Source organism: Rana temporaria, chromosome 3 (assembly GCF_905171775.1).
Source record: "Rana temporaria chromosome 3, aRanTem1.1, whole genome shotgun sequence".
Taxonomy (NCBI): Eukaryota; Metazoa; Chordata; class Amphibia; order Anura; family Ranidae; genus Rana; species Rana temporaria.
Window position 1 is genome coordinate 55,117,826 of NC_053491.1, and position 60,948 is coordinate 55,178,773.

The 60,948-nt window shown below is 47.4% G+C and overlaps 1 protein-coding gene across 2 annotated transcripts; it reads left to right on the top strand.

Annotated features, from left to right (window-relative positions):
• The first annotated feature begins 29,000 nt into the window (after positions 1–29,000).
• Positions 29,001–60,203, top strand: LOC120931296 (CDC42 small effector protein 2-C). Of its 2 annotated transcripts, none has more exons than XM_040342592.1 (5): positions 29,001–29,153; positions 37,706–37,792; positions 43,919–44,017; positions 51,367–51,443; positions 59,723–60,203. In XM_040342592.1, exons 2-4 carry the CDS (start codon positions 37,739–37,741, stop codon positions 51,436–51,438), a joined length of 225 nt encoding a protein of 74 aa, XP_040198526.1. In that variant the 5' UTR covers positions 29,001–29,153; positions 37,706–37,738; the 3' UTR covers positions 51,439–51,443; positions 59,723–60,203. The 2 variants fall into 2 exon arrangements, with proteins under 2 accessions (XP_040198526.1, XP_040198525.1); XM_040342591.1 differs by having other exon boundaries at positions 29,002–29,153; positions 37,589–37,792.
• Positions 60,204–60,948: the final 745 nt, after the last annotated feature.

A 60,948-nucleotide genomic window follows, 5' to 3' on the forward strand; every position in this document is an offset into this window, starting at 1 on the left:
ATTATAAACAAATAAAAAGACTCCAATGCACTTCCACACCAAATCTGCTCACTACTTACAAAACAATATATGAATAAACTAGTGCTGTCAAGCGATTAAAATTTCTAATCGCGATTAATCGCATTAATGTCATAGTTAACGCACGATTAATCGCGCGATTAAGGAGGTTCACCCTTTAAAACATTTTTTTTTATTACAGCCCAGCGAATGAGCGGCTGAAGCTGTGACATTTCTTATATAGAGGAGGCAGAGCCACCCGTCACGTGACCCCGCCCCTCTGACGTACCTCTGCTACGTCACTGGGGAAGACCAAGAAGAAATAAGAAATATATAAGAAATGTCACAGCTTCAGCCGCTCATTCGTTGGGCTGTGCCCAGCGGTGAGAGGAGGTCCGGGATGCTGCTGCGCCGGATGGATGGATCTTCACATCGCCGGAGCGGAGATCACCCGACGCTGGATCTTTTCATCGCGGGAGATCACCCGCACCCGTCGCAGGATCAGGACAACGCAGGAAGCCGGGAACGAGTGGATTTTTCAGCGCTGGAGTTTTTTTTTTTTTTAATAAAGGACTTTATTCTTTTGTGTCAGTGTGTTTTTTTTACAATACTTTTTACTTCCTTCGTGAAATGGTAGAGGTACAGTGTACCCCATTACCATTTCACACAGGGGGGGGGTCAGGATCTGGGGGTCCCCTTTGTTAAAGGGGTCTTCCATATTCTGATAAACCTCCCGCCCGCATACCCCCACAACCACCGGGCAAGGGTTGTGGGGATGAGACCCTTGTCCCCATCAACATGGGGACATCCTCCCCATGTTGAGGGCATGTGGCCTGGTGCGGTTCAGGAGAGAGGGGGGGCCGCACTCTGTCCCCCCCTCTTTTCTGCGGCCGGCCAGGTCAACGTGCTCGGATAAGGGTCTGGTTATGGATATTTAGGGGGAACCGCACGTCATTTTTGTTTTAAATTGACGGCGGGGTTCCCCTGAATATCCATACCAGACCTGAAGGGTCTGGTTATGGATATTTACCGGGAACCGCACGTCACTTTTGTTTTAAATTGACGGCAGGGTTCCCCTGAATATCCATACCAGACCTGAAGGGTCTGGTTATGGATATTTAGGGGGAACCGCACGTCATTTTTGTTTTAAATTGACGGCGGGGTTCCCCTGAATATCCATACGACTTCTGGAGCTGGACTTCAAGAAAGGGTGAAATGTTTTTTATTAACGGACGTTATAAAAGGAATGATATAACGGATGTATACGGATATATACGGATAAACATTATCCGTTTTCAATAAAGGAAGAATGGTAAAATATTTATCCGTATGTATCCGTTATTAAATCCGTTAATAAACGTCCGTTAATAGGTGTAATACGGATATTATAAAACGGACATACAATCCATAGTGTGAAAGAAGCCTTAGATTGCTGGGAGGAACAGATCTCTCTCATAGACCCGGCTCTAGGGCCTCTGCCACAGGCCTATTACTTTGGATGAGCTAAATGAACAAATTGAGTGAATCCTGCCAGTAGACTTACGCATAAGTCAAACAGGGTCACCGATTGACAGCTGCAACATACCTGTCAATATCTTGGTGACCAGATCCTCGATGGTTCGCTACAGTCTCCTGGATAACCCGCTTCTGGGTTCTCCCTGAGCCGATCCCCCACCGTACAGCCCTCAGCTTAGGATGTTCCTAGAAAAGTTGGGGACCCAGTATGTCACTGGGGCTCCCTTCTCCATCAGGATGGAGCTTTGTGTAGAATGCGACTCCGGCCAGGTGGGCCACGCCAGCGGGGTCCATGGATGCGCGCACCCTAAAGGTGGATGCCGCACCTGGAACCGGGACCCCGCGAAGACTCAAGATGGCGTCTGCCACAGATATACCCCTCCCCAGCATGCTCCGCGAGGGAAAACTCCTCTAATTGGCTGCTGGGGAGAGTCGCTCTGCCAGAACCCCTTTAGCGCCACCTGTCGCCCAGAGGTGGAGACAACACCTCTGGAGCGCAGGCTGACCTACAGGACATTTCTGGGATGACAGCAGCCCAAATTTGACAAATTGTGAATGGGAGCAAAATAACTCTCCCTTTCCCCACTAACTTTAGCGTAGTGCCCATACTGGAACTAAGGGGGCGCTACACGTGGCATACCACTTCATGGCTAAGTTGTTTCCAGTTGCTTCCATTTTAATATAAGAAAAAAGGGGAAAAAACTGCGCTAATAAAATAATAAATGCACCCGTAACTCAAACGTGTAAAAAGTGATAGCTAGTGAAGCAAATGTAAAGCTGCACCTTTCTGTGTGACATTAAACAGTGATACAAATATGGAAAAAAAACAAGTTGCGCTCAACATTATCCACTTACCGACCTCCTCTTGTACATATACGTCAGCAGAATGGCACGGACAGGCACATGTATGTACCGGTACGTCCTCTGCTTGACGTGGGTCGGGGGTCCGATCGGGACCCCCCCCGGTACATGCGACGGTCGGTAAGCCTCGGGGAGCGATCCGGGACGACGGCGCGGCTGTTCGTTTATAGCTGCCCCGTCGCGATCGCTCCCCGGAGCTGAAGAACGGGGAGAGCCGTATGTAAACACGGCTTCCCCGTGCTTCACTATGGCGGCGCATCGATCGAGTGATCCCTTTTATTAGGGAGACTCGATCGATGATGTCAGTCCTACAGCCACACCCCCCTACAGTTGTAAACACACACAAAGTGAACCCTAAATGTTACAGCGCCCCCTGTGTTTAACTCCCAAACTGCAACTGTCATTTTCACAATAAAGAATGCAATTTAAATGCATTTTTTGTCCACCATAATGTCGCAGTCACGAAAAAAATCGCCGCCATTACTAGTAAAAAAAATTAAAAAAATAAAAATGCAATAAAACTATCCCCTATTTTGTAAACGCTATAAATTTTGCGCAAACCAACCGATAAACGATTATTGTGTCGCTTGTGCCGCTAGGTAGCTAGTTATTTTTTGAGGTTCGCCCGCCAGGTTTTTATAGCGTTAGGTACCCCCATACATTTTCTAATAAAGGTTTTAACCCCTGATTGCCCCTAGAGTTAACCCTTTCACCCCCCTATTGCCAGCGTCACTAAGCGATCGTTTTTCTGATCGCTGTATTAGTGTCGCTGGTCCTGCTAGGTAGCTAGTTATTTTTTGAGGTTCGCCCACCAGGTTTTTATAGCGTTAGGTACCCCCATACATTTTCTAATAAAGGTTTTAACCCCTGATTGCCCCTAGAGTTAACCCTTTCACCCCCCATTCCCTATCTCCTCTTAGCACATGTGTGGAACCGCTAAGAACCCCCCCTTAGTTCCATAACGGAGCTGGAACCAAAAGACTGTGATGAACCCCCCTAGATGGTACCGTTGATGACTGCACCTGAATCCATGCCCTACCAAATGATTCCAGACCAGGTAATTGCCTGATTGTCCATTTACACAGGGGCAACACAACTTCCAGCACGACTTTGGGAGGCAACTTGGACACGACTTGAATATGAATCATCAGGCAACTTACAGGGCAACTTCAATTTGCCTCCAGGACAGTACAAGGCAACTTCAAGTCGCCTCCAGGACAGGAGGCTTTCCAGTGGCCAATCAAACAACAATCAGCTCTGTGGGAGGGAGGGGTTTGCCTGAGAAATATATGTTCGCTTCCTGTATTGTTGCTTCAGTTAAGACAGTGATCCGACTTCTGAGGTGACTTCCATTGAAATCAATGGGTACAAGTTGCCTACAAGTCGCCTAGAAGTCGGATTGAAGTAGTACAGGAACCTTTTTTGAAGTCGGAGCGAATGCAGTAGTGTGCATTTAGACGGCTCCATTCACTTACATTGATTTTCTCATGCAGCGCGACTTGAGGTGACTAGGGGCGACTTGAAGTCGGATTCAAAGTCATCCCTGTGTGAATGGGCTCTAAGGGCCAGATCCTCAAAAGGGATACGCCGGCGTATCTACTGATACGCCGTCGTATCCCTGTTTCTATCTTTGGAACTGATCCACAGAATCTATTAGTCATTTGAAAGGAACCCAATGAGATATCCAGTACGATACATACTTACACCAGATGGACTCTAATTGCTGGGATGCTGGTTGCTGATATCTGCCTGGAAGTCTACCTGCACCCGCTACTTATGGCACAGGTGAATCGGCATTATGCTCAATTCAGAGCTTACTATGGGAATAACGCTCCTGCATGATTTACAAAGGATTACTATGTAACTTGCATTACCTGCTTGACCTAGGGGATTACCGTTTTCAGTCATCTTTATTCAGTCACCTTGTTGATTGTCACAACTACAACCATCCAGCTGTCACTTGAGGAAACGGATCTGTGAGTACACTCATACACATCACTGATCATATTGGCAGTTCTAAACAGTACCCATTCACTCACTGGCCAGATGAATGCAATTATCTGTGTGTCCCTGTGACACTGTATAGCACTTTCCATCCTCCTTATGACTTATATCCGTGTGTGACATTGTGTGGCACTACCAGTGGATGAGGGCATTCCCTCACTATCCAGTTATCACTCATGGCTTGATCCCCTGTTTTAGTCATACCACCAGGCAGAGGCGTAACTTGAAGCTTGTGGACCCTGATGCAAAAGTTGACCTGGCCCCTGGGCTGTTCTCACCCTGTGCTCCTCTCCATTCAGGAAATGGCTCACAGCTTGTCCCCAGCCAATGAGAATGGAGGGATTCAAACAATACGGTAAGTGGTCCAATTCAATGAAACAAATTCCAATAGAATTGGACCCAGGAGACACTCTCCAGAATAATGTGGTGAGTGAAAGGAATAAAAAATGTGTGAGACAATGTAATAATAAGGAAAACCACTAGGAGGTGGTGTTCCTGTTAGAAATGTGTACAACACACTACAATAAGTGATATAACACCTATATGTGATAACAAATTGGGGTAAGCCAAACACAAAGTCCAAGCAAAAAAAAAATATATATATATCAGTCCGATATCGGACTAGTATGTGCAGTCTGTATGTCAGCGACGGTATGTCGATCAGGCATGCACGAACTCCTAGGCAATGATGGTGTTGGTAGGAAGCGTTTTGATATGTCAACCTTTGATCCCTGGGAGCCGGTAAAATCCAAGCGGTAGGAGACAAATCTGGCAGGAGAGGTTCACAGACAAATCTTGCAGGAAAACTTCACATACATAGGCAAGTAGTGAACAAGGTCATCCCGGAATCATGTAAAAAAAAGGTAACTCACATGGTGCGGTTAATCCTTAAAAAAGCCTTTTATTGAGGCATGGAAGGCAAGCAAAATGAACAGAAAACTGGATAAAAAACATATAAAAAATGGTAGATAAAAAATAGTACAAGCCCGATCAAAGACATGTACAAGTGATCACGTATATAAAATGGCGTCTTGAGCAGGTAGCGTATGGGCTATGTACCCGACATGTTTCGAGCAAAAGAGCTCTTCAACTGGAGCATAACCCATACATGTGCTCAACGCCATCTATTTATGCCTTACAAAATAAGCAATGATGACACCTTGCCTAAAACAGCTGAGACAGCTGGAGGGGGTTTGTAACCAATTACAAGCGTCCTCATCAAATACCGCCCACTGCTGTCAGCAAAGGACGTTATACAGTGTGCAGTACTATTTCCTGTAAGGCCAGTGCGAGCAGCTATTGGTTCCCAAGGCGCCCAGGCGGGGCACATGACATGTCACTTCCGCCCCCAACATAGCACATAGCGCGTCATTTCCGCCCTCGATGGTGCTGCGAATGCAGCAACCAAGAAGTTCTTCAAACTATGGCACGTATTGAGGGCAAAATATCCGTGTAGTCACGGGACAAACACGCGCGTCTCCACGGAAACCGCGGAGACGCGACGTGTAATACACGCGACGCATGTGCGCACCGCGCTGGAACGCAGGCCAGCGAACCGGCCAATGACAAGGAAAACAACCCGGCCAACCACAGGAGACGTCGACAGGTTGTGTAAACAGGTCGGCGTCGTGATGTCATTACGCCGCACCCACACAATGCGTTCCATATGTGCCATTGGCCCGCATAAGCGGATCAAAACAGTCATAGACAGCCGACCTGCGGTTTAAAGGGAAATGACCTAAACATGCCCAGCCAAATGAAACTGGGTACAAAAAGGCTATGCGGCATCATTGCTGGTATTAACAATATGTGCATATTAGAATGATTAAAACCTTTATAAATAGACAAAAATTATAAATAAATATGTTAAAAAATGAGCTGTATGAAACCATACATCATCTTACTGTGCAAAGGGATGAATGACTAAACTTATACACTTGGGGAAATGTAGAACCGTACCACAGTCAAGGAAAGAAATGCAGAACCGTACCCCAGTCAAGGAAAGAAAAGGGGGGATAGGGATAAATGCACAGCACAAAACTATGATTTGTTAATGAAGGCATTAATATCCCACTCTATATTAAGTCCATGAGGGAAAAAACAACGTAACTGATATATCCAGAACATCTCGAGCTGGGACACACCCCTGATCTTGGATTCGCCTCTCCAATGGGGGGTAAATTTTCCAATGATCTTTAAGCTTGTCCCCTCTGTTTTTTTGTGGTGATGTTCTAGGTAATGTTTAGGCACACTGTGATTGGTTTTGCCTAATCTAATACGTGTTATATGTTCGTTTACTCTGATAGCAAACGTACGTATAGTCCTGCCCACGTACTGTTTCTTACATGGACAAGTAAGGAGATAAACGGCATAGCGTGTGTCGCAGGTAACAAAATCCCTCATGTAATAGATGGTGGATGTCACCGTAGATGTAAAACTGTCTATCCTTCTGTTAGTAAACGCATTCAGAAGACAGACATTGCATCTCCTGCATGCATGGAAACCTTTCATTTCTGGAAAAAAAGATGTTTTAGTGGGAGGGTCTGATACGTTAGGGGCAAGCTTGTTCCTCAGTGCCATAGCTCCTTTAAATACGACTCCAGGTCTGTCAGGAAGTACCGGACCCAAAAGAGAATCACTCTTCAATACCTTCCAGTGTTGGTTAAGTATGCTTTTAATGCGTTTATGTTGAACCGAATACTGGGTGGTAAAAGCCCATTTGAATCTGTCATCTGGGGGGCGTTTTGGTTTTTCTACAATGAGAGAATTTCTATCAGTCTTAAAGACTCGATCGATGTCCTCATCCACTTTGGCCGGTGAATAGCCTTTTTCAACAAATTTGACCTTTAGGGACTCAGCTTGTGTGACAAAATCAGATATGTTAGTGCAGTTCCTTCTAATACGAAGCAATTGGCTAAAGGGTATAGACTTCAGCCAAGAGCTATAGTGGCAACTATCGGTGGGGATGTACCCATTCCGATCCGTTGGCTTAAAAAATGTTTTAGTAACCAATTGGTTGTTGTCCACTGAAATTTCGAGGTCGAGGAAGTGTATGAGGCTGTGGCTAAGATCGTATGTGAGAACAATGCCCATCCCATTGTCATTGATGGTGACCATAAATTCATGGAGGGATTCCTCATCGCCATGCCACAGGAGGAGGATGTCGTCTATGTACCTCGACCATAACAGGACCTCAGGACGGTGGAGGGCATAGACGACATCCTCCTCCCAATGGGCCATGTACAAGTTCGCCAAACTAGGGGCAAACTTGGCCCCCATTGCGACCCCCTTGGTTTGAAGGAAAAAACGCTGGTCATACCAGAAATAGTTGCCCTGTGTGGCAAATTGTAATAAGTCCATAATAAATCTCTGCTGTGCAACGGGAAGTGTACTGTCCCTAGAAAGGGACAGTTCTACAGATTTAAACCCTAACTTGTGTGGTATGCACGTATATAGGGACGTAACATCCGCAGTTACTAGTAAACAACCCTCGGGAAAATCCACTGCCTGTAGTTTGCGAATGGTGTCACCTGTGTCCTTGAGAAAAGACGGAACAGCACGCACCAGGGGTTGTAGGAAAAAATCTATATACCTCCCAATACGGGAGGTTACAGAGTTTATCCCACTAACGATGGGTCTACCTGGGGGCTTGGTGACACTTTTGTGTATTTTAGGGAGGAAATACATAACTGGGATGCGAGGAACAGTGGGTACGAGATAGTCTTTTTCTTTTTTATCCAGGATTCCATTTGAGAAACCCTTGTTGATTAAACCCAAAAGAGATTTCTGAAGCGTCTTTGTGGGATCAGAAGTCAACTGGGAATAGGTGCTCGCGTCATCTAGGATGCGGCACATCTCCAAGTGGTAGTCAGCCTTATCCATAATGACCAAACCACCCCCTTTATCCGCTGGCCGGATTATTAAGTCCTTTCTCTCACAGAGGGACTTGAGGCCTAACTTGATGTCGGGGTGATCGTAAATGCGTTTCTTGGGTATAGATTCAAGATCATTAAGTACAAGGTCTGGAAACACTTTAATGGAAGATGCTGTAGTGGTTGGAGGATTGAATAATGACGGGTTGGACATTCCTGGGTGAATTACCTCTCCAAGGGGTGTATAGGAAGTTTTAGGCTTGTAGGGGTTAGACAAAAAATATCTTTGGATATTTAGTTTTCGGGTGAACTTGTGGATATCGACAAAGGTGTCGAATTTATTAAGTTGTTTCGATGGAACGAACTTTAATCCTTTGTCCAAAGTAGTGAGTTCAGCTTTAGAGAACTCTACTTTGCTCAAATTGAAAATGCCACATGGCGCGGCTTTTTATATTGTTTGAAAATGCCACTACCTTTCACCGTCTGCCTCTTTTTCCTTGCCCTCCTCCCCCCTCGGGTGCCCCGTTTTGTTCTATGCCCCTTTTGGAGCCCGTACGGGCCCTGGGAAAATCCCCCTCGCAAGAGGGTTCAGGATGTGGGTAATTGTAGGAATAGGGCGACCTATTATAGGAGTCTTGATCCCCCTCAGTATAGGGATAATACCCCCTAGACCCCCCATGGGGTCGTGAGTCCCCCAATGGGGAGAACCTGTTATGGGTGTGTACCGGGGTATGATCTCCATAGGACCGATCATGGTAACCGCTGCCACGGTTGTCATAAGAGTCACGAGGGGATCTGTCTCTAGTGTAGGACTGGTGGGGAGATCTATCTCTAGCATGTAGGTCCCGAGGGGATCTGTCTTTACTATGATAATAGGCAGAACCCTGATCATTGGGAGCTTGATAGCTGCCCCTTCCTTTTCCACGTCCACCCCTCCCCCTGGATTGACCTCTGGTATAGTTACTAGGGATGGAAAATTTGCCAGGAGGCTCCGGTTTCTTAGGCGGAGGAGCCTGAGGGATGGAGACAGGAGCCAAAATTCTAGAAACATTGGTCTGGGGAGCCGTTGTGTCCATCTCTGTGGGGATCACCTCAATTGATGGTACAAGTGACTAATTTTTTTGCCATTTGAAGACTGAACCAACCTTGTAGTCGTTGGTATCCCGGATATACTTTTTTTGTTTTTTAAAACGTTGGTCTCTTTCCTCCTTTTCCAAAACACTTTGGAGATTGGAGGAGAGAGAGGTATAATCCGAAGATGTTTTGTGTGGAAGGAGTTGTTCACGAAGGGCCTTGATCTCTACGTCTATGGCCTTTAGTTTATCCTTCTTTTTCCCTGTAAGGAAATTTAAAAGATTCAGACCGGCCTCGTTAAAATAACGGAACCACGTCTGGGTTTCTTCGTCTCCTTGTTGTGGGTGAATGTCCCACCTTAATCCTCTCGGGACCATCTTCTCTTTTTGGTATTGATCCAAGAAGGCTATGTCCCATTGTAAGTGGATTTCAGTGGTCATGAGATTTTTGAGTCTCATGAAGACCCCACTAATTTCTACACTGGTGCCAGTAACTGTAAAAACACCCTCAATGTTTAAAGAGCGGGTGGATCTATAGTCAAAGACATCCATAGTGAATAATACATAAACAACCAAATGAATGGTGGATAGTGGAGAATTACTGCTAAGCTGCAACAATGATGTCATACAGAAAAAATGAAAATTGGTGAAAAAATTGCGCTAAGCATAAATAATGTGAAACCTATAGCGGCCAGCACCAACAAGAAACAATGTTGTATACAAAAAGTGAAAGCAAAAAAGTGCAGCGCTAAATATTGAGTGAAGGAATTCAAACAATACGGTAAGTGGTCCAATTCAATGAAACAAATTCCAATAGAATTGGACCCAGGAGACACTCTCCAGAATAATGTGGTGAGTGAAAGGAATAAAAAATGTGTGAGACAATGTAATAATAAGGAAAACCACTAGGAGGTGGTGTTCCTGTTAGAAATGTGTACAACACACTACAATAAGTGATATAACACCTATATGTGATAACAAATTGGGGTAAGCCAAACACAAAGTCCAAGCAAAAAAAAAATATATATATATCAGTCCGATATCGGACTAGTATGTGCAGTCTTTAGGAGATGGAATTGGTCCAAACTTCTTGTGAAGGAAAAACAAACAGCCACTCAAAAGGAACTGATGAATAATGATCCTCTCTGGTATACTAATCAAACGATCAGTGTAGGTGGTAAGAACCTCATCAACGATTCACAGTGATATCCAAAAAGATAAATAAATGGATACTCTTACCAGAATACGTGGACATACACGTCAGCGACGGTATGTCGATCAGGCATGCACGAACTCCTAGGCAATGATGGTGTTGGTAGGAAGCGTTTTGATATGTCAACCTTTGATCCCTGGGAGCCGGTAAAATCCAAGCGGTAGGAGACAAATCTGGCAGGAGAGGTTCACAGACAAATCTTGCAGGAAAACTTCACATACATAGGCATAGGTCATCCCGGAATCATTTAAAAAAAAGGTAACTCACATGGTGCGGTTAATCCTTAAAAAAGCCTTTTATTGAGGCATGGAAGGCAAGCAAAATGAACAGAAAACTGGATAAAAAACATATAAAAAATGGTAGATAAAAAATAGTACAAGCCCGATCAAAGACAGGTACAAGTGATCATACCCCGGTACACACCCATAACATACCTAGAAATTTTCGGCTGTGTAACTTAAATCCGGCCGGCGCAAGGCGTTCCTATTCAAATGGGGCGAGTCCCATTTAAATTAGGCGCGCTCCCGCGCCGGCCGTACTGCGCATGCTCACGACGTAATTTTCCCGACGTGCATTGCGCGGTTTTACGTTACGCCGAGTTTTGTGAATCGCGCCGGGTAAAAAAAGTTGCGTCGGGAAAAAAAAAAGATACGGCGGGAAAATAAATAAATAAATAACAGCGTCGCGGGAAAGAAGGGTCTACTTTTACAAGGTGTACTAACTTTACACTTTGTAAAAGCAGCCCTAATTTTGCGTTTGCAAACTAATACTTACGGAGATAAAACGAAGCTGAAAAGCTTAGTGGATCTCCGTAAGTGCTAATTTGCATACGCGACGCGGCATTTCAACTCGAAATGCCCCCAGCGGCGGATACGGTACTGCATCCTAAGATCCGGCAGTGTAAGTCCCTTACACATGTCGGATCTTCTGCCTATCTATTGGAAACTGTCATTCGGGGGTGGGGCCTTCATTTGTTCTTTGTGGGTCTTTCTGCCTTTAGCTTTGCCTTCAGCAAGTGAAATGCATGCTCACTTTGGTTGAGATCAAGTGATTGAGTCGGCCATTGCAGAGTTTATTCCACTTCTTTTCCTTCAAAGCTCCTGGGTTTCTTTTGCAGTGTGTTTTGGATCATTGTCCATTTGTACTGTGAAGTGCCATACAATCAACTTTGCTGCATTTGGCTGAATCTGTCTGACAGTATGGCCCGGATTCACAAAGCACTTACGCCGACGTATCCCGAGATACGCCGCGTAAGTGTAAATATGCGCCGTCGTATCTATGCACCGGACTCTGAAACCAAGATACGCCTTAAAATAGGCTTCATCTGACCGACGTAACTTTCCTACGCCGGCGTATCGTGGGCGCATATTTACGCTGGCCACAAGTGGCGCTCCCATTGATTTTCTATTCACATATGCAAATGAGGGAGATACGCCGATTCACGAACGTACTTGCGCCCGGCGCATAATATACGCGGTTTGCGTAAGTCGTACGTCCGCCGTAAAGTTATTCCCCATATATGAGACGCAACTCATGCTAAGGTATGAACCAGGGAACACAGCCGTCGTATTTTACGTTGTTTACGTAGTACGTGAATAGGGCTGGGCATAGGTTACGTTCACGTCGTAGGCAGTGATCCGTCGTATCTTGGGGAGTAGTTCCAACGTGATTCTGAGCATGCGCGCTGGGATCCGTTCATTATACGTATCTGTCTGAGACTCAGCCCATCATTTGCATGGGGTCACGCCTCATTAGCATGGCTCACGCCAACTTCCACCTACGGTGGCTTACGCCGAGGGAACCCAGCGCAGATTTGGCAGCACTGGCTTTGTGAATCCAGTGCTTGCCTCTCTGCGCTACATCGGCGTAGCGTATATTTGATACGCTACGCCGGCATAAATATGCGCCGATGTATGTGAATCCGGGCCATACTCTGTGCAAGTATGAGTAAATGACTGAACAGGGCTGTGTGAAAGTATGGATAAATGGATGTCTGCATGAATGGGTAAATTACTGTATATACAGTTAGGTCCATATATATTTGGACACAGGCACAATTAGTTTTCCTGGTGCCTCCATGGCAGCATACCAATGTTCATGGCTCCGCCCCAGACTGACCCACAGGACCACTTAACTCTCTAATAAAAAGGAGTTGCTCCCCCGTTCAGGCATTCTTTTTTCTGTCCTCATTTCTGCCTCTGGCTTCTGGGTAAACTTCTGGGCGGAAATACGTCACATGCAAATCCCCTGCCACTTACGCGGCGTATCTGTAGATACGTCGGCGTAAGTGCTTTGTGAATCCGGGCCAATATATACAGTTATTTACCCAAAAAGAACATCCATTTACCTATACATGCATGCAGCCATTTACCCATACACACTGGCATGGTTACAGGGGTTGCAATGGCGAATATGAGCCATGTCCCTCTGGCAGCTGGGAGCTGAAATACTCGTGTAGCGCTACCGCTGATTAGATTTGGGATGTTTAAGTTACCTCTATACTGTGTCTAGGGGTGATGGTGGTGAAGAGAGCAGTAATTGAATGTCCAGACCGTTGGTTGACGTTTTCAATGCTTTATTTTCCAGTCAAACACGACCAACATGCAGAGATGTATTATGGCCTAGGCTGACAAGGCCCAGGCCTAGGGCGGCACTTTGCGGGGGGTGGCGAAAAAGCAATCCCACCCTGTCCCCCTGTGCTCATCCCAACCTGTGCTCATCCCACCCTGTCCCTCTGTCCTCATCCCACCCTGTCCATCTGTCCTCATCCCACCCTGTCCCTCTGTCCTCATCCCACCCTGTGCTCATCCCACCCTGTGCTCATCCCACCCTGTCCCCCTGTGCTCATCCCACCCTGTCCCACTGTCCTCATCCCACCCTGTCCCCCTGTGCTCATCCCACCCTGTCCCCCTGTGCTCATCCCACCCTGTCTCTCTGTCCTCATCCCACCATGTCCCCCTGTGCTCATCCCACCCTGTCCCCCTGTCCTCATCCCACCCTGTCCTCATCCCACCCTGTCCCTCTGTCTCCATCCCATGAAAATGACAGGGCGGGTCTTAAAAAGGAAGGGGTGTGTCATATATAAAGTAGGGGGTGCGTGAGTTTCACCAGGCCTAGGGCAGCACAAAACCTAAATACACCCCTGCCAACATGTAAACTTGAGGTAGACAGGATAGGTTGGTAAAGGAAGAGCAACTTCACAGAATCAGGCTGTGGATAGTAAAGGCAGTCCTGCCCTCTGTAATTGTATTCGTCTCGCCACTCCAGCCGGAGTGGGTAAAGTGCCCCCTGGACAGACCTCTCTCACAGGCCTGGCAGAGCGCCACTTAAAGCTTCTGGGAAGGAACAAGTCTCTGCCACCGACTTGGCTCTAATTAAATTGAGATGTTAAAGTGAGACCTCTGCCACAGGCCTAGTACTTGAAAGGTTGAACGATAGAGCGAATCCTCCCAGTATGTCTTTTGGGGTCACCGACTGACAGTCCGAATGCAACCTGTCAGTGTCCGGTCACCCAGATCCCCAGTGGTTCGTTCAAGCCCTGTTGGATCACCTGCCTCCGGGTTCTCCTCAGACCGATCCCCCACCCAACAGCACCCATCTTGGGATCTTCTCAATAGAAGTGAGGACCCAGTAAGTCACTGGGGCCCCTTTGTAGCATCAGTTGCTCCAGGCTATGAGAGCCCAGAGTCAGGAACTCTGCGTAGCACGTGACCCCGGCCTGGTAGGCCATAGTGGTGGGGCCCGTGATGTGCGCACACCCTAAAGGTGGGTGCCGCACCTGAAACCAGGAACCCGCGAAGAACCCCGAACAACGGCCTCCGCCACAGAAATACCCCTCCCCAGCATGCCCCGCGAGGGAAAAACTCCTCCAATTGGCTGCTGGGAAGAAGCGGCTCCGCCTGGACCCCTCTGGCGCCACCTGCCGCCCAGAGATGAGACTGCATCTCTGGAGCACAGACTGACCCACAGGACAATCCAGATTTGGTGACAGCCAAATTTAACAAATCAAAGAATGAGAGCAACATAACTCTCTCATTCTCCCACTAAATTTAAACATAGCACCTGTACGAAAGTACACAGGCGCTACACTCCTTTTAGCACCCAGCTGCCAGAGTTAATGGTAGACATGATGGCCGTTTTGGGATTAAGAGTGTGTGGCATCGCTCTGTGTCTGAGCTGAGCATTTCTCTCCTCAGCCAACCAATGTACTGCATGCAAGTAGCTACAGGGTAGAGGCAAGAGTAAGTCACTAGCCCAGTCTCCTAGGACCTCCTAGGCTAGGGGCTCCTGTTATGTAGTATCTTACAAAAGTGAGTACACCCTTCACATTTTTGTAAATATTTTATTATATCCTTTCATGTGACAACACTGAAGAAATGACACTTTGCTACAATGTAAAGTAGTGAGTGTACAACAGTGTAATTTTTCTGTCCCCTCAAAATAACTCAAACCATTAATGTCTAAACCGCTGGCAACAAAAGTGAGTACACCCCTAAGTGAAAAAATCCAAAATGGGCCCAAAGTGTCAATATTTTGTTTGACCGCCATTATTTTCCAGCACTGCCTTAACCCTCTTGGGCCTGGATTTCACCAGAGCTTCACAGGTTGCCACTGGAGTCCTCTTCTACTCCTCCATGACGACATCACGGAGCTGGTGGATGTTGGAGACCTTGTGCTCCTCCTCCTTCTGTTTGAGGATGCACCACAGATGCTCAATAGGGTTAAGGTCTGGAGACATGCTTGGCCAGTCCATTACCTTTACCCTCAGCTTCTTTAACAAGGCAGTGGTTGTCTTAAAGGTGTGTTTGGGGTCGTTACCATGTTGGAATACTGCCCTGTGTCCCAGTCTCCGAAGGGAGGGGATCATGCTCTGCTTCAGTATGTCGCAGTACATGTTGGCATTCATGGTTCCCTCAATGAACTGTTGCTCCCCAGCAGGGCCGGCCCTATGATGGGACCGGGTGGTACCATGGGTACCAGGCAGCACTTTTAGGGGGGCAGCATACTGATGCCCGCCAGCCCGTTCCGCCACCCAAATAAAATTGATGTCCTTTTTTTCCCACAAATAGAGCTTTCTTTTGGTGATATTTGATCACCTGCGGTTTTTATTTTTTGTGCTATAAATATATATATATTTTAACTTTTTGCTATAATAAATATCCCCAAAATTTAGAAAAATTAACTATTTTCTTCAGTTTAGGCCAATATGTATTCTTCTACATATTTTTGGTACCAAAAAAAAAAAAACACAATTAGCGTACATTGATTAGTTTGAGCAAAAGACATTGTGGCCGCCGGCAATTCACAGGTCCCTTTATACTCCTGGATAAATGTATAGAGCCATGGCAGGTCCTTTTATACGCCTATATGCATGTATAGAGCCATGACAGGCCCTCTTTATACATCTATAGAGCCATGACAGGCCCTTGTTATACTCCTTTATACATGTATAGAGCCATGACAGGTCCTCTTTATACTCCTATATACATTTAGAGAGCCATGGCAGGTCCTCTTTATATTCCTTTACATGTAAAGAGTCTCAACAGGTCCTCTATATACATGTATAGAGCCATGACAGGTCCTCTTTATACTTCTTTATACATGTATAGAGCCATGACAGTCCCTCGTTATACTCCTTTATACATGTATAGAGCCATGGCAGGTCCTCTTTATAGTCCTATATACATTTATAGAGCAATGACAAGTCCAATTGATATTCCTTTACATGTATAGAGCAATGACAGGCAGGGCCATCTTAATAGCATCATGGGCCCCTGGGCAAAGTAATGCTATGGGACCCCTACAAGGTTGCCCCAATTTACGCACCAACTCTCAAGAATCGAAGTACAATATTTATACTTTACAGCGTGTCACTTGCCACTGTCACCTGCCACAAAATTCAGCGTGTCACTTGCCACTGTCACCAGATTCAGCATGTCTGGAAGTGGGGGGAGAATGAGGGAGTAGAAGGAAGGAGTGAGAGAAGGAGGGGGAGAGAAGGAAGAGGGAGGAGGGGGGGAGAGGAAGGAGGAGGAGAGAGAGAGAGAAGGAAGGGGTGGAGAGAGAAAAGGAAGGGGGAGAGAAGGATGAGGGGGAGAAGAAAGGGAGAGGGAGGAGGAGAGAGAGAAGGAAGGGGTGGAGAGAGAGAAGGAAGGGGGAGAGAAGTATGAGGGGGAGAGTAGCATGGGGGGGAGAGAAGGAAGAGGGGAGAGAAGGAAGGTGGGGGGAGAGAGAGAGAATGAAGGTGGGGGGAGAGAGAGAAGGAAGAGGGGAGAGAGAGAGAAGGAAGGTGGGGGGGAGAGAAGAGGGAGGAGAAGGAGGGGAGAGAAGGAAGAGGGGAGAGAAAGAGAAGGAAGGTGGGGGGAGAGAGAGAAGGAAGAGGGGAGAGAAAGAGAAGGAAGGTGGGGGGAGAGAGAGAAGGAAGAGGGGAGAGAGAGAAGGAAGAGGGGAGAGAGAGAAGGAAGAGGGGAGAGAGAGAAGAAAGAGGGGAGAGAGAGAATAAAGAGGGGAGGGAGAGAAGAAAGAGGGGAGAGAAGGCGGGGGAGAGAAGAGGGGGAGAGAGAAGGAAGGTGGGGGGAGAGAGAAGGAAGGCGGGGGGAGAGAAGGAAGGTGGGGGGGAGAGAAGGGGAAGAGAGAAGGCGGGGGGGGAGAAGGGGGGAGAGAGAAGGAAGGTGGGGGGGAGAGAGAAGGAAGGTGGGGGAGGAGAGAAGGAAGGTGGGGGGAGAGAAGGAAGGTGGGGGGGAGAGAAGGAGGAGGGGGGAGAGAAGGAAGGTGGGGGAGAGAAGGAAGGTGGGGGGGAGAAGGAAGGTGGGGGGGAGAGAAGGAAGGTTGGGGGAGAGAAGGAAGAGGGGAGAGAAGGAAGAGGGAGAGAAGGAAGAGGGGAGAGAAGGAAGGGGGAGAGAAGGAAGAGGGAGAGGAGGGGGGAGTAGGGGATCTGGTCACAGTGCTCACTTACTTGAATGGTCCCCGGAGGCTCTCAGTCAGTGACTCATTGTAGTCTTTGGCTGCTTAATCTTCCTGCCCCCCTCATCCCCTTCACAGAAGTAGCGGCACACATGCAGGGAGAGAGGGGCGGGAGAAGGGATGTTTGTGTGTCATGCTGGAGGGTACAGGACGGAGCAGCATGGAGATCCCTTCCAGGACGACCACACCTCCTGAGCCGCTTGTCAGTGCACACTGAGCAGTGAGCATGGAGCGGCTCAGCAGTCATGAAAGGAGGGGGAGGAGAGGAGAAGCTGGATTGAACTACGGATTTCTATGGACGTTCCGCGAGCGACGGAAGGTGCTTCTGAACTTTCTGGTGCTGTGGAGAGCCTTGGTTAGCTGGTATCTTCGGCGGTGATGTGGAGCTGTACACTGCCGAAGATAGCTAACTGGCTCTCCACAGCAGCACCAGAAACACCTTCCTCCGCTCGTGGAACATCCGCAGCACATCCAGGAATGGCAAGGAATAAATGCTCCCTCCCTCACTTCTTTCCTCCTATAGAGCGGCCGACTTCATTCAGCGCACACCGAGCGCATCAACCGACACTTCCCTGGCTAAAGCTTGTCCAGCTCTGATGGGGCCCCAGATAAACGTGGGGCCCCCGGGCTGTGCCCAGGGGTGCCCGCTCAGAAAGACGGCCCTGATGACAGGTCCTCTTTATACTCCTTTATACATGTATAGAGCCATGACGGGTCCCCTTTAGTCATCATGATATAAAATAATGAATGTGGGGGCCTTTTGGTTGGCGTGATTTTTTTCTGGGGGGGGGGGGGGCAGCATTTCATTCTTGGTCCCAGGCAGCACAATGTCTTGGGCTGGCACTGCTCCCCAGTGCCGGCAGCACTTATGCATTCCCAGACCATGACACTCCCACCACCATACTTGACTGTAGGCAAGACACACTTGTCTTTGTACGCCTCACCTGGTTCCCGCCACAAATGCTTGACACCATCTGAACAAAATTGGATTATCTTGGTCTCATCAGACCACAGGACATGGTTTCAGTAATCCAGGTCCTTAGTCTGCTTGTCTTCAGTAAACTGTTTGCAGGCTTTCTTGTGCATCATCTTTAGAAGAGGCTTCCTTCTGGGATGACTGCCATGCAGACCAATTTGATGCAGTGTGCGGCGTATATGCTGAGCACTGAAAGGCACCCCCCCACTCCCACCCCTTCAACCTCTACAGCAATGCTGGCAGCACTCATACGTCTTTTTCCCAAAAACAACCTCTGGATAGGACGCTGAGCGCGTGCACTCAACCTCTTTGGTCGTTCTGAGTTGGAGCCTGTCCTGTTAAACCGCTGTATAATCTTGGCCATCATGCTGCAGCTCAGTTTCAGGGTCTTGGCAATCTTGTCATAGCCTATGCCATTTTTATGTAGAGCAACAATTTTTTTTTCTTGTCTTTGTCATGAGGTGCCATATAGTTACATAGTTGGTCAGGTTGAAAAAAGTCCATCTAGTTAAACCATATAAACAAATAAAAAAAAAAACAATCCCATATACCCAATCCTACACCCACAGTTGATCCAGAGGAAGGGGGAAAACCCCAGCAAAGCATGATCCAATTTGCTACAGCAGGGGAAAAAATTTCCTTCCTGACGCCCAAGAGGCAATCGCATTTTCCCTGGATTAACTTTACCTATAAATGTTAGTATCTAGTTATATTGGCCCATATTCTCGTAGATCGGCGCATATTTAGTGAGGCGGAGCGGATCTCCGATGCGCACCGCCGGCTTAACTTGGCGAGAGCCGAACCATATTCCCGAACCACCTGCGTCCTACGCTGCGCTCGCGTAACTTAAATGTGTTGGCGTAAGTAGGCGCAAGTGACGGTAGGAGGGATGTGGGCGTGAAGCATTATAATGATCCGTGACCCCATGCAAATGATGTCCAGACCGAACGGCGCATGCGCCGGACGTGCCCCGCCCTCTGCGCATGCGCACAATGACAATAGGCGTAAATCCATGCTGAGTTGGGCCGGCCCAGTGTATAAAAGCTTCAAGCATCCGCCCAGCTAGTGCAAAGTGACTTCCTTGGATTTCCTTATTGGAGTTTACACTTTGCTGCTGCTATGCCAGGGCCAAGGAAAGACCGCCGGAAAAAAAACTACAGCCCTGCTGAGAGGGAAGTTATTGTTGCAGCAATGGAGCGCTTTGATGCCAGGCTCCATGGTGCTGAGAGTGGCAACACTAGCAAAGTAAAAAAGGACGAAATTTTACGAAAAGTGACGGCACAGGTCAATGCCCTTGGCCATGAGGTGAGGACCCCCCAGGACATCATTAAAAAAATGAATGACCTGCGGGGGGTGGTCAGAAATAAAATGGCCACCATTGCCAAACATGCCAGGGGCACTGGAGGTGGGCCACCCTGTCCGATCCGGCTGTCAGAGGAGGAGGAAGTTATAGCCAGATGCCTGCGGAGGGAGCAGGTGGAGGGCCTGGAGGGCCATGACTCCAGTGAGCCGCCCATGAGGACAGGTAAGTGTGTTTTATCTTCTATCTGGTGTGTAGCATGTTTGGGGGGGGGGACATGTGACAAGTGTGTGGGTCCACCAACATGTGAATTTTTTGTGTCATCCACAGATGTGCAGGAGGGAGCTGGGCCGTCTTCTGCTGGCAGTGTCCGTCCAACACCGTCCCCCCAGCAGCCTGCTTCTGTGGCTGACCCCCTGGGAAGCCTACAGGCTTTGTTGGAGGGGAGTGGGCAGTCCTCCACACAGGAGGTGGTTGAGGAGGATATTGCCCATGAGGAGGTGGTGGGCAATGAAGAGGAGGTGGTCCAGAGTGAGCAGGATGTCATTTTATTTCTTGAGGACTCACATGAGGTGCCCGGACCATCACACCACCACCGTATCTCCAGCCCCTCAGGGTCTTCCATCACCCTCTCCAGCCCCACCCTTCCCATGCCCCTCACCACCAGCCCCTCACGGCCCTCCCCCTATTCAAGGGCCCCAGGCACTCCTGTCCCCAGGAAGGCCACCCATAAGACCAGGGGTGTGGCAGGAGTCCTGCATGGCCAGGCAGCAGGACCAGCAGAGCCGCCATATGGGGGACATTTTGGAGGAGTTGAGGCGGCTCAATAATAGCCTGTCCTCCTCTGGAGCAGTGCCCGATGCTCTGCAGGATGTGGCAGGAAACTCGGCAGCCACCATTACAAGCCTGGGTGAGCTGCAAACCACCACAGCCGAACTTGTGGGGGAGGTCAGGGGCCTGCGGATGGCTGTGCAGGCCCAGACTGCATGCCAGGAGGCCCTGCTCACACGTATAGCAGTGGCTCTAGAGGGCAGACAGCCAGCCAGGGAGGCACCTGGGGATGCTCCTCCACCTGATGCCCCACCCCCCCCAAATGAGGCTCCCCCCAGGCAAGTGAGGGCCAGGAACCTGGGCACCAGGCGCAGTCCGCGCCGGGGCCAGTGATTTTTTATGTCTTATTTATGCTCTAAGTAAGAGCTTTTTTATTTTATTTTATTAATGCTCTAAGTAAGAGCTTTTTTATTTTATTTTATTAATGCTCTAAGTAAGAGCTTTTTTATTTTATTTTATTAATGCTCTAAGTAAGAGCTTTTTTATTTTATTTTATTAATGCTCTAAGTAAGAGCTTTTTTTGGTGTGCTGCACAAAGTAGTGCATAGTACAGTGTGAATGGTGTGTGAATGTGGGGGGGTGACACTCCTGCCAGTAAGGGGTGTCACCCTCGGTCGCTGGGGATAAGTTCTCCCCAGGTCCGTGTGAAAGGTGTATGAATGGACAGCAACATCATTGGAGCCTTGACGCGGCGTTGCTGCTCCTTAGTACCGTGCGGTGTACTTTGGTCTAATCCAATGGGATGTGCATGTGGGGTGTGTGTGCTAGGGACCACAGTGGTGTGCATGCGTGCATTCTCATTGTTCAATGTTTTATGTGTATTTTTAACGTTCAAAAATTCGTTCCACTAGACATCTCCTGATTGCTGATCCCTCAGAAGACGGGGTACCCTCGGTTAGGGGGATAATGTCTGGTTGGGGGGTCAGGTCATCACGTAGCTCAATCTCTATGCCCTTTCTCACTGCAAAGTTGTGCAGCGCGCAACATGCAGCGATGATCTGGCACACGAAGTTTGGGGAATACAGCAGGGTACCCCCATTCCGGAATGGGGTCATCATGTGAGGTCCCAGGGCATATGCAGAGTCACCTGAAAGGGAAAAGACAGGAAGATGTTAGTCATGCATGTGCCCCTCGTGATGTCTGCATCAAGGGGGGGGACAGTCATACCTGGCACCCATGTCACTCACCAACCAGCCAGCTGTCCCCATACACGTTCTCTTCAAATTGTCTTGGGATGTCGCTTTGACGGTGGATGAAGCTGTCATGGCTGGATCCTGGGTGTTTGGCACGGACGTGCCATATGAGGCCTTGGGCATCCACGATCACCTGGACATTGATGGAATGCCAGTGCTTCCTATTCACATAAATGTGCTGTGTCTCATGGGGGGCTGTATTGCCACATGGGTGCAATCAATGGCCCCGATGGTGCGTGGGAATCCTGCAATTTGGCAGAACTCACGCATTACCTTCAGCCGCTGGTCCTCCTGGGTGGGTCTGATGATGTGGTGGGACATGCGTCTTAGGCCGGGTACTCACGACCAAACATGTATGGTGAAAGCGGTCCGTCGGACCGTTTTCACCATACATGTCTGCCAGAGGGCTTCTGTACGATGGTTGTACACACCATCGTACAGAAGTCCGCGCGTAAACAATACGCGGGGCGTGTCCGCGGTGTCGCCGCGTCGATGACGCGGTGTCGCCGCGACAATGACGCGGCGACGTGGGCGGCCCGCCTTTAAAATGCTTCCACGCATGCGTCGAAGTCATTCGACGCATGCGAGGGACGGCGGGCGCCTGGACATGTACGGTAGGTCTGTACTGACGACCGTACATGTCCGAGCGGGCAGAATTCCAGCGGACTGTTTTAAAACAAGTCCAGGAATATTTGTCTGCTGGGAAAAGGCCCGGCGGGCAAATGTTTGCTGGAATTCGGCCCGCTCGCGCCCACACACGACCAAACATGTCTGCTGAAACTGGCCTGCGGGCCAGTTTCAGCAGACATGTTTGCTCGTGAGTATGGGGCCTTAGTATTGCGGGGACAACCTGGTGCACACATCTGCTCATGCTGGTTTGTGATATCCCAACCACGTCTCCACTTGTTCTTTGAAAAGAACCAGTGGCCAGGAAATGCAATGTTGCCAGGACCTTCACCAGTGGCTGCACTGCATGTGAGCGTTGTGTTGGGCTGGTAATGTCATCCTGCAGGGCTCTGGTAATTTCCAGGATGGCATGAGGGGTGAATCTGAAACGGCGATACACCTCCACATCAGCCATGCCAAAGAGGCTAATGCGCTGTGGGTATACCCTCTCACGTGCCCTCTTCCTTCTATGAGCCTCGGCCTCTTCCTCTTCCTCTGCCTCTGCACACACTAGTAGTGCTAAGACCTCGCCTGCCCCTGGCATGTTGGCATACGAATGTGTTGTCCTAAGTTTGGTTGCTCAGCTCGTCCGGGATGGTGCTGCTGTATTTGCTTTCAAGCTGACTTACTCAGGTCTGGAGCAAAGTTAACCGAGCTTTATGAGGAGTAACTTTCAGCCGGCCATTCGTCTTGCGCGCACAGCGCGTAGCCTACGCCGATCGCGCGTAGGTTCGGGAATCTGCTTATGTACATCATTTGCATATTTGAATGCTAATTCTATGGCCGCGTAGGATGCCTTCAGCGGAAATATGCGCCTACGCCGCGTACACTTAAACGAGTTAGGACGGACGAGAGCAGCCTTGTTTCTGGCGGATATGGTTCTGTGACTGCGGCACATAGATAGTACGGCGCATCTTTACACTTACGCCGCCCATCTCTATATACGCCGGCGGAACTTGTTTGAGAATATGGGCCATTGTGTGTAAGCTCTTCTGAGCAGGGCCCTCTTAATCCTTTTGTATTTTATTGTATAGTAACTGTATTGTCTCCCTTTTATATTGTAAAGTGCTGCGTAAACTGTTGGCGCTATATAAATCCTGTATAATAATAATAATCCCCGGAGGAGCTGCTGGTTTGATTTGGGTGGCATGTTACCTCTATTTCATCAACGTCTAGGGTACTGGATGAGAGCTGTAAGAAAGTCAGTGGCCACACTGCAGGTATCTTGTTCTGTGCTTTATTACCCAACGGGGTTAAAATTGTAAAAGTAGTAGTAGATGAGTAGATAGAAGAAGTGGTAGGTAATCGATTCAAGTATACAGTACAACTGGATTCCGGAAACAGTCCTGCTTCCAACGACAACTTGCATTGCCACTCTAGCCAGAGTGGGTTTAGTGCACCTGGATAGGCCTCTCTCACCAGCCTAGCAGCCAGGTTGTCACTCGAAACTTTAGCAAAGTCTCTGCCACAGACCTTCCCAAAGATGGAGATATTCTCGGTCCAAAATCCTTCTCAACACTGGATTAAGCACCCGGATCTCTCTTGAACAGCTATAGTCATTTCGGGACTGATAAGCGACCATCATTCAGCCTCTCAGAAACGATGTGTCCTTCGATGAAGCAGTAGACCTCTCTTGAGATACCAGCCTCGTGCTCGGTATTCCCCCAGATAGGTTCTTCATCGATCGGCTTCCTCCATCGGGACGGACAGCACAGGACCACTCTGTGAATTGCAGACCCAGTCTACACACTGAGGCCCCGATTCAGGTAGATTTGCCCCTTATTTACGGAGACGCAGGGCAGCGTTTTTGCCCTGTGCCCCCGCAAATTTACTGCGCTACCCGCGATTCACAGAGCAGTAGCTCCGTAAATTGCGAGTGCGCTGTGTAAACTTGCCCTGCGCAAGGGCGCCTAATGTAAATGATCCCGTAGGGGGCGGGAATCATTTAAATTAGGCGCGCTCCCGCGCCGAGCGCATGCTCCGTCGGGAAACTTTCCCGACGTGCATTGCGGCAAATGACGTCGCAAGGACGTCATTTGCTTCAAAGTGAACGTGAATGGCGTCCAGCGTCATTCACAAATCACTTACGCAAATTACGTAAAATTCGAACGTCGCAACGCGGGAACGACAGGTATACTTTAGCATTGGCTGCCCCTGCTATTAGAAGGGGCAGCCTTACGCTAAACACGCCGTACGGAAACAACGTAAATTGCGTAAGCAGGGCTTGCGCAACATTGTGAATCGGTGTTAGTATGCAATTAGCATACTATACGCTGACCACAATGGGAACCCCCACTAGCGGTCATCGCAAGAATGCAGCCTAGATATGCGTGGCATAAGAGCCTTATGCCACGCAGATTTTAGGCTGCAGTCGGCGTTACGATGTTCCTGAATCAGGAGCATTCGTAACGCCGGGGCAAGTAAGCAATTGCGCTGTGTAACCTATGGTTACACAGGCGCAATTGCTACTTGAATCTGGGCCTGAGTCTACAAGGTAGATTATTTGCTCCGGACCAACGTGGTCCCGAAGCCAGGAAAACTTCAACACACACCCGGCCAGGAGGGCCACACACAGGGGTGGTGGGACGACTGCCCAGGTCGATGCCGGCGAAGACGACCCCGAACCAATGGGGTCCGCCCCTAAATACCCCGCCCCAGCATGCACAGGGAGGCGATCAACCCTCCTGAGTGGCTGCCGAGGAGAAATATCCACACTACTGCTGCCACCTGTGGGTCTGGGGTGGGACCAACTCCCCAGACAACGACAGTCTACACAACAGTACAGTAAGAGCAAGAGAGAAAATTAGAGGATAAAACATAAAAATGTTTAAGATTTACACATGACACCATCGCTGAGAGAGAGAGCGCACTGACACTAGAGAAAGCGTACTGACACCATCGCTGAGAGAGAGAGCGCACTGACACTAGAGAAAGCGTACTGACACCATCGCTGAGAGAGAGAGCGCACTGACACTAGAGAAAGCGTACTGACACCATCGCTGAGAGAGAGCGCACTGACACTAGAGAGAGCGCACTGACACCATCGCTGAGAGAGAGCGCACTGACACTAGAGAAAGCGCACTGACACCATCGCTGAGAGAGCGCACTGACACTAGAGAAAGCGTACTGACACCATCGCTGAGAGAGAGAGCGCACTGACACTAGAGAAAGCGTACTGACACCATCGCTGAGAGAGAGAGCGCACTGACACTAGAGAAAGCGTACTGACACCATCGCTGAGAGAGAGCGCACTGACACTAGAGAGAGCGCACTGACACCATCGCTGAGAGAGAGCGCACTGACACTAGAGAAAGCGCACTGACACCATCGCTGAGAGAGCGCACTGACACTAGAGAAAGCGTACTGACACCATCGCTGAGAGAGAGAGCGCACTGACACTAGAGAAAGCGTACTGACACCATCGCTGAGAGAGAGCGCACTGACACTAGAGAGAGCGCACTGACACCATCGCTGAGAGAGAGTGCACTGACACTAGAGAGAGCACACTGACACCATCGCTGAGAGAGAGCGCACTGACACTAGAGAGAGCGCACTGACACCATCGCTGAGAGAGAGTGCACTGACACCATCGCTGAGAGAGAGCGCACTGACACTAGAGAAAGCGCACTGACACCATCGCTGAGAGAGAGAGCGCACTGACACTAGAGAGAGCACACTGACACCATCGCTGAGAGAGAGAGCGCACTGACACTAGAGAAAGCGTACTGACACCATCGCTGAGAGAGAGCGCACTGACACTAGAGAGAGCGCACTGACACCATCGCTGAGAGAGAGTGCACTGACACCATCGCTGAGAGAGAGCGCACTGACACTAGAGAGAGCACACTGACACCATCGCTGAGAGAGAGCGCACTGACACTAGAGAGAGCGCACTGACACCATCGCTGAGAGAGCGCACTGACACTAGAGAGAGCACACTGACACCATCGCTGAGAGAGAGCGCACTGACACTAGAGAGAGTTCACTGACACCATCGCTGAGAGAGAGCACACTGACACTAGAGAGAGTACACTGACACCATCGCTGAGAGAGAGCGCACTGACACCATCGCTGAGAGAGAGTGCACTGACACCATCGCTGAGAGAGAGCGCACTGACACCATCGCTGAGAGAGAGCGCACTGACACTAGAGAGAGCGCACTGACACCATCGCTGAGAGAGAGTGCACTGACACTAGAGAGAGAACACTGACACCATCGCTGAGAGAGAGTGCGCTGACACTAGAGAGAGCGCACTGACACCATCGCTGAGAGAGAGTGCACTGACACTAGAGAGAACACTGACACCATCGCTGAGAGAGAGCGCACTGACACTAGAGAGAGTACACTGACACCATCACTGAGAGAGAGCGCACTGACACCATCGCTGAGAGAGCGCACTGACACTAGAGAGAGCGCACTGACACCAGCGCTGAGAGAGAGCGCACTGACACCATCGCTGAGAGAGAGCACACTGACACTAGAGAGAGCGCACTGACACTAGAGAGAGCGCACTGACACTAGAGAGAGCGCACTGACACCATCGCTGAGAAAGAGCGCACTGACACTAGAGAGAGCGCACTGACACTAGAGAGCGCGCACTGACACCATCGCTGAGAGAGAGCGCACTGACACCATCGCTGAGAGAGAGCGCACTGACACTAGAGAGAGTGCACTGACACCAGCGCTGAGAGAGAGCGCACTGACACCATCGCTGAGAGAGCGCACTGACACTAGAGAGAGCGTACTGACACTAGAGAGAGCGTACTGACACTAGAGAGAGCGCACTGACACTAGAGAGAGCGCACTGACACCAGCACTTTAGGGCCCTTTCACACGGGGCGGATGAGTAATGATCCGCCTCCGTGTGTCCGTAAGCTCAGCGGGGATCGCTCCGTATATCTCCGCTGAGCCGTCGAATGACAGGGCGGTCCCCGCACACTGTGCAGGGACCACCCTGTCTTTTCTCCGCTCTCCCCTATGGGGGGATCGGATGAACATGGACCGTGTGTCCGTGTTCATCCGATCCGATCCCCAGACGGAAGAAAAAAATAGGACATTCTTCCGTCTGCAAAATCGGATGTTTATCCGCTGACACCCGCAATCACATAGGGACCAATGTATGTCCCTTTTTCATCCGCAAACGGATGGATGAAAAAGCGGACATACGGGGCTAGATTCACATAGATTAGTAAACATTTGAATCTCGGCGCGGGAACGACGGCCATACTTAACATTAGCTACCCCTCATATAGCAGGGGTAACTATCCGCCGGAAAAAGCCGAACGCAAACGACGTAAAAAAAAAGCGACGGGCGGGCGTTCGGTCTTGAATCGGTGGTTCTCCTCATTTGCATATCCGACGCGTAAAAAACAGCGACGACCCCTAGCGGCCGGCGGTAGATTGCAGCCTAAGATCCGACGGTGTAAGTCACTTACACCAGTCGGATCTAAGGGAGATCTATGCGGAACTGATTCTTATGAATCAGTCGCATAGATCCGACTGTCGGATCTCAGAGATACGACGGCAGATCAGGAAATCCGCCGTTGTATCTCTTCATGAATCTGGCCCACGGTCCGCACGTTTGAAAGGACCCTTAGGGCTCTTAATATATAAAATGTAAACCGTAGTTAAAGCTGGGGTTCACCCTATAAACGCAAAAAAAAATTTTTTTTTTCTTATACCATAAAATCAGGCATTGTAGCGCGAGCTACAGTATGCCTGTCCCGATTTTTTTATCCCCGTACTCACCTTGTACTCGTAGATCGAAGATACCGACTCCCCTCGGGGAATGGGCGTGCCTATGGAGACGGAGGATGATTGACGGCCGGCTCTGGCGCGTCACGCTTCTCCGGAAATAGGCTTGGCTCTTCACGGCGCCTGCGCATAGCCTGTGCGCAGGCGCCGTGAAGAGCCGAGACCTACTCCGGCTGTCTTCGGGGAGAGTGACGTGCCAGGGCCGGCCGTCAATCATCCTCCCTCTCCATAGGCACGCCCATTCCCCGCGGGAGCCGAAATTTTTAATGTACGAGTACACAGTGAGTACGGGGGTAAAACAATCGGGACAGGCATACTGTAACTCGCGCTACAATGCCTGTCTCGATGGAAAAATGATGTAAGTGAGGGTGAACTACCGCTTTAAGGCGACCGCCGAATTTTCCTATTTAAAGAGCCGCCTTTGAACTAAGTAATAGTGAGCTGACCCTTTATTATATTTATTTATTATTTAATGTATTATTTATTAAATGATATAATCTATTTATTATGTGTTTTAACTGCCCCTGTTCACTGTGGTGGGATGTATTTAATACTCGGGCGATCAGACCACTCCCACTGTCCCCGATCACTGCACCGATTATTGCCCGCCACAAATCTCACAATTATTACTCCTCGTCCGGACTCCGCCCACTACCTATGCATGGTGAACCTGATCCAATCGGACCCAGGAGGTGGGCCTTACACCTACTCAAACGAAATGCAGGGGGCGGCGCTTATGTGTGGTTTAATCAGGCGGTGGGGGTGGAGCTTGTTTTTCTCCTAGTTGTTGGTCCCCTTCGGCAGCGGATCGCTATACACTGACAGCGGTAGGCTGGTCACATGGCAAGCCGGGTACCGCCCCCCGGGGGGCGGAGTTTATGGAGATTGCTGCAGAAGCTGTGCTGCAGTGTGATGTGATGCGTGCGGGCTGCAGGTAAGTGGCGTGTCGGTGATCGCTGGGATTTATTTGCTGCTCATTACATTTCACCCTTGTCGGGGGATCCGGGCTCTGTCCACGTTATTATTGGAGGAGCTATTTCTAGGGGGCGGGGTCTTCCTGTAATATTACAATGAACGATTGCATCCATCCCAGCAACTCCACCAAACTTTGATGTTATTAGAAATCCCCCCAGAGCTGTGCAGAGTGAGCTGTGACTGCAATCAGCTGCAGCAAGGGGGACTCTGTGTATATGGCTTGTATATCTGTTTTATAGACCTTGTGGATTTCTGTCATTCCCCCTCCACCCCCTTTATTTTTTCTACTCTTCCCCCTCCACCCCCTTTATTGTTTCTACCCCCCCCTTCTTCTTTTTTTTTTTTTTTTTTTTTTTTTTTTTCTGCTTAATTAATTTTGTGTGAATTGTCCCTGGACCTAAACCCCTCATGTGATCACACGGGTGGTTTGCGGCATGCTGCGTAAATTGCCGCTGTATTTCTAGCGTTGCATCGTTTATCCCCCCCATAGTGACGAATGGCTGTCCATGGGAATGCATTGTGTGTCCACAGTCCCTGGGCACTACCCCCATACACCAGCATAATATATACTAGCATGCAGCCCTCTGTTAAAGCGGATGTGCCATGAAAAAAAAATATTAAAAGCCAGCAGCTACAAATACTGCAGCTGCTGACTTTTAACCACTTAAGGACTAAATGACCCAAGGGGTTTTTACAATTCGGCACTGCGTCGCTTTAACAGACAATTGCGCGGTCGTGCGACGTGGCTCCCAAACAAAATTGGCGTCCTTTTTTTTTCCCCACAAATAGTGCTTTCTTTTGGTGGTATTTGATCACCTCTGCGGTTTCTATTTTTTGCGCTATAAACAAAAATAGAGCGACAACTTTGGAAAAAATTCAATATTTTTTACTTTTTGCTATAATAAATATCCCCCAAAAACATATATGCAATTTTTTTTTTCCTCAATTTAGGTTGATACGTATTCTTCTACCTATTTTTGGTAAAAAAAAATCGCAATAAGCGTTTATCAATTGGTTTGCACAAAAATTTATAGCATTTACAAAATAGGGGATAGTTTTATAATTTTTTTTTCTTTTTACTACTAATGGCGGCGATAAGTGATTTTTTTTCGTGACTGCGACATTATGGCGGACACTTCGGACAATTTTGACACATTTTTGGGACCATTGTCATTTTCACAGCAAAAAATGCATTTAAATTGCATTGTTTATTGTGAAAATGACAGTTGCAGTTTGGGAGTTAACCACAGGGGGCGCTGTAGGAGTTAGGGTTCACCTAGTGTGTGTTTACAACTGTAGGGGGGTGTGGCTGTAGGACTGACGTCATCGATCGAGTCTCCCTATAAAAGGGATCACTCGATCGATGCAGCGCCATAGTGAAGAACGGGGAAGCCGTGTTTACATACTGCTCTCCCCGTTCTTCATCTCCAGGGAGCGATCGCGATGGGGCGGTTATAAACGAATAGCCGCGCCGTCGTCCCGGATCCCGACCCCCGACCCACGTCTAGGCAGGGACGTACAGGTACGCCAATGTGCCTGTACGTGCCATTCTGCCGACGTACATATACATGCGGCGGTCTGGAAGTGGTTAATATTAGGACTAAGGATGAGCTCTGGCGTGTTCGCATAGAACACGTGCAGAGCCCGCCAGGAAGTGTGCACGGCGCTAATAAGAGCCAGGGAGACATTTCACGATCTCCGCAGCCGAGCATCGGGAAATGTCTCCCTGGCTGTGATTAGCACAGCGCCATGCACACTTCCTGGCGGGCTCTGCACGTGTTCTATGCGAACACGCCAGAGCTCATCCTTAATTAGGACACTTACCTGTCCTGGAGTCCAGCGCCGTCCGCAGCAGAGGACGAGCGATCGCTCGTCACTCTGCTGCGCCCCCCTATCATCCTCGGTGAGGCAACCAGGAAGTGAAACGCTCCGGCTTCACTACCCGGTTCCCTACGGCGCATGCGCGAGTTGCGCTGCACCGCTGATTGGCTCCCGCTGTGCTCTGGGAGCCGAGTGTTCCCAGAGCACAACGGTGGGGGGAGGTGACATTCTGCCTGCAGTTTACCCAAAACTGTGTGGCCGGAAGTGGGTGCAAATACCTATCTTTAGACAGGTATCTGCACCCCCCTGAAAGGTGTCAAATGTGACACCGGAGGGGGGGAGGGTTCCGATCAGCGTGAGTTCCACTTTAGGGTGGAGCTCCGCTTTAATATGGGGGAGGGGGGCCCTCAGAGTCCATGTCCCCATCACACACACACACGCACGTTCCTGGTGGAATGAGCTCTTTAAGGTACTGGAGACACTGCAAGCTGGATAATGGAACCGGTGCAATAAGTAGATATTCGCCAGTACACCAAGGATCATCAATTCAAGAAAGATCGCATCACGAAAAATACACTGCTCAAAAAAAAGTGGCATGTAATTGTTTTGGGGGGGGGGGGGGGGGAGTGGAGACTTCCTGTCCCACTTCCTCATTCCGCCGAGAGGCTGGTAAGGCGAATAGCTTAATCGCCTTATTGCAGCCCCTCCCTGTAGGCGAGCGCCTGTCCAATCGGACGGCGCCGCTCGCGCATGCACAGTGGGTGGCCGGCCGTGAAGCCGAAAGCTGTCACTGCCGGGTGCCCACACTAGGAATGAAGACGCCGGCCAGCGTCCCTGGAACCGTGGAGCAAGTAAGTGTCTGTTTATTAAAAGCTAGCAGCTACACTTTTTGTAGCTGCTGACTTTTAATAAACTTAAAAAAAGTCTGGAACACCCCTTTAAGTAGCAGAGGGGGAGGGGTGTATACAGAGGGGGAGGGGTGTATACAGAGGGGGAGGGGTGTATACAGAGGGGGTTGTTAATCAGTTTCAGCTGCTTTGCTGTTTTTTGAAATTAGCAACAGGTGCACTAGATGGGCAACAATGAGACGACCTCCAAAACAGGAATAGTTTTTCAGGTGGAGGTGTCTGATATTTTTTTTTTTCCTACTCATCTTTTCTTACTGTTTTTCAGTAGTTTTGCATTTGGCTAGGGTCAGTGTCACTACTGGTAGCACAAGGCGATACTTGGACCCTATAAAGTTTGCACAGGCAGTCCAACTCCTCCAGGATGGAACATCAATACGTGTCATTGCCAGAAGGTTTGCTGTGTCTCCCAGCACAGTCTCAAGAGCATGGAGGAGATTCCAGGAGACAGGCCGTTACTCTAGGAGAGCTGGACAGAGCTGTAGAAGGCCCTTAAAGTGGTTGTAAACCCTGGTGGACTACTTCTACCTATAGGCAAGCCTAGAATAAGGCTCACCTATAAGTAGTGAAAATATCTCCCAAACGTGCGCCGTTTAGGAGAGATTTTACTTGTAGTCCGCCAAAATTCTTCACTGCGCATACGCGGGGAAGAAACGAAACTTGGTGCCGTTTCTTCCCCAGCCTGAGCCGTAGATTGCGGCTCCCGTGCGTGGGAGTGACGTCACGCGGCGAATCGCAGCGCCGTAGTCCGTGTCCCGGAAGGAAGAAAAGACAAAGGATGGACTCTGGGGACATCGCTGGAGTCTTTTGCAGGTAAGTGGCACAGAATGGGCGTTGCATACTAGCCCATTATGCTTTTCATTTGCAGGCTGCAGCAGTGAGTTAATAAAACCCATCAGGGTTTACTTCCTCTTTAACCCATCAGCAGGACCGGTATCTGCTCCTTTGTGCAAAGAGGAACAGGATGAGCACTGCCAGAGCCCTACAAAAATGACCTCCAGCAGGCCACCAGTGTGAATGTCTCTGGCCAAACAATCAGAAACAGACTTCATGGGGGTGGCCTGAGGGCCCGACGTCCTCTAGTGTGCTCTGTGCTCGCTGCAGGACACTGTGGAGCTTGATTGGCATTTTCCATTCAACACCAGAAATGGCAGGTCCGCTGGTGCCCCATGCTTTTCACAGATGAGAGCAAGTTCACCCTGAGCATATGTGACAGACGTGAAAGTGTCTGGAGAAGCCGCGGAGAACTTTATGCTGCCTGTAAGATCGTTCAGCATGACCAGTTTGGTGGTGGGTCAGTGATGGTCTGGGGAGGCATATCCATGGAGGGACACACAGACCTCTACAGGCTACACAATGGCACCCTGACTGCCATTAGGCATCAGGGTTTAAATTAGAGGTCGACCGATATATCGGCAGGCCGATATTTGGCCGTTTTGGAGAAATCGGCATCGGCCGATTTTTAGCCAAAATTAGGCCGATATTTAACATGCCACGGCTCCGGAGCTAGGCCGAAGCTGCGGCCTTTCCTGATGCTGTGACTGCGGCGGCAATCCGCGGATTGCTGCCGCGGTCACAGCATCGGGAAAGGCCGCGGCTTCGGCCTAGCTCTGGAGCCGCGGCCATCTTGGTACACCCAGCGCGGCAGCCAACCAGCGAGCCTGTAACAGCCAATCGGTGGCCGCCGCTGCCGACATCCTCCACTGTAAAAAAAATAACGTCCCCTGACATGCTGCGCGCCCTGCCTCTGTCTACAAACCCCAGAATGCAGCGCGGGCCAGTAACTGCCAGCCCGCGCTGCATTCTGGGGTTTGTAGGCAGAGGCAGGGCGCGCAGCACATCAGGGGGCGTTCTTTTTCAGAGTGGAGGATGTCGGCAGCGGCCGCCGCCGATTGGCTGTTACAGGCCCGCTCTGCATTCTGCGTATTGTAGACAGAGGCGGGTCAGCACGTCAGGGACAATGGAGCTTTCTTGTGCTAGGAGATGCCTGGAGCGCTTTGCTGGTGGGCATTGATGAGGTGGCAGTGAATGACATAGGGCTGCACTGGTGGGCACTGATGTGGTGATGCACTGGTGGGCACTGATGTAGTGATGCACTGGTGAGATGCAATGATGGGATGCATTGGTGGGCATTGATGAGGTGGCACTGATGGGCTGCACTGGTGGGCACCGATAGACACCAATGAGGTGGCACTGATGGACACTGATGGGCTGCACTGGTGGGCACTAATGAGGTGGCACTGATGGGCTGCACTGATGTGACACTGACAGGCTGCACCCCACCTCTCCACCCTAGGTTTTTGGAGATGGGGGGAAAAAAAATCGGCCTCAAAAATCGGCAACACATATCGGCCATCGGCCGCCCCAATTTCCAAATATCGGTTTCGGCATCGGCCAGAGAAAAACCCATATCGGTCGACCTTTAATCGTGATCTTCATTTTATGCAAAAGAATTGCGATTCTCATTTTTCCCAGAATCGTGCAACTCTAGCAGCAAGTGCATGTTGTGTGTTTTAGCCTAGGTTCACACTGCTGCGAATTAAAAATCGATTTTTGTCGCGATTTTGGCCGCAATTTAATGTAAATCGCGTCCCGAAATCGCAAAAAGTAGTACAGGAACTACTTTTTGAAATCGCAGATGCGGTGTCGCACTGATTAGGACAGTGTCATTGCCGGCAAATGCCGCCGATTTGAGATGCGATTTGACATGTCAAATCGCATCTCAAATCGTTCCAAATCGTACCCAATGTGAACCAGGGCTTATAGTGTGAATGAGTCCTTAGGGATTGTTGCCATTTATTCGTCGAGCTGCATTTATCTACATACCATACATGTGTGATGAAGTGAATCGGCTACAAAGAACACCATTGTAGGATGCTGGCTACAAAACAATCCTGCTGGTGGCGTAACAAGCAATTAAAGTGGAACTAAACCCACCAAATAAACACTTCCCCCAAAACACCATTTGACAGACTTTCAAAGGAACAGGCTCTGCTGGGAAGCTCCACAAGCTTCTCTCCAGTCATTGCTCCATGCCCATCAGGTGCCAGCCCAAGAAAGCCTGTCCATGCTCCATGGCCTACACAAGTGAAATAAATGTCCACAAACCGATTAACGTCACTTTTGAAAATAAATTGAGCCAGCGCTGTCACAAAAGAAGCCCCCACTTACAGGCTGCCCTAATGTCTCTACAAGTAAGGCCGTGAAATGGATGAGAGGTCTGTCAGTCGAGACCTCTTTTATGTAGTGTGACCAGGCATCCCCGGTTTGAGGACACTGTCCCCGGACCAAGTCTGTCCCCGGATTGGATTTGGGCTGGGGCAATTTCAAAGACTAATAAAAAAAAATAAAAAAAAATCTGAATTGCACACCATTATCTGTGCCTCTTTCTGATGATCATGTTCTGGTCGGATAGGAGGGAATATTTCTTCAGTTTCAGGTGCATGCCCATTCAGCTCCGCTCGCATGTTCTGCCTTGGTTCAAGTCCCGGCCAGCCGCCTGCCTATTTCCTTGCCTTCCCTGGCGCAGTGAACTTCCCCCACCCAGTAGTAGCCGGGGCCCGGAGAGTAAGACTTGACAGGCTGTGAGGCTGGTGGCAGTGGCAACGGGCAGAGTCGCTGATTGCCGCCATTACTAGTAAAAATTAAAAAATGTCCCTGGATTTTGTTCTAAAAATCTGGTCGCCTTACTTTTATGGTAATGCTGGATCAGTTAAGTTTTATTCAAATGTGATTTCATCGGCGTGTGCCCGTACCTCTCTTTTCAGAGATTGAGCACCCCTGATTAGAATCCCATGGAACTCTTCACACCAGTCAGTTGCTTTTTTTTAGGCTGCATTCACACCTTGGCGTACAAAATCTGCAGCGTTTTGTCCCGCGAATTGCGGCCACAAAACGCTGCGATTGTGAATGCAGCTTACCCCCTCTATGGAGATGGTTCACATCTCCTATGCCGAAAGCCGCCTGAAAAAAAGGTCCGGGACTTGTTTTCAGGCGGCAGGCGTTCGGCGTGGAGATGAATGAATGACTTTTATAGCGCAACTCATGCGAACTGAATCGCCTCTGGGCGCTTTTTCCAGCCAGATTCTGCTTGGCTGGTGCGGTCATTTTACCCCATAGGATCGTGACACGCTTGGGACACAGTCATACACACAGATATACATATATATACTGGGCCAATTTGGACAAGATCCAATTTACCTACCAGCATGTCTTTGGAGTGTGGGAGGAAACCGGAGTACCCGGAGGAAACCCACGCATGCACAGGGAGAACATGCAAACTCCAGGCGGATTGTGTCGTGGTCGGGATTCGAACCAGCGACCCTTTTTGCTGCTAGGCGAAAGTGCTACTCACTGCACCACTGTGCAGTGAGTAGCACAGTGGTGTGAACCATCTCCATAGAGGGCAATGTGAAATCATCCCTCCAGCGTCTCAGGGGCTGCTGCGGCGTCGCACTACAGGCGTATATACGCCTAGGTGTGAACGGGGGCTTAAGGCTGCATTCACACCTGAGCCTTTCAAAGTACCGCGATTTTGTTCAGTTCACCAATGTAAAAGGCAGAAAAAATGCCTGTAATCTGCTCCAAAGAAGCTCATGTTTTTTTGAGCTTGGGGTGTTTTTCAGGCATTTTGCTTCAGGTGACAAAATGCTGATATGTGAACAGGTGCCATTGAAATGAATGGAATTTTCCTTTTTGGGCGTTTTACAAGCTTTTTATGAGCTGAAAACACTCACATGTGAATGCCGCCTAAAAGTCCAGCTTGGTGCATATTTAGAACTAGGGATCGACCGATGTAGTTTTTTAGGTGCTGATATGATACTCCAATATAAATATAAATTATATATACACGCACATATACATTTTTTTGTTTTTTTTCAGGTCGATATTCTGTACATTTAACATTTTTATATTGTCTTCCCCTTTTTATTATTATTAGTTATTGCTGTCACAAGGAGTGTAAACCTCCCTTGTGGCAGTGACAGGTACTCCCATATGGAGAAAACAAGGGGCCTACAAGACCCCCAAACCCCTCTACTGCACTTGAAAGTATTCAAAACGTCATGACATCGCTTCCGGGTTACTAGATCCAAGACCCAAAGGAAGCATCGGCTTTCTTTGGCCAGCTGGCAGACGTGCCAGCTGGTTGCTTGGGCCTCCCGGTGGGATGGGAGAGCACAGGCAAGCGGGGAGGGAGGGGGATGTCCCCTCCCGCTGCTTGTATTAAGTCGAGCGGCTGCTGAGCCTCATCGGTTGTTATTACAATAAAGCCGATTGTCCGCTTTAAAGAGCGTTACCAGGGTAAAATCCCTTGAAGTAATATCGGGTATGTTTGTTACTGATACTTCCAAAAAAGTGAATATCGGCCGATTTCCTATTTAGAACCATACCAAAAAACGTAGCTTCCCCATTGAAAATAATTGAAAGCACATTAAAAACGCACCCGCGGTTGTGTTTGTGCTGCGTTTTTTTTTTTATTTTTTTTTTTTTTAAAGTCGCGTGTCCATATTTCACAGGTGCATGCTCATGTTGGGCAACCAGAAAACCCAGTGGAAGCTCAGCGAAAAGGTGCATATGCGTTTTTGCAGCAGAGCAGTGTGTTGGCAGCCTTAGAATGTGGATGTTGAATTTACGCTTACAGATCTCGTTTGTTTGTTCCTTTTTGAAGGGTGACAAGCATCTTCATTGATTCACTTTCCGGAGTGTGTCTTCCGGATGAGTTTGTGGTGGCCCCATCGGTGGTTGGGAGGAAGAAAACACTTCTTTTTTTTATTTTGTTCTCTAGAGAGAGGCTGGCTTCCATTTAACCCCTAAGAAAATGACTGAATTTCTCTTCTGCTTCAGTTGCTGCATTGGAGAGCAGCCACAGCCGGTAAGTTAAAATTGTGAAAAGCCTTACACTTATCGTTGGTTAAAATGTTAGACTGGACTTCCAGATATGTAAAGCTGTAATATAGGGATACGTGTACTAGAACGGTGCGTTTGAAATGTTGATCTCTAAATACTCACCCACACACTCTTGCACAACTGGGTGTAGTCAGCACTTTTGTGCTTGTGCTGAATATGCTGCCCATTGCTGGATTCAGAGAAGGGGCACATTGGGCACATGTGACCGGTGACACCTTTTTTTTTTTTTTTTGTAAAGGATTTTTCTGTTTATAATCAAACATACAATAAATGGAGGAAAATGTGGTGCTTGTATTATATACTGTAGAAAAAACAAACCCACCTATATGCACTGTTTTTAGGCCTCGTGTACACAGTTTTTACCGCTGTGTTTTTTTGTTTTTTTCCTGCCATTTTATGTGTCCATGCACACAGGCTGATATCTGCAGTTTTTTGGCAGGGGAGTTTTCGAACTGGACAAAAAAAATCCAGAACTGTTGGGATTTGAGAATAGGTTTGCAACTGTAATGCCGCGTACACACGATCGTTTTTCGGCATGAAAAAAAATAACGTTTTTAAAAACTTTGTTTAACCACTTAAGCCCCGGACCTTTAGGCAGCTAAATGCCCAGGCCAGGTTTTGCGATTCGGCACTGCGTCGCTTTAACAGACAATTGCGCGGTCGTGCGACGTGGCTCCCAAACAAAATTGGCATCCTTTTCCCCCCCACAAATAGAGCTTTCTTTTGGTGGTATTTGATCACCTCTGCATATATATATATATATATATATATGATATATATATATATATATATATATATATATATATATATATATATATATATATATATATATATATATATATATATATAAAAAAATTTTCCTCAGTTTAGGCCGATAGGTATTCTTGGTTAAAAAAAATCGCAATAAGCGTTGATCGATTGATTTGTGCAAAATTTATAGCGTTTACAAAATAGGGGGTAGTTTTATTGCTTGTTTTTTTTTTTTTTTTTACTACTAATGGCGGCGATCAGCCTTTTTTTTTTTTATTTTTTTTTTTTTTGCATTTAAATTGCATTGTTTATTGTGAAAATGACAATTGCAGTTTGGGAGTTAACCACAAGGGGGCGCTGAAGGAGTTATGTTTCACCTAGTGTGTTTACAACTTTAGGGGCCTGTAGGTCTGACGTCATCGATCGTGTCTCCCTATAAAAGTGATCACACGATCGATGCAGACGCCACAGTGAAGCACGGGGAAGCCAAGTTTACACACGGCTCTCCCCGTTCTTCAGCTCCGGGGAGCGATCGCGAGGGGGTGGCTAGAAACGAATAGCAAAGCCCTCATCCCGGATCGCTCCCCGACGATTTCCGACCGCCGCATGCACCGGGGGGGGGGGGGGTTCCCGATCGGAGCCGCGGAAAGGCGGGGACGTACATGTACGACCATATGCCTGTACGTGCCATTCTGTGGACGTACATATACATGCGGCGTTTGTTAAGCGGTTAAAATGATCGTCTGTGGGCTGAAAAACGACAAAAAAAAAATCGAACATGCTGCATTTTTTCACGTCGTTTTTTAAAATGTCGTTTTCCGTGTTAAAAATGACCATGTGTGGGCAAAAACGACGTTTTAAACCCACGCATGCCCAGAAGCAAGTTATGAGATGGGAGCGCTCGTTCTGGTAAAAACTACCGTTCGTAATGGAGTAAGCACATTCATCACGCTGTAAAAGACAAAAAAGCGTGAATCGTCTTTTACTAAGGCTGGGTTCACACTACGATTTTCCCGTCCGTCAGCCGCATACGATTTCAGTATTGAAAACGTACGGGCCCGGACGGGAAAACGTATACGTAGACAATGCATTGCAAATCGTATGCACTCAGATGCATCCGGGTGCTTACGATTTGCTGGCAAAACGTTTTTTAAATGTACGCAAAACCGTGTTCAACCACGGTTTTGCGGCCGTTTTTAAAACAGTATGGCAAACGCATACGTTTTTCTTTAACATTAACGTCAATGGAAAACGCACATATGTGCGGTTCCATACGTTCCCGTCCGTTTCAGCCGCATACGGTTTTTCATATAAATCGTATGCGGCTGACGGACGGGAAAACCGTAGTGTGAACCCAGCCTTACACGGAATCAGCTAAAGCAGCCCAAAGGCGAATAGAACTTCCCCTTTAGCGTGCCGTTGTACGTGTTGTACGTCACCATGACGTGCTGAAAAACGTTTTTTTTTTTCATGCCGAAAAATGATCGTGCACACCGGACGTTCTAAAAATGCCAGTAGCTGTAGAATGAGTTAGCATTTTCAGCTGTAGTGTTTTAGCTTTATTTAGTAAAATACCGTATATACAGTAATACTACAAAAGCCTATGGCTCAAAAACGTGAATAAATGCCAAATAGCCACGTTTGTCAGTGTTTTTTTTTTTTTTTTTGGTCCTTTTTTCAGGCTCCATGCACGCTAGCGTTTTTTTAAACTCGTAGAAGCTGCTAATTGTTTTCTTCTGTTGGATGCTAAATAGTGTTATCTTATGTGTCCATGTACACTAAAGGCCATTAGTGTTTTTTTTAGCTTCAGCTTCTAGGAGCAGAAAATTATTAAAACATTTTTGTAAAGTCTCTTAGTAGCATGTTTTTCTGCTGGAAAAATGCTCCAACAGCTGTTTATTTTTTTTCTTCATGTACTGCAAAAATGCCAAGAAAATGGTAATGCACCTAAAGGATACTAAAATGCTACCAGAAGCTGGCACAAAATTGCTATCCTAAGCATTTTTCGTCCAGCTTTTTTCTGTTTTTTATATATATATATATATATATATATATATATATATATATATATATATATATATATATATATATATATATATATATATATATATATATATATATATATATATATATATATATATATATATATATATATATATATATATATATATATATATATATATATATATATATATATATATATATATTTTTTAAGCTTATAGTGTGCATGGAGCCATAAGCTTTTATCATAGTTAGAGCGTTTTTTACAGCTGAATAACTCCTCCTTTCAAAGCCTGCAGCTGTAAAAAAAAAAAAAAAAAAAACATCCAGTGTACATGCTTATAACAAGTTTAAAATAACTAAAAACCGCTGAAAGATGCAGCTTTTTTGCGTTTATCAGCATTTTTGAGCTATAAGCTTTTGCCGGAGTATCATATTGGTTAAAAAAAATTATAAAAAAAAAATATGCAGCCACTGAATCTCATTCTCCAGCTTTCCACAGTGAACGTGTTTCAGACCCCTTTCACACTGAGCCGCCCATAGCGTCTGCGGTAAAACTCTGCTATTTTTACCGCTGACACTATGGGCGAATTCGCAGTGTATTTCGGCCGCTAGCGGGATGGTTTTACCCCCCCACTAGCAGCCGAGAAAGGGTTAAAACCGCCCGCAATGCGCTGCTGCTTGCCAGCAGTATAGCTGCACTGTCCCATTGATTTCAATGGGCAGGAGCGGTAAACGCACAGCTCCAAAGATGTGGCTAGCAGGACTTTTTTTTACCGTTCCTGCTAGAGCAACGCTCCAGTGTGAAAGCCCTCAGGCTTTAACACTGGAGACAATGGAGCAGCTGTTTGAGGGCGGATTGCAGGCGCTATTAACGCTATAGCGCCTGCAAAATGCCCTCAGTGTGAAAGGGGTCTTAATAAAGTCCAGTGTGCATTGAGCAAGACTATTGCCTGAATTTCGGGTTTAAAAATAAAACGGGATACAGTGGAAGACGTGCCCTACATGTTTCACTTAAAATTTGCCATCTAGGGATAATTTATATTTTCATTCTGTTTTTTTTTTTTTTGGTTACCTTGTACCCCCTGATGAAGCTCTTATTAGAGCAAAACATGTAGGGCAGGGGTGCCCAACCTTTTTGAAGAGCGAGGGCCACTTAAGCGACTTGGTAACCAGTCGGGCCACAATGAGCGGAGCGGGTGGATGTCATTTCCGTGTCTGCTCTGCATATGCAGAGCGGACATGGACACAGCCCACTATACTCCTTCCTAGACTTCTATTATTATATATTGCAGGTTTGTTGCAGAAAGCTCACCGAACTCGCAGTTAATAACAGAAGTCTATGGCTCAGTGCAGGTAACCCACACGTAAACTGCTCTGCACCTGCGGATCCGTTTGAAAGCAGCCCAATAACCACTACAGCTGTGATTTTAGTAATAAACTTACCCGATGTAGGGTATTCTTTTTTTTTTTTTGCACACATGATTAATTATTGGAGGTAGCAGATGATGCTGTTTAACAATTGCTGAGGGTAGCTTGCAACATAGTTGGTGGAGACTACTTAAGATATATTTCCTTGAGGTCATTTTTTGATCCCTCTAAGATAACTTTTTACTGGTTTGAGTTTTTATTTATTTTTTCTCCCTCTCTTTTTGCTCCGGGGGTCTTCATGCCCTCATCCTACAAGTATAAACACACATACAGTTTTTTTCCCCATACATTTTAATAAAGGTTAATTTGGTCATTTGGTGCATGGATAAACACACTTCTGTTCTGTACTGTTGTTTTTTTTTTTAAGTCCGGTCATGTGATTGTGCCTGCAGGGGAGAGGAGGTATTGCTAACAGCTAGTCTATGGGTAATGCCATCGCTGTGAGATCAGGTGACTGGACCCGACTAAAAAATGGGTATATATACGGTGGATCTCTTTTGCACAGGGTGGGCAGGATAGAAGTAGGGGGAGGACATTTTTATGACTGGGCTTGCATTCCACTTTAAAGAAGTCTCCCCAGAATTATATAACGTTTATTAACTCCCCCAAGGGAACCCTATGCACATAGCACTTGGCCCTGGTTAAAATTGGTTCCTAAGCAGCGTTGTAAGCCCCTCTTACAACTCGCTGCTATCCAACAGTGACTGACGCTACAGAGGGCAGGGCATGTTGCAGACATAAACTAACAGAGCATCTGCAGCCCTCCTTGCCATGCATCCCTGTGCCATCTCTGCTTCATTTATACAAATAAAAGGCACACTCCAGCAACTACTATACAAGTCTGTATCTCTGACAAATGTAGTAGTTGCAGGAATGTACTGTTTGCTAAACACAAGCTGGCAGCTGTGAGAAATGGCTTGGTGATCTATTAGTAACAGAATAGAGAGATGGCTGTGGGAGGTTGCGGGCTCAGCCTATTTGTACAAAAAGAGCAGAGGAGGCACAGCACGGCAAGAATGTCTGCAGACTTGAGAGGGGGGGACTGTGACTGTAGTGCTGCTTCTACTGCCCCATAGGAACACCCATTATTTGGTCTTCTGCCCAGGGTGGAGCAACAGTCGGCACTGACAGGAATAAAAATGTCATTTTTAATTCCAAACCATAGATGGCACTGATTTTATAGGAGTGTTGTATATAGGGTTGAAACTGCAGGATCACATGACCGGATTTAAAAAAAGATAAGCATAGAGCTCTTCCCCCCCCCCCCCAACCACAGGGTAGGCAAGATGGGTAGAATAAAATCTCTACTTCAGAACAGTAGTGTTTCTAGCCATGCACCAAATTTTCCTTTTATTAAAATGTATGGGAAAAACTGTGGTTTTCTACTTGTAGGATGGGGGCATGAAGACCCCCGAAGAAAAAAAGGCGGGAGAAAAAAAAATTTGCTTTCAATGGAGACGCTCAAAATTGCAGCTCACCGGTGTTTTTGATCTCCTAAAAAAAATACTGACATTTTTATAACCTTGTTATATTGTGCAGTGTGCATGAAGCCTAAGTGCCAAATGCTAAAAGATTTACTGTGTAGTGCTGCAAAGAAGATTGTTGGTGATACTGCTAAGTATTGTAACTTTTTTTTTTTTTTTTTTTTTATACTGCTCATTGTCACGAACCCCTCCTAAAATAGTGCTGTTAACATTGTAACTCCCAATCCAAATATTTTTAACTGGGGGGAGAGAGAGAATCATGATGGAAAGGCATCCAACATGATCATGGCACCAGATTTTCTTGTACCAAAATGTACGTCTCCAAAAAAAATGTCGGCACTGAAAGGAGGGCAAATACTGGCATGTGGTTGTATAGCTGTATGTATTTGGCATGTTTTACAGTATGTGCTATTCTGATTTCAAAGAGGCGAAGACGGATTGACAGAAGCATGATTGGAGAGCCAATGAATTTTGTCCATACGGCTCACGTAGGATCGGGGGAAGCCAATTCTGGGTTTTCAATGGTAAGCAAAATACTACAGCTGCTTGGTTTAGTGCGATCTTGGCTATGGTAGGCCATAAGAGCAAGGAGAGATTGACTTGCCATGGCCCTCTATAGTCTGGCCTGACTCCAAAATCTTACCAATGTATGTGGATGGATTGGACCATTATTAATTATAGTTTTCATGAACAGTAGCCCTTAAATTGGACCTGAATGCAAAAAAGTGAAGATTGGTATGCTTTAAGGAACATTCAGAAATGTTAATGTGGATGTAAAATAAATATAGATAGATAGATAGATGGATATATATATATATATATATATATATATATATATATATATATATATATATATATATATATATATATATATATATATATATATATATATAATTTTCTGCATTATTTGCAGTAATGTAAAAAAAAACTTTCTGCATGCAGCCCCCCCAAGTCCCCCTAAATACATGCCTGTACATAAGAACAAAGGGCCAGATCCTCAAAAGGGATACGCCGGCGTATCTACTGATATGCCGTCGTATCCCTGTTTCTATCTTTGGAACTGATCCACAGAATCAGTTTCCAAGAGATAGACAGAAGATCCGACATGTGTAAGGGACTTACACTGCCGGATCTTAGGATGCAGTACCGCATCCTCCGCTGGGGGCATTTCGCGTTGAAATGCCGCCTCGGGTATGCAAATTAGATCTTACAGAGATCCACAAAGCTTTTCAGCTTTGTTTTTTCTCCGTAAGTATTAAGTTGCATGTGTAAAATATTAGGGCTGCTTTTACAAAGTGTAAACTGTTTACACCTTGTAAAAGTAGACCCTTCTTACCCGCGACGCTGTTATTTTTAATTTTTTTTTCCCGCCGTATCTTTTTTTTTTTTTTGTGCAATTTTTTTGACCCGGCGCGATTCACGAAGCTCTGCGTAACGTAATTTCACGCTATGCCCGTCGGGAAAATGACGTCACGAGCATGCGCAGTATGTCCGGCGCGGGAGCGCGCCTAGTTTAAATGGGACTCGCCCCATTTGAATTGGGAACGCCTTGCGCCGGCCGGATTTAAGTTACACAGCCGAAAATTTCTAGGTAAGTGCTTTGTGGATCGGGCACTTAGGTAGAAATTTTGCAGCAGTGTAACTTAAATCAGAATATTTAAGTTACGGCGGCTCTTTGTGGATCTGGCCCAAAGCCTCTCCCCCCTCCTCATTGGCTTGGATACCGCAGAGCGAGCCATTGGCTCCAGCTGCTGTCGTTCATACATAGTGACAAGGGGACAGGGCTGTCTTATTGACACACAAAGCAGGGATTGGGAGTGAGCATACAGGAGTGCCCCCATAGTGAGCAGCTTGCTATGAGGGCACTTGACTGTGGGAGGAGCACCAGCGGGGGGACCTGAAAACAGGAGGATTGGTGCTGCTCTGTGCAAAACCACTGCACAAAGCAGGCAAGTATAACAACATATTTATTATTTTAATAAGAAAAAAAGCTTCAGTCAGTTTAATCTTAAAATGTGCATTTTGTCTTGTTTTCCTCCTGAAAATTAGTAATGCACTTCCTGGTATATAAGGATGCCTAAGCACTTCTGTGCCTTCATAGGTGTATATTTGCCGTGTGAAATCAAAGGCACTGCTGCCTCGGACTACTTGGTCATAAATATACAGAAACATGGTCTGTGTGGATGTGGAATTATATTATATTATATTTTATAAGCTATTTAGCAGTGTTCAAGCGGAGTTCCAGCCTTTTTTATGTTTTATTAAAAGTCAGCAGCTATAAAAAGTGTAGCTGCTGGCTTTTAATAAACGGACACTTACTTGTACCACTGTCCAGAGATGCGGCCGCCCGGAGCTTCGCTCGTCTGTCCCCCCCCCCCCCCCCCTTTCCGCCGGCGCCTCCATTTTAACAGCTTTCGGCTTCATGGCTGGGCACTCACTGCACATGCGCGAGCGGCGCTGCGCTCCCTGAGTGGACAGGCGATCGCCTGGGACCTGTCGCGTGTCCCAGGTGATCGCCTACGGGGAGGGGCCGCCTAAGGCGATATGACGAGTCGCCTAAGCGGACCCTGGGCGGAAGGAGGAAGTGGGGCAGGAATTCCCACTGCTACTGAAGCCCCCACCAAATGTGGCATGTAGGGGGGCGAAGAGTGGAGATGTTTACGATCGCCTTGGCTGTCCCGGGACTTTCCCTCCTCATTGGCCTTTCAGCTCCCAGTGTCCGAAGCGCAATTCTTTCTTATGGGAGCATAAAGCATTGGCTTGGGAGCGAGCACGCAATGGTGCCCAGGACAAGTGTCTTTCTCTGGGGGCACTAGTCGAGGGGAGCGCTGGCGGGGGACCCAAAAAAGAGGATCTACTGCACAGAGCAGGCAAGTATAAAATATTTTATTTTTTAAAACAAAAAACTTTTATACCACTAGATTAGTCAACAAAGATATTTTCGACTTGTTATTTTTAACAGAAGAATTTAATATGTTATACTTGCTTGCTCTGTGTTGTGGTTTTGCACAGAGCAGCCCAGATCCTCCTCTTTGTGAACCCCTCTTCAGCGCTCCTGGCTCCTTTTCCCTGTTGAGTCCCCCCACAGCAAGCAGCATGCTAAGGGAGCTGCAGCTCAGCTTGGGTACCCCCAGTGTCCATTCAGCAGCAGGAGCCAATGGCGATTCGCTGCTGTCTCCGCCAACGAGGAGCGAGGGTACTGGACAGCTGAGTCTCTCGTGCAACATCACTGGTTTGAGATGGGCTCAGGTAAGTATGAGGGGGGAGCTGCACACAGAAGGCTTTTTATCTCTATACATAGACTGCATGAAATCTAAAAAACCTTCTGCATTAACCACTTTTCGTCAAATGGTAAAAATAATTCCAATTTTCACGAACGAACAAAAACGGAACGAAAATGTGAGGGAGGCATGTTTACCCACCTGAACTTCCACTTTTCTCAAACCTCCACCTGTTCTTAGCTGAGACACAGGCTCCCTCTGTTTTTCTGGCTGCTGTCTGGGAGTTCTGGAACCATGCCTTGCAAACCATTGAGTATTTGCCCTCCCATAAATGTAGCAGTGTATAGCACTGTGTAAAATAACAGCCTCCCCAGACCAGTTCTCTGCCCTATGCACTCCCTCACTGCCATTTCCTTCCCAATCCCCGCTACATGTTAGATTTTTGCTCCAGCGGTGTATATTGAGTTTGGAAATTCTAGAGAAATGCAGTATTTATCGGCGTATAACACACACCTTCATTTTACGAGGAAAGTTTCGGGGGGGGGGGGGGAAACATACATTTTAAATAAAGAGCTGTGTAATTTGGCCCTCTCTAGCACCTGAAATACTGGCTAATCCTGCCCTCCCCTCTGTAAACTTGCCATGGTTTATCATGGCTGCTGAGCCCTGACACCATGGTTGGTTTACGTGCCTCCGTCATCCGCTGATATCTGCAGCTCTTCTGTGTCTCCCTCTGTCCTCCTGTCGGCTCTTACTAGTGCCACTCTTCCCCCCCCCCCCCAACCGCTGCGGAAAAACTATGTTTTGTTTATACCGTCCCCATTTTTGGATAACGTATCCTAGAGTCTGTTATATATATGTTAGCCTTTCTGGCTGGCATCGGCGGGAATTCTCAGCCCCACCCGCTAGAGCTGTCAGACAGGGAGAGGAGAGAGACAGTGACATCGGGTAGAATTTTTTTTTTTTTGTCATCAAAAACTCAGTCTTGGCAAATTGTTTAAGCCCAGGTTCACACTGATGGCAGGAATGAAATCATGCAAATTCAGCTGAACTCGCACAAGTCCTGAATTCTGTGGGCGATTTCAGAGACCTATTTTCCGGTTCCTGCACGACATCTATGAAAATTGCATTCTGAAGTCTCCAAAAGTAGTACAGATTTTACGGTGTCGCACCGATTCGGACAGTTTCATTGCTGCCGATTTGACATGTCAAATCACTCCAATGTGAACCAGGAATAAATCTCAATGAGGAGAATCCAGCATAGGCTTCAGTTTCATAGAGAGAAGAGAAACCATCGTTCTAATGACCTGCAGCTAGCGGAGGTGATGGAGGAAAACCTACACAATGGGGGTTATTTACAAAAAGCAAATCCATTTTGCACTACAAGTGCAGTCGCTGTAAATCTGAGGGGTAGATCTGAACGGAGGGCAAGTGCTGCTGATTTTATTATCCAATCATGTGGAAGATAAAATGCTGTTTTTTATTTACCTTGCCATGTCCCCCTCAGATCTACTGCGACTGCACTTGCAAGTGCAATTTCATGTGCACTTTGCACTTGTAGTGCAAAGTGGATTTGGCTTTCAAAAACCCGTAATGTGTTGTGTTGCGTATACAATCTGCTGGGAAGATGTGGAAATGGGAAGCATTATTTTTCATCTCACACTCTCTTATGTGCAAAACTACTAGGATATATTTTTTAATAAAAGTAAAAATGTAACAAAAGCCAAAGTTGATTCCGCCAAGTATTGACTTGGGGTGGAGGGTTTTCTACTTCTTTATTTTTTACTATCTTTTGTGCTGCAGCTTTAAAAAAACACTTTGCTTCTATACTTAGGGGTTGATTTACTAATGGAAAATATAATGTGGACCGCAAGTGATCTTCAAGTTCTATATCTGAGGGGAAGCTCTCCTGATTTCAATCATGTACAAGCAAAAATGCTGTGTTTTTTTTTTTTTCCCCTTTCTTCCTTGCATGTGATTGGGTATTCTTTGCAAAGTAAAGCTGTACCTTGTTTAATAAGCTCTGGAACAACTGCACTTGCTGTACAGTATATTTGACTTTAGTAAATCGACCTCTTAGTGTTCTGTTAGTCTCATCAACATCTATTGAGCCTGCCAGTGAAGTTCACCTAATGCAGCCTCGGTGATGGTGTGTGTGGCACCCATGCTGCACTGCTCCTGAATTTGGAGCAGAGTTGTAACTCTCATGTAGTCTCTGCCTGCTTGCACTGCAGTGGGATTAAGAAAAATAGCAGGGGCCATTGTCGCTTCTGTCCCTCCTGATTCTTCTTAGCTAGTCAATCAACACATGGCTACACCTAGTCCTGCCAATTGCTTTCTGGATTAGCAGCCATGCCTCTGTTGACGCCTTGCCGGAACCCTCCCACTATGGCACAGGTGTCAAACACATGACCAGTGGGCCGAATCTGGCCTTCCAGGCCATTTCATGTGGCCCTCGCACCTCTTTTGCAACTGCAGGAGAGCTCCAGCCCTCCTTTGGTCCTACTCCCAGACCCTTACTTTCTGCTTTCAAACACATTCAGCTTCTTCCCAGCAGCAGCATAAGGTAAGCGGGTGCACTGTGATGTAAGGGAGAGTGAGGCTGATGGTGGGGTGGCTCTTGACATCTAATGTAAAGGGGAGGGGGATGTGCTGGAAATCTAATCTTGCACATACAACCGGCCCTTTTGAGTACAATCGTAATGCAGCCCACAATGAAATTGAGTTTGACACCCCTTCATATTCTGTTCTTATGCTTCTGCTTGTTGATCCTCCCTTTTCACCTGGCCTCCGCTTTGCTGATTTTGATTTCCATTGTAAGGGTGACAATATTTTGCATTGTAGGATCTTGAGTCCCACAGCACCCCTTAATGCATGTGCCTGTGAAAGACTGCAGGCTTGCCTAAAGACACTGGGCCATATTCTTAAACAAGTTACGTAGGCGTATCAGCAGATACGCCTACGTAAGTCCGTTTCCTATGTTTAAGTGTATTCTCAAACTGAGATACACGTAAACATGCCTAAGATACGACGGCTTGCGCCGTTGTATCTTAGGCTGCAATATTTACGCTGACCGCTAGGTGGCGGTCAGCGTAGAATATGCAAATGACTAGTCACGCCGATTCTCTAACGTACGCTTGCCCGCCGTAGTGTTTTAACGTCGTTTCCGTAAGCGATACGCGGCGTAAAGATAAAGATGCCCCCTAGGTGGCGTACTCGATGTTAAGTATGGCCGTCGATCCCGCGTCGAAATTTCAAAATTTAACGTCGTTTGCGTAAGTCGTCCGTGAATGGCGCTGGACGCCATTTACGTTACAGTCAAAACAAATGACGTCCGTGAGACGTCATTTAGCGCAATGCACGTCGGGTAATTTACCCGACGGAGCATGCGCATTACGATCGGCGCGGGAGCGCGCCTAATTTAAATGATCCACGCCCCCTGCCAGGATCATTTGAATTAGGATGGCTTGCGCGGGTGGACTTTACGCGACGCCGCCGCAAGTTTACAGGTAAGTGGTTTGTGAATCAGGCACTTGCCACTTAAACTTGCGGCGGAGTAACGTAAAGTACATACGTTTCGCCGCCTTAGATGTATAAGAATATGGCCCACTGTCTGTACCTATAGCAACAGGCAGCCCGAGAGCGACGGAGGCACTACGACCTGCCTCTGCAAAATGATTGAAAGCAGTTTGCATGGTGTGGCATTATGAAATATGGAACATATAATGAATGAAGCAGAGCTCCCATTCCCTGGGTGGTATAGAGGGGTCTATAACGGCATAAAATAACTTCTGGATGTTTTTGAAAGAACCTTTAGCACTACTCGGTCCATGATTATTTGTACTGTAACACTACAAAATGTGGGCAATTTATTAATTCTGAGAATTGTATGAAATGTATGTGTGTGATAGGGCTCTTCCACACTGCTCTTTTGTGAAAACACTGTAAAAAGCGCAAATGCATTTTTGCAGCATGTCTGGTGCAGTTTGCACATGTGTAAAAGTGCATGCGACTTAAACACAACTGTGGGGTGCATTTCTGATGCGTTTTTGCTGTGTCTTCCATTTGGGAAGGTCCTTCTTTCCTTCCTAAAATCCTGCTTCTGTGTAGCAAAAAGGCAACTGACTGGTGTGAAGAGTTCCTTTAAGAGATTAGACCCCTTTCACACTGAGAGCATATTGCAGGCGCTATAGCGTTTATAGCGCCTGCAATCTGCCCTCAAACAGCTGCTCCAGTGTGAAAGCCCAAGGGCTTTCACACTGGATCGTTGCTCTAGCAGGACGGTAAAAAAAGTCCTGCTAGACGCATCTTCGGAGCAGTGTGTTTACTGCTCCTCCACTGCTGCTGCCCATTGAAATCAATGGGGCAGCGTATTGCGGGCGGTTTTAAACCTTTCTCGGTCGCTAGTGGGGGGGTAAACAACACCCCCCGCGCGCGCTAGCGGCCGAAATGATGCGCAAATCTGCCCATAGCATCAGCGGTAAAAAATGGTAGCGTTTTACCGCCGACGATATGGGCGGCTCAGTATCAAAGGGGTCTAATGGTTATGCATTTTTCTTCTGCTTTTGGTAAGGCAGAAAAAAACTAAACTGCTCTTTATGTATATTTATTATTTTGGTTATTTTATTAATTTTTTTTTTTTTTACCCAAAGGGTGGTTCGTTCCAGGATCAGATGAAATCAAAGGGAGGCTATGCAGCTGGAATGTCAGAAGTGTCACTTTAGCAGCTGTATGTATAGTACACATTTCTATGTATGAAGAAAAATATAAGTACTTATTTTTAAGTTGGTAAATGAGTTTGTGAAGCTTTATAAGGGGGTAGCATACAAATCCTGTACTTGCCTTTCCAGTGCTCACTTGCTGCTTTATTTGCTCTTTTAGCCTGGTAAACAGACTATATAACATCTGACACTCACCCTACCTCCCACAGTACAGTGCCCAGTCACCCACTATGGACATTGTGGGTCCTCATTTTATTGGAATATGTAGTATAGAGATATAGGATCAGCTAGTTCTAACCTGGTCTTGAAAGTGCTAGCTTTGACGCCCTCATCCTCTTATCTTTCTGTTATCAGTGAACCATTGACCCTAGAACAAGCCTACTAGAAAAATGTTGGTACATCTGATATGAACATGCTTGTTCCTGAAAAGTGAATTACAAACTAATTTTGGCCATACGCTTTTTTTTTTTTTTTTTTCTCTTCCGTTAATGAACGGACACGGCAGCAATCTTGACAAAGTGGGTATTAGCCTTCCGTTATTGGACTAGGCAGAAAACTTGTTAGAAAGTGTTAATCACATCAAACATTGTACAGTACCGCCCAGGGGGCGATCCCTCTGGGTACAACCCCTCTCCCTGCATGCAGCAGCTCAGCTCAGGTTTTTTTTTTCCTGCCTAGCATAGAAGGATATGGCTCCCTTTGGGCCCATGGTCCGGAAGAACTTTATTAAATATATTTTTTGAACCTGTGATCTTCTATCAACTGCCGACTGGGTGACAGGCTGGATCCCAGATCCTTGTATTCTCCCTAGTTTCCGCCATCGAGTGTGTGCCGACCGTAGCTACGCACTGGGTCGTCCACGACATGCCCGTCGCTCTACGGGTGTCCGGTGAGCTACACGCTTCAGGGCGCTAATATAACCGGTCTATATGTCCGAGTCACAGTCACCTCCGTAAACGTGCAGAAGATGGTCTGTCTGGGATGCTTCCAGCGTAATTCACGCAGGACGGGAAAGTAGCAGTCCCCTGCTCCAACAGGAGGACATAGCGGGGCATCCCCGGGGAGGTTGAGTAGGGAGTTCCATCCTTCCTTTTCCCTCTCCCTTCCTTCCCCCGCTCCCTTCCTTCCCTCATTCCTGGGCTCTGAGAGCTAGGCTAGCTGGGGGGCTCCATCTGAGGCAGGGAACTGCGCTGTGTGTCCGCTTCCTGGGGTGTCAGTGGGCTGCCATTAATAGTGTTGTTCTTGCATACCTGTGTTTTCTCCCTCCATGCGGTCGGCGGCCGTTTTGGCCTCTATCTGCCGCTCAGTGGCCATTTTCTTGTGGTCCGCACCGTTTACAGTATGGTCGCGCAGTGGGCAATTTGTGAGGGTCTTTGACCTCTAGTGCTCACTTAACCGGCCCGAATAACAGACGCACGCTGCAAAGGGTCAGACTGACACAGGCGGTGGTAGAGAAAACACCTCAGACGGGAGGCAGATGGCAGCAGTGCAGTGACTGGTCTAGGGTGGTGAGTCCTCTTGGGGGGGCCCCTCGTCTCTGTGGCAGCTAGGAGAGTGGGCTGTTACCCTGCCTGGAGTCCCTGTGGGTCAGCATGGCATCAAAAGCGGACACATCTCCCCCTAAAAACACCTGAGTTGGCAACTGGTGCCCCTGCACCCGCTGTATCGGACGCTATGTCGGCGATCCTAGAGGCTTTTTTTGCCAAGGTGGAAGTGGCGTGTGGGAACACGAGGGGGTAAAAAAGCACCCCCTCCCCCCGCCATCCTCTGGGGACAACGCTGGGGTCACTGCGTAAGAGGGCTCTGGTAGGTGATCTTATCACTGCAGTGCAATATACTCTAAAGATGGAGGAGTCTGTGGAAGCAGCAGAGATGTCGGTCTCTTTTTGGTTCCGTAAGCCGACCCGCACTGCCAAGGTGTTTCCTTGTGTGTCTTACCTAGACAAACTTTTTTTTATACAAGGAGTGGGACAAACCACACAAGGTTTTTTTCGGCCCCTAAAAGTGTGGCGGTTCGTTATCCCTTCGAGGAGAGTTTCCTGAAAAAATGGACCTCCCCCCACGATGGTGGACCCCCCTGTGTCCAGATTAAACAAGGTAACCACGATTCTGGTAGAAGGGGCTCCTGCTTTCAAGGACCCTGCAGACAAGAAGGTTGAGGCAGTCACCTGCTACCTATACATGGTGGTGGGCTTCGCAGTGTGTCCAACTGTGGTTGGGGCCCTGGTGTCTGGGACTCGCACTGAATGGGCAAAATTGCGGCACCATGGGTTAAAGGAAAGACTGGCTCCCTCGTACAAGGTGGCTATGGCCGACCAGTTGGTACAGGGCCTTAAGTTTGTCTGCGAGTCGGCTTTGTATACAATTCCCTTGCTGTCCAGAGCGTCATTCTATGCGGTGGTGTTGCACCGTCTGATCTGGCTAGTGTTGGTCTGCGGACCAATCTTCCAAGAAGGCCCTGATGGATTTGCCCTTTAAGGGCGACAGACTCTTTGGAGCATCTCTGCATGACATTATTAAGGATGCCACAGGAGGTAAGAGCATGCTGCTCCCACAATCCAAAAAGGGTAAGGAGCCATGCCGTAGGCAATGGCCCTCCTTCACCGCGCACAAGTGTTTTTTTCGTCCGTCCAGTGCTGCAGGTAAACGATCCCGATAAAGCACCTGCTGAGGGACAGAAGCGTCCCTGGTTTCGCAAGCCCAACAAGCCTGCGGACAAATCTGTCTCGGGTGGGGGCGGCTTCACGAATTTGCGACTCTGTGGACGTCTCTGATCTCCGACCGGTGGGTTTGCGAAGTAATTTTTGCAGGGTACAAGATGGTTTCTCTTGCCAACCGAGCAGATTTTTTCCCTCCAGCTTCATACAACTCATCGGGTAGCCCTGTTTGGGGTGGTTCAGGACCTGCTGGTACGCGGGGTAATCATTCCTGTCCCGGTACAGAAACTGTTTCAGGGTTTGCTCAAATCTGTTCGTAGTACCATAGAAGGATGGGGTTCGTCCTATCCTGGACCTCAAGGCCCTCAATTGCTTTGTGAAAGTACAAAGATTCTGGATGGAGTCGGTTCGCTCTGTTGTCACTGCTCTCCATCCAGGGGACTTTCTGCTTGCATGTTCTCATATGCACCAGGCATCAGAGATTACTGCGCTTTGCGGTCGGGGAAGACCACTATCAGTTTGTGGCTCTCCCTTTTGACCTGGCATCGGCACCGAGGGTGTTCACCAAGGTGCTTGCCCCGATTCTGGCCCTGCTAAGACTGCGTGGCATCGCTATCATGGGCTACTTGAACGATCTTCTTCTGAGGGCCACTTCAAGCTCAGAATTAGAGGAGAGCGTATCTATAACCTGTCAGACCCTCAGACTTTGGTTGGGTGCTGAACACTCAGAAGTCGGTATTGGTGCCAACTCAACACCTAGAATCTCTGGGGTTGGTTCTGGACTGCTCCGAGGCAAGAGTTTTTCTCCCTGTGGAAAGGTTGCAGACCCTTTGGGCTGCGGTATGCCAGTTGACATCCCAAAGATGGTTGTCACTCCGATTCTGCATGCAAGTCCTGGGTCTCATGGTTGCCTCCTTAGAGGCGGATCCGTATGCTCAATTTCACACTCGAGTGTTGTAGAAGGAGATTCTGTCCAGATGGCACAAGTGCCCATCGTCCCTGGATTGTCAGGACCTCCCTGGTCTCGTGGCTGACATCACCGGCACTTCTGTCCGGGAAGCCATTCCTTCCGTCTTACTGGGTGGTGATCACGACGGACGCCAGCCTTACCGGTTAGGGGGGGGGGGGGTTTGGGGTGTTCAGTCAGCCCAGAGTCGCTGGACTCCGGAGATATCCCGCCCGATCAATGTCCTGGAACTTCCGGCGATCTGGCTTTGCCTCTCCACGTGGTCTCAGAGGCTACAGTAGTGTAGTGGTTAGCACTTTCACCTAGCAGCAAAAGGGTTGCTGGTTCGAATCCCGACCACACCATCTGCCTGGAGTTTGCATGTTCTCCCTGTGTCTGCGTGGGTTTCCTCCAGGTGCTCCGGTTTCCTCCCACACTCCAAAGACATGCTGGTAGGTTAATTGGATCCTGTCCAAATTGGCCCAGTATATATGAGTGTACGACTGTGTGTCCCAAGCGTGTTGAGATCCTACAGGGTAAATGACCGCACCAGCCAGCAAGACACTGGCTTCAAAAAGCGCCTAGAGGCGATTCAGTTCGCATGCTTAGCGATATACAAGTCATTCATTCAGCTTTGCCAAAGATGGGGAGAGCTGGACGTAGATCTCCTGGCTTCTCGACTCAATCGGAAACTATTGAGGTTTGTGGCCAAGTCAAGCGACCCATGGGCAGACGCGTTGCTGGCACCGTTGAGTCAGTATCGGCTGATATATGCCTTCCCTCCCCTGAAGCTCCTTCCTCACCAGCTTCGCAGAGGGGATTCCAATGATTCTATTTGCTCCGGATTGGCCTCGGCATCCTTGGTACGCTGACCTAGTGCGTCTATTGGCAGATGTCCCTTGGCGTCTACCGCTGCAAGAGAACCTGCTGTCGCAAAGGTTCCATACTTCATCCTGCTTTACAGTCGCTGGCTTGAACGGCATGGCTATTGAAAGCCAGGTGCTAAGAGGCCGGGGTCGGATTCAATGACTTCTACCATAAGGAGGGCTCGGAAGCTGCTATCTAGGAAGATTTACCATTGCACTTGGAAGGCCTAAATATCTGTGTGAAGAAGTGGGGTGGCATCCGTGTACTTATTTGGTTTCCAGAGTCCTGCTGTTCTTACAGCTTGGGGTGGACCAAAAGCTTGCCTTAAGTACGATTTAAGGGGTGGATTTCTGCCCTGGCTGTCCTTCCTTCTTCTTTTTTTCTTCAACGGCCCTTGGTGGTTCATTCTCCGAGTACGTTTGTGCAGGGTGTTCGGCATGTGGCCCCTCCGGTCCGTCCTCTACTACCTCTGTGGGACTTGAATCTGGTCCTCTCGGTGCTTCAGTAGTAGTACCCACTGTTTGAGAACATTAGGGAGATTCCCTTGTTGACACTTTCTCAGAAATTGTTCTTTTTGGTGGCTGTTACGTCAGTTAGACGGGTTTCTGAGCTGGCAGCCTTGTCATGCAAGGCTCCCTGTCTGGTCTTCCAAAAGGATAAGGTGGTGTTGCTTCTGCAGCCTTCCTTTCTTCCTAAGGTCGTTTTTGTCTTTTCATCTCAATGAGGACATTGTACTTCCATCCTTGTGTCCTCATCCGTCGCCTCCTAAGGAGGCGTTTCATTCCTTGGACGTTGTCCCAGCTCTGAGAGTATACTTGTCTGTTACTGCTTCATTCTGGAGGTCAGACTCGCTGTTTGTTTCAGTGGCTGGTCCTAAGAATGGCCTGGCGGTCTCGCCGGTCACCATCTCTAGGTGGATCCGACAGATTCGGATACTTCCTTCGAGCTGTTTTTTACTCCTGTGTTGTGTGCTGTGACTTGTAGTGCAGTTTTCCTTTGTCTTTATTTAAAAAAAAAAAAAAAACCATCAAGGTTTTTTGGAGTGCGGCTGTCCATATTTTCTTTTTCCATTTACTTCCTTCGGACCGCAAGGTTTTGCAAGCGGCTGTTTTAAGGTTGCAACTCCCCTGTTGAGGAGCTCTGTTTTGTTTTGGGGTGAAGTTTAATGTTGTTCCCACCCCTGGTTTTGACACTGCTTTGGGACGTCGCACTTTGTCAAGATTGCTGTGTCCATCCATGAACAGAAGAGAAAATAGAATTTTTGTACTCGCCGTAAAATCCTTTTCTCTGAGTTCATGGACTTGAACTTTGAGCCACATGTGGCAGCCTTAAAGGACTGGTTCGCCTTTTGGGAACATTTTACATGTTCCACCCTAAAAACAGTTGGAACGTGTAACAAGTTCCCACTCTTGCAGCCTCTCCCTGATTTTGCCAACCCCCATACCAGCGCCCCCCCTGTACCAGACTGGGAGTCTTCTCCCCGCACCTGCTGTCCATATTTGAAAAGCCCGCAGCCATGCAGGGCTCCACCCACATGACCATGTCATTCATTCACAAAGTTTTGTGAATGAACAAACCAACTACTGACAGCCTTTTCTAAATGAACTACCCAGGTGCTGTTGAGTACAGTACATCCGGAAAGAATTCACAGCCCTTCGCTTTTTACAAATTTTGTGACATCACAGCCTTTTTCCAAAATGTATTAAATTCATTAATTAAACTTTTAAAACTCTACAAACAATACCCCATAATGACAATGTGAACGAAGTTTGTTTGAAATCTTTGCAAATTTACTAAAAGTAAAAAAAATCCCATGTACATAAGTATTCACAGCCTTTGCCATGACACTCAAAATTGAGCTAAAGTGCATCCCGTTTCCACTGATCATCCTTGAGATGTTTCTACAACTTGATTGAAGTCCACCTGTGGTAATATCTGGACATTATTTGGAAAGGCACACACCTGTCCTATATAAGGTCCCACAGTTAACCGTGCATGTCAGAGCACAAACCAAGCTATGAAGGCCAAGGACTTGTCTGTTGACCTCCGACAGGATTGGGAAAGACTGCTCTGGGAAAGGGTACAGAACATTTTCTGCAGCATTGAAGATCCCAATGAGCACAGTGGCCTCCATCTTGAGTAAATGGAAGAAGTTTGGAAACACCAGGACTCTTCCTGTAGCGGGCCGCCCCGTCAAACTGAGCGATCGGGGGAGAAGGGCCTTAGTTGGGAAGGTGACCAAGAACTTAATGGTTACTCTGACAGCGCGTTTCTCTGTGGAGAGGAGAGAACCTTCCAGAAGAACCATCTCTGTTGTACTCCACCAATCAGGCCTATATAGAGACAGATTGCCGCTGCCAGGCAGGTCTTGTTGGGTGCAAATCTTCTTAGGAACTGAGGGTGCTAGCAATGCACATGGCAATGAAGAACAAATGATGATCAGGACATCTGCACTCCAATCCAACGTAACTATAATGTAAAGAAGTGGAAACGGGCACTACAAGTCACAGCAACGGCACCTAGGACAGCTGACGTGTTTCACACTAACTTTAGTGTTTACTCATAGCTGTCCTAGGTTCCGTTGCTGTGACTTGTAGTGCCTGTTTCCATTTTTTTTTTTACATTAAAGTTATGTTGGATTGGAGTGCGGCTGTCCTGATCATCATTTGTTCTTAATCAGGCCTACATGGTAGAGTGTCCAGACGGAAGCCACTCCTCAGTAAAAGGCACATGAAGGACTCTCAGACCATGAGAAACAAAATTCTCTGGCCTGAATGACAAGCGTCATGTTTGGAGGAAATCGGGCACCGCTCATCACCTGGCCAATACCATCCCTATAGTGAAGCATGGTGGTGGCAGCCTCATGCTGTGGGGACGTTTTTCAGTGGCAAGAACTGGGAGACCAGTCATAATTGAGGGAAAGATGAATGCAGCAATGTACAGAGACTTATTTTGATGAAAAACTACACTGGACCTCAGACTGGGGCGAAGATTCATCTTCCAACAGGACAGCATCTCTAAGCACACAGCCAAGATAACAAAGGACAACTCTTTGAATGCCCTTGAGTGGCCCAGACTTAAACCCCATTGAACATCTTTTGGAGAGCTCTGAAAATGTCTGTGCACCGATGCTCCCTATCCAACCTGAGAGCTGGAGAGGTCCCTGCAAAAAAAAAAGGCAGGGGCAAACTGGCCAAAAAAAATTGGTGTCCCAAGCTTGTAGCATCATACGCAAAGACTTGAGGCTGTAATTGGTGCCAAACGATGCTTCAACGTATTGAGCAAAGGCTGTGAATACTTGGGGGGTGTAATATATATATATATATATATATATATATATATATATATATATATATATATATATATATATATATATATATATATATATATATATATATATATATATAAATAACAAATTTAATACATGTTTGGAATAAGGCTGTTTCGCATCACAAAATGGGGGGGGGGGGGGGGATTGGGGTTTAAGGCCTAGATTGACAGGATTTTGTTTTTTGCTTCAAGTGAGTTTTGCATTTTCATGCTACTCCATGTGGGAATGTAAAATTCGCTTGGGTGCATTTAGACTGGTCTGCCCTCCATTATCAAAAAATTCTGAATGGTCTCGGAACCATCTCAAGCTGATTCCATCAATGCAATCCTAAATTTGTGGGACTCAGGATAACACCTCTGGAGTTTGCAGTCTGTAATATAGTACCTGCCATCTTTACAGGTCCCCTGTACTATACAGTATATACTTTGCATACCGTAATCCATTACTAAACCATTATTTTTTTTGTTTCATTTAAATGTTTTTCAGAGATGTCCTGACAATGGTGTTACAACAGTTTTGCTGACTGGAGATCTATTTGTGCTATAGAAAAATAAAGAGAAGAGAAATCTCCACTGAGAAACAATTGCAGGGAAATGTATCAACGAAAATGTGACGGGTACCTGCTCACTTGGCCCTCCTTCATTTTAAAATTCTAGATCCAATGATTGTGCATGGCACTTTCTGCATGCATATTTTCTTCATTGCTACCATGTTCTTGCCAAGGTTATTGTGGGTTTTTTTTTGTCCTTGTTTTTTTTTTTTTGCATTGTGTAATGTTGGACGGTAATGTTTCTAGAGCATTTGTATACATTTGCAAGTTTGTATATTTTCCCGCTATGTGACTAAAGCCTTTGATCTGGTGTAGAGAAGATCAAAAAAGATTTGTTGCCCATAAAAACCAACCACTTATTCCTTTTTTTTTTTTATATTATTGTAAGCTTGGTAATAAAAATAAGCATTGAATTGACTTCTGTGGTCAAAACGTAACTTTATTTTCCTTTTTACTTTCTGTGTATATTAGACTGTCATTGTGTGTTGAGCAGTGGTGGGTAATGGACATGCTGACCATGTTTTCCTACATGAGGAAGGTGATTTGTCATGCAACTAAATGGGATTTTGATATCCCTGTAAGAATGCGCTTTTTTTTTTTTTTTTTTTTTTTCCACGTTTTATTCACAAATATATTTTTATACAGAACCATTCCTTTTGGCCAAATTTTGTTAATACTACACTTGGTAGGTGTGGTAATTCTTTTGGTTGATAACACCTGAATTGCATAGGAATATGTTTTTGCTTTAGTTCAACAAACTATTGTCTTCCATATTTGTATTATTGTATACAATTTTAAAGTGGAGGTTCACCCAAAAACTAAATTTTTAACATTAGATTGAGGCTCATTTTGTCAAGGGGAATCGGGTGTGTTTTTTTTTTTTTTTTTTTAAATCGAAGCAGTACTTACCGTTTTAGAGAGATCTTCTCCGCCGCTTCCGGGTATGGGCTGCGGGACTGGGCGTTCCTATTTGATTGACAGGCTTCCGACGGTCGCATACATCGCATCACGATTTTCCGAAAGAAGCCGAACGTCGGTGCGCAGGTGCCGTATAGAGCCGCACCGATGTTCAGCTACTCGTGACTCGATGTATGCGACCGTCGGAAGCCTGTCAATCAAATAGGAACGCCCAGTCCCGAAGACCATACCCGGAAGCGGCGGA

Excerpts from the sequence above, each read along its gene's own strand:
- LOC120931296 (XM_040342592.1), top strand. The coding sequence starts at position 37,739 with ATGACTGAATTTCTCTTCTGCTTCAGTTGCTGCATTGGAGAGCAGCCA. Across the intron at positions 37,793-43,918 it reads TTGGAGAGCAGCCACAGCCG|AGGCGAAGACGGATTGACAG; the intron begins GTAAGTTAAAAT and ends CTGATTTCAAAG. Across the intron at positions 44,018-51,366 it reads CCAATTCTGGGTTTTCAATG|GGTGGTTCGTTCCAGGATCA; the intron begins GTAAGCAAAATA and ends TTTTACCCAAAG.